This window comes from Numida meleagris, chromosome 1 (genome assembly GCF_002078875.1).
Source record: "Numida meleagris isolate 19003 breed g44 Domestic line chromosome 1, NumMel1.0, whole genome shotgun sequence".
In the NCBI taxonomy this organism is placed as follows: Eukaryota; Metazoa; Chordata; class Aves; order Galliformes; family Numididae; genus Numida; species Numida meleagris.
The window spans coordinates 121,661,213-121,732,010 of NC_034409.1; the positions used below are offsets into that span (position 1 = coordinate 121,661,213).

Consider the following 70,798-nt stretch of genomic DNA (forward strand, 5'->3'; position numbering starts at 1 on the left):
CATTCTTGCCTGGAGAAGCCAGCCAGTGTAACCTGCCTGTCCTCCAGAAACAAATTTCTATTCACTGATATTTTTTACTTTCCCAAAGGTGCTTAAAAGATTCACTACTCTCTCTCAGTTCTGCTGTATTTTGGTAGCATAAGATTGAGTTTCTTCACTTCTTCTCAAGATCTAAAAGCAAAACCTAAGCTTCTGCAACTGCCACTATTGAGCGCAGGCTGGAAAATTTTCCACTTTTACATTATCACCTTCACAAGCTCTGCTGACAGCAGAAGCTTCTGGAGAGTTCACATTGCCAGAGGTTGGATTTTCACCCCATTACTGAGTTGCAAACTCTCCTAGCTCATGCTGTGACCAAGCTGTAAGAAGGCATGTGACCAGGGTGCATTAGATCTCTGGATCTGCATTGCTGTAATGCAAAATGGGGAAGATGTCAAAGCACGCATGTCAACTGGCTTGGGTGAAATTATTTTTGTTTTCTCTTTGGTAAGCTTTGGGAACATGATCAAGAGTCAAGCAGAGACTACAAAGCAAAACCAAAAAAGCCGTCCTCTTCATCTGAAAATCAGAGGTAGTAGCTTAACGTAACAGTGAAAATCTTTCTAGTTTTTGTTTTCCAGTCATGCATTCTCAGGTACAGAAAAGTTATAAATAAGAAAGAATGACAACAAGATGCAAAAGGCAGAGGAGGTTATGTAAATATGTCTAAAACAAAGAGCTTCTCTTGCCTTGAGACATGTCAGAGTGCATACATTTGCTTAATTTAACTTACAAATATAACTGTCTTTCTAGCAGCTGTGTTAAACTTGAGCCAATGCTTCATTTCATTTTACATAAACTCATGCATGCCACGCATGCAGATGCAAAAGTCCAGAGACTGCAGGGCAGGAGCTTTGCTTGGAAGTCTCTCTGCAGCACCTTAGGAGAAAACAAAACAACAAACGAAAATAAAACAAAAAAAAATCACATTAACGTAACATGTGGCAATTTTGGAGTGGAAGGAAGGTCACTTCCAAACCCACTGCCCACAGTACTCAAAGAAAGGGCAAGATGGGCACTGAGTAGCTGCTCCCTTCTTCCCTTCCAGTTGGGGTTTTGATTCATTCTGACTTTTCACTGAGAAGACCAATCTATCTCCATTTTTCAAATTATTTTTTTCTTTCCTTGAATATCTTGTGCTCTTAAAGCACTGTCTACTACTACTCTTTGAGTTTATCTTTTTCCTTTGCATTTGCTGTTACTGGAAAGTAGAACTCCATAACTGCAATTGGGGCAAAATTTTTCCCACAGCATTGTGTGAAACAAAAATATATTGGAAAGTTGTTACTTCAGTAGAATCATAGAATCACCAAGGTTGGAAAAGTCCTCCAAGATCACCCAGTCCAACCGTCCACCTATATTTCCCAACTAAACGATGTCCCTTAGTGCAACATCTAAATGCTTCTTGAACACCTCCAGGGACTGTGACTCCACCACCTCCCTGGGCAGCCCATTCCAACGCCTTACCACTCTTTTGGAAAACAAATTTTTGCTAATGTCTAACCTAAACCTCCCCTGGTGCAACTCGAGGCCATTCCCTCTCATCCTATTGCTCATTACATGAGTGAAAAGGCCAACACCCACCTCACCACAACCTCCTTTCAGGCAGATGTAGAGAGCGATAAGGTCTCCCCTGAGCCTGCTCTTCTCCGGACTGAACAATCCCAGTTGCCTCAGCTGTTCCTCATAAGACTTTGTCATGGTTTTATGATTTTCGGTTATTGGTACTCCACATCATAACATCATGTAGTGAATGTACCTGGTTCTCAGAAGAGAAGGACTACTACATTCCCCACGGCACTTTGCTCCTCTGTTACCATTTTCCAGCCGGAGGGAAAAGATAAAAGCTCACAGTATAAAAACTTGCAGATCACGAGACCTCATCCCTTTTTCCGCTGTCTCTCGACTTGGCAGCACCTCGCTCTCCAGCCGTCTTATCGTCGGTAGTAGAGTAAGGCCTACCTTGATTTTGGGACATTCTCTCTCTCTGTATTGGATTTATCAGCTTAAATTGTAATTATATTGTATTATACTGTGTTGTTTTGCTTTCCGATATCTTATTTAGTAAATTAGTTTGTTTCTCCTCAGATTGTTGCCGCTGTTCTTTGCTCTCAGGGCCATCTCCCTACGCTTTTCCCCTTTCCCCTTTTCCCGGGACGTGGGCCCGTGGGTCCCCCGTCCCTTCGTCACGGAATCAGGCCTAACGCCCGTAAACCATTGACAGACTTAAAAAACAATGATCCTTTCTGATACTGCTCTACTTTCAGCAATATTTCCAAAAGCAAATCAAGCTTTTGAAAGGATCGAGGATCCTTCCATCCTTCTGAAAGATGAAGCCCACTGGTGTTAGGGTGCTCATTCTTCTGGCCAGTCTTTGGCCACTAACTACAGCAAGTCACTGTTTATAATGCTTGCTTTTGCAGGGCCCAAGCTGGAGTGTCATTGAAGGAAGAACAGATAACGAATCCTGTCCCATTTAAATTCCTTACAAATATGGACCACTTACCTTCTGCAATCTTCAGATTTGTCTCAAATCAAGCCACTCAGCAAATTAAAAAATCCAGCACACAACAGTGTATTCATATTATTGTTCTAGGAACATTCCTGAGGTAGCATTCCTGTGTGGCATTCCTGTGTAGCTCTAGCTTACTCAGCTGACTCACTCCATGTATTCGTAATACCAAGCAAGCATTATAAGCCCCAAATGTAGCACTTGAAACCAAAAATGAAGCTTGAAAATATTTCAGCTTAGAAAGAAATACTATTTCAAAGATAAAATTACTTCTCTTTCACTTATCTGATGCTTCTTAGAGACCTCGTCCTTGGAGCTCAGAACCAGAAATAATAAAATACTCCATGATTTGAATGCTTTAGCAGGGCTGGAAATCACCTAGGAAATAAAACAAAGATACTCACTGAAATTTCTAGACTAAAGAGAAATACTTCAGTGAACTTGAGCTTTCAAATGCTGCCACAGTCTGAAACATTTGAAAATTTTCCCTCCCTCCCAGATTTCCCCTGCAGAAAGGACAAAGCCATCTTAGATGGAGCTCTGTGATGGATGAGTAACCATTCTTCAGCTGAGCTGACTCCACGTTTGCTCTCAGCACTCTGCAGGCGTGAGGTAAGAAATGTTAGGCTGCGCTTCAGTGAATGACGCTTAACAAGAGAAAGTGGAAGACCAATAATTTATGGAGCAGTAAATGGTGGTAATTAAGAAGCATGATAATTATCACCAACTCGCTATTTTGACAGGACATCTGGGGCTGAGCTTAATCCAAAAGAGAGATGCTAGAAGTGTGCTGGAAAGTTTTTTTGCTGCTAGAAGAGAACAATGAAGTTGAAGGAGGAGAGACTGCATTCTCAGCTCACATTTTCTTCTGCAAACTTTTCATGTTTCCATTCTGATAACTTGAAACATTTGCAAGAAGTTCTGGCAAGAAAGAGAGATAATTCTTCTGAAACAAGAGGAACATATGTCTCTAAATCAGAGTGCTTGCCTTTGTAACTCTAAAAATACAGTAAGCTTTTAGACCAAGATCAATTAAAACAGCTATGCACTTAGACTGAAAGACAGGCAATGACTTCATTAAAAAAAAATAGAAAGCCCTCCAACAACACAATGCAGTTGTTATGGCAAGATGATCATGTTGGCATTAATGCAGCATTGCAGTACATCTCTGAAGAATATAGATTAACTGAGATTTATTATGAGTTCACTGCTCACTACCCCCAACTGCTATTTTAGAAGAAAAAGCCAATATGTTGAGAAAACATTTCAGAAAGCTCGAAGCACATTTGAAAGTTTCAGTAAAATAATTGGAACCTTCTAGAGTTTGCTTAATTATGCATTTCAGTTAGCCCCTAAGTCAGTGATTTAAAACTTGAATTAAGTATAGGAGAAAAGCCTGTTATTTCACTTGAAATAAGATTTTTTTTTCCCCAGACTAAAAATTTGAATTAAGTATTTTCGTTATAAGGGAAAGTTCCTATAAGTTATGAAATTATGTTGTCCTGCCAAGTTAAGGTGCTTTCATTAAATCATAGCAGACAGACTTGCTACGATCAGCAAAGAAAAACAAAATATAAAAAATGAAGCTGCAATAGAGAAATTGCAGTTGTTTTCTCAAAACAGCAATTTTGAAGTCTATTAACAACTGTAGGATCAAAAGGGATACGAAATTGTTCAGACCAACAAATCCAGAAGTTCTATCGCTAGAGGAGAAATGAAAATTTTAACAGTATATTGGATCGGTCATTACATTGAAGAATCATACTGCCTACAGCTAGACAGTGGACAAATTTTTTCTACAATCTGTTTTGGAAAGGAGTAAATTCCAAAATGTAGTGTATTCCAAAATGTTTATGAGTGGTTTGCAGGAACGAGGCTTCCCATGCGGCAGCTCAGGCTATGCAGAAATAAGTCACAATAAGCAAGGACACAAGGCCTACCTCTACGGCCTGCTAAAAGACTGATTAACAGCAACTCTTACTGCAGCCATTTTCAGAACACACAAAAAGAGAGCACTTGTAGCCTCTGCCCCAAATGCTGCATGCTGGCTGATGAAAAGCTTTGCCAGGCCACATCCATCAGCAGGGCGCTTGGTGAGAAGCGCAGAGGCCTGGTTGTAGCCACCGTGCCTACAGCTTCTCTGAAGGTGCACAGAAACAAGGCACTAAGCATTTGATGAATTCTGGTTATCAAATCCTTGCACCTGAAGAACTAGCAAGGGAGTGAGGAGTAAGGGTCAAAACGTTAGGTTTAAGATCCTGAACTACTCACACTGGGCTGCGTTTGCAGCCCAGAAGACCATCAATATCCTGGGCTGTGTCAGAAGAGGGGTGGCAGCAGAGAGAGGAAAGTATTGTCCCCCTCTGCTCTGCCCTCGTGAGGTCCCACCTGGAGTACTGTGTCCAGGCCTGGGGTACCCAGCACCAGAAGGACGTGGAGCTGTTAGAGCAGGTCCAGAAGAGGGCCACAAAGATGATCAGAGGGCTGGAGCACCTCACCTATGGAGAGGGTCTGAAGGAGAAGGGCTTTAGTTTGGAGAAGTGAAGACTCCAGTGAGACCACGCTGCCAACTTCCAGTACTTGAAGGGAGACTGTACACCGGGAGAGGAGCGACTTTTTACACTGTCTGATAGCGATAGGACAAGGAGGAATGGCTTTAAACTAAAAGAGGGGAGACTGTGACCTAATCCAGGTGTTCCTGCTCCAGCAGGGGGACTGGACTAGATACTCTTTTGAGGTCCCTTCCAATCCCTGACATTCTGTGAGTTAGATTCACTCAGAGGACAGTGAGGCCCTGGCACAGCTGCCCAGAGAAGCTGTGGTGGCCCATCCCCGGAGGCGCTCAAGGCCAGGTTGGATGGGGCCCTGGGCAGCCTGAGCTGGTGGGATGGCAGCCCTGCCCATGGCAGGGGATGGGACTGGGTGGGCTTTGAGGTCCCTTCAAACCCAAGCCATTCTGTGATTCTATGATTCCCATTTAGGAAACATCAATCCTTTATTAATTTAGACCAGTAACAAACATGGAAGGAATGGCAAACCCAAAACTCTGGCTCTCCAGCCCAAACCACTTGGCTTCCCTTCCCCTCCATGAGCTGCCTTCCCTGCCCTGTAGGTGACCAGTGATTTATTTACAGAGACATAATCATTCTTGCAACAACATTGCATCAACCATTTGTCAGTTAAAACAAAAAAATAAGCGCTTCCTAATTAGCTGTCCAACTTCACACGGCAGCTACAGCTTTGGCCCACAGTGAGACATCATCCTGCAGTGACAAGTGTGCCCTTACCAAGTAAAGTCCTGATAAGATGACCATAATCTCAGAGTATCAGCAGCTCCTCATTGCAGCCTTTCTTCTGTGTTCCCACCAAAATATTTTCCAAGTTTCTGATACATGCCTTTGCAGATACATCATTTATTGTTTAATGTTAATGTTGTTTAATGCTCGAAGGATGTGTGAACATGGGAGCACATAAAACTTTATGAAGATTTCTCTAAAAATATCATATTATTCATTCAGTGCAGAAAACTAAGATTTATGGAAAAGCAAATAAAAAAATAACGTCTGAATCACTGCCTCAATTTTTCCACTACTCTTTTTGGACATGCCCAGTGTCTGCAGAGACCCCAAGGTTTTGCTGAAGCCTCACCTCCTCCTGTCCCTGCAGCCCACCTGCATCTTTCTTCTGATTAGCAAAGAAGGGCTGCATGTGAGAAAAATCCCTTATATAACTGCTAGTTTCCTTCTTCAAGTAGAACACGTTGATAGACAAAGCTCTGTTTGGTGCCTCCTTCTAGGCCATCAGCTCATCTGGCAGAGTATAATTTGTTTGTCCTTTATCCACAAATAACAGACCTATACAGCTAAACACAAGTTTTCCCAACCTGCACTGGGTGCACCAAATCAAAACAAGGATTCTGTCTTGTATACATGAAAACATGTGTCACATGCGGGTGGATGGAGATGAATTCAGTCACGTACCAACCCATCACATTGCTGGTGGAGGGAAAGTCAACAAGTTTCACAGGCATGCTGATTTTGTTAGAGCTTTTAATAACGGAAGAGTCATCGGCAAAACACAACAGCAGCCAAACCTGATTCCTTTAAGCACAAGCTCTGACAAAACTGGGAACAACTGATGCAAAGCTTTGCTTTATTTCCTAGAGAGAATGAAAACAAAACGCTGAAGCCTCTATACAGAGGGGAGCAAAATAGTTACTGGGTGCCTCTCCCTCAGGCACAAAGCGTGTGAGACCAAAGACTGGGACTTGAACTATTTGCCCCCTGCTTACACGATACAAGGCACTGCTATGTAAGATGGTAATCACCTCCCAGTGAAATCGCTGTCTATGGCCTTCTGTGAATGTATTTACATTATTAGCGTTCCTTTTCTCCAGAAAAGAACCTGAGAGTTATTAAAGCTACACCTTGTCCTTGAATGTTTCTTTCTTCTGTAAACTGTAGGGTTTATTTTGTGGTTTATCTATCATCCCTGCTTTCTTAGTAATACCAATATTACTCAATACCAATCTCAATACCATCTGTGAATTCAATCTCTGTGTAAGTTTTCTTCTGGTATGATTTTAGGTCACTTACAGAGAAACGAGTACCAGGATCAGCGCTAATCCCCAGTGAACTCTACCTTATTATTCTGCCACTCAGATGTTTTGGCTTCTGATTGTTCAGCCAGTTTTGCATTAAAAACATGTATTTTTTTTTATGTTTTGTTGGTTGGGTTTTTTTCTTTTGTTTTCTTTAAAGACATGGTTTAACTTCAATTCCCTTGGCAAGACCCCTCCAGATTTTGCAGAAACCTAGCTATGTTTAGTCTTTTTTCTACTGAAATTACAAATGTATCAAATAAAGCAATGAAATCTGTCTGGCTTCCCTTACAACTATGTGGCCTGTAGCATGTCTAGTTATATTCATATATGACTGCTTACACAACAATTATTTTAGTACTTACTGTATAGGAAGTAAATATATTGTATAATTCTATATATACTATACTTCTACACATACTGCATGGACAGTGGGATATACAATATGTCCACAGCACAATGTTTTACTTCTGATGCACTATAATGACACCCCTGCACATCTCAAGATACATATTTGAGGGTTTATATTATTAGAGCAGGACCTTTAATTCCTATTTCTCATCTCTTTCCATGCAAGATGAAAAGAGAGTTATCTCAATATTTATGTTTGTTTCCTTAATATGAAAGTTCAAAAATGAGGGATAACATCAAAAATATCAATAATTTCCAGACAGCATCAAGCATTAATTTAAGAAGCATCCCAGTACTTCTAAATAGCACATAATGAGGTGCAATACTGCACGTAGTGAGGTCCGCATACATCCTTCCCCTCTGGAGCACTCGTTACTCAGGTGTATTTTCCACCATGAAGCAGGGAGAACAGAAAACACTTAAATGTCCACATCAACTTATCTCTTTCTTGCTGCTCATACAGCCCTTGCGCCTTGTCCAATGTTATCAAGACACAGTGGTACAGAAACGGCTCCACTCTAACCATCTGATGACCCCCATTAACCCCAGTATTCAAGGCCTTATAGCGTGCACATCTTTCTGCTCCTATATGGCCAGAGCACTCAGGCAGCTGTACTTATGTTTTTCAAGCTATTTATCAGAGATAAAGGTGCTGACTTTACTTTGTTCTTGCACATTACAGCTAAAGCGCAATAAATGTTACAAAATGACTGGAAAAATACCTAATGTAACCCTGTTTTCAAGGAAATGATGTTGTCAAAAGGCACGAGAGAAAAGTTTTCGGAAATATTTTGACTGATTCGCTCTTCTACTTTCATGTCTGCCACTCATACCTCCACGAGACTTGTCAGACTCATTTTTCCAAGTGGAAGATGTGAGTTTTCTTCCAGTTTTGCTCTAAGGCAAAAAAAAAAAAAAAAAAAAAAAAAAAAAAAAAAAAAAAGGAAGAAGGCGGCATCCAAAGGAGTGTTTTGTGATCTCTCCATACTCTAAACATTTTTCCCCTCTGCACTTGGATAGCGTGATTAAGAATACTTCATTTAGAGTTTGAGTCTTTAATCACGGTTATCCTAATAAAATCCCCTCTGGTTTGATGGATTTCATGTTAGTTCTCTTGGAGTGAACCCCAAACTGATTACTTAACAGAGAGCATTATCTAATTAATTATTTAGAAAAACAACTACCAAATTACACACAGAGATTGAGTAGCATATGGTGACTCAGTTGTATCATCCTAAATCCCAGGTGGGAAACTACACTCTTCTTCTGAATATTAATCAAATTCTATCTGTATAATTGCAGAAAGTGAACTTTTTTCCTTCTGAATAATTCATAATTTCTTCAACAGTAACAGAAGCATACACCCATCCCAGTTTTGACAGCACGTGTTACATGACCACAAAAATCTTCGTTTACCGTGTTTCTGAGCAGTTGCTCAGCATTTCTATACATTCTCCTTTTCACGCCACTCACTCCCATCATCACCCATACAACTCAACTCCCATCACTTCTCTCCTGTGAGACTTCACTGAGTGCACTACTGATGCGTAAGTCTTCCTGATACCTTCCCAATGAGGGAAGCCCAGTTCCTTATTTCATCCACTCCGAGTTCACATGTGCTGTGACCTTAAGGAGACAGACTGAGATTCTGATATTCTTTAGCTCTTATGACTGATCCCAAGTCTATTTAGAAGAAGTCTTTTAAATCCACATGGTGCCCACAGCTCAGCTGTTCTCAAACCCTTCAACACCACTGTATAGACCACACTGCCACCTCGTACAACTATTCTCATCTATCAGGATGGCCTCCAGACATCCATTCCAACCTCTATTGACTACTGAACTCTGATAATTATATCGGGTATATATAAAACATATATATATAAATTTCTATTTTTATTATATTTTTATATGTATGTAAATAAGATGCCTCCACAAGCCAACACCCCATAGGCACTTCCCCCTGAGCCAGGCAGGGATATGCATCTGCAACCTCATGGCCGGCCAGTCTGTGTGCTGCTGTCCAGCGCCAAGGTGTCACTGACTATGGAAGTCCTCATATGTGGCAGCCTCTGGTGGCCCCTATTGAGCAGGGGGTTGGGCCAGGTGGACCCAGAGGTCTCTTCCTACCTCAGTCATACTGAGATTTGGTGATTATATGATATAGTTGGCTTCAATCTCCATAGTACTAGTAGAAGTATGGCTGATTTATGGCTGATTTCTCACCAGTGCAGCAGGGCAAGATGAGAAGAGCAGCAAAACTGAATCCGGGTTGTATCCTCTACTGTTTTTGAGTTACATGCTCCTGAATAGAACAACGATTTATGCAAGCATTTAAGAATCATGATTGGTTTGGAACTGGAGACAAACAGTCCTACAACGAGAAGGGTGCTTAAACAAATGGTGCTTCTCCCTGAAGATCATCAGCTTTCTCAGTGCCCTAGCAACAACTGATAGTGTACAGTATGGGATCTTCACTCCAGGATCTCAAAGTACAGGTTTCACTGACTGGCTACGCCTACCAGGACACCAGCCATCACAGACTAAATGCTGCAGGAGAAGCAAGCAAATCTGCAGGGCGAATTTCACCTATTCCTTGCTTTAAACCATATATTGTGTGCACATGAGCCTGTTATTTGCCAGTTCTCTCCTTCCACAGTTAATCATTACTCTTCACATGCTCTGTGCACTTTTTTCACCTCGTCTTTCTCTTTCCTTACTTCAGAGGTTTCTGAATGCTCTTGTAATAAGTAGGTACAGTAGTAGTGTAGTATCCTATATCAAGCTCAGAGCAAGAGTGATACATTTACAAAAATACCCTAAACATTGTAGAACAAAAGCATTAAGTGAAAGTTCTAGAATGCCGCAAGTTAGTTTGAATTTGTAGTACAGAGAAGGATCATCTCAATCTAAGTGTACACACACGTATATGTGTTGAGCCCTTCACCCTAAAAATCTCTCCAAGCAGCAATGACAAAGTTGAGGCTCAGTACCCGATTTTGCACTCCCAATCTGCCACTTCTCCCAGCTTTCATTGCAGCAGTTACTCTTCCTGCAGGGTGGCTGGCACTTCTGTAGGCAGGATACAGACATCCTCCAGCAGAGGCAGCTGCAAAGGTTGGGGCTCAAACTCTACCACCCAAATGGCCTTATAAACTTGACACAGGCACTAAGAGCTCAGTTCAGCTTTCTAATATTTGAATAACTTCCCTGGAGAAACTTAGGTATCTACAAGCATGCAGGCTGCCACATGCTATGGAAAGAGACTTCCTTCTGCTTGCACAGACCTGACCCAGCCTGGGTTCTTCAGACACCCACCACCTTTGACAGATCTAGGCCTAAGGCAAGAGTGACAAATTGTTGTCTCTTGTGTTGCAACTAGAAAGAGACAAATAAGTCAATAAGTGGGTTTAACAACATAAACACCATGTTACTCTTGCACATGCAGTGGAATTCACATCTTGCTTCTTGTTTTCTTCCGATGCACAATTCCATCAGCTTCATCATCATGCACAGAGCAATTCTGTAACTATGGTAAGCAATTTATCTCTCGTTTTATTAATAGTCATTCCAAACAAGTAAAAAAATTGAATCCACAAATTTAGACTTATGCCTTTGGCAAAGACAGACTGTTTGGTAGATTAGCAGATATAACTGCCCTACCCGGAAAACCTTACTATCTGAGGCTTGTGTTATGTCCTCACAGATGTTCGCAAATAAATTTAGTCTCTGATTATTTTCAGATTAATAGCATCCTGTTCTACTAGAGCATTGCCAGATCATCATTTTATTGCCAGTCTTACAAGGTTTTGTGTTGTGGGTTGTTTTTTTCTCCACTAAAGCCCCAGCTCTAAAACACACGTGATTAGCAGAAAAACTCAACTTTCTTTCCTAAAGTCTTGAGCAATTCTTGTTGTAAGCCTGACTCACGTTACTCTAGGGGCTCAAAGAACAGGAGTTAATCTTCACATTTTCTTAATCACTCTCAAGACTTTTAAGGGTCTGACTCATGATTTTAATGCCTATAGTTGGCACTACTGCATATACATTACATGTGTCATATCATCCATCTGCCAGTAAGCAAAATCCTTACGAAATGTCCAATTAGATACTACTCAAGTGTTTCTATTAGACAACTTTATATTTTTTAGAAAAATGCACAAACGCAATGCCAAAGAAGTTACATCATTGCACTAGTCACAGCAACAGAAAATCAATTCCTCCTTATTCTGACTAAAAACAATTAGTAAGATCTACTTCCTACACAGCCATGCAAGTGAAACCTAAAGTCAACCAAACTACTTTAGACTTCTCAAGTCAGCAGCCTACAAGACAGAAGGCTGTGAGCAGTGAAAACTCAATAGATATCAGCTATGCTTCCATTCTCTGTACCCCCATCATTAAAAGACAGGAATAAGGTGCAATTTGTGAAGGTTCCATTTGAGGAGTCTCCCACACCACATGTACAGATCTGTAAACCAAGCCCTACCCACCAGCAGAACACCACAAGCACCTTCTCTCTGGATGAAGATGTTGGCAAGTGCTATTTGTTACCTTGGCTATTCCCTTGAGACTGACACCCTTAAGAGGTCAGCCACATGACAGCAAATTTGTCATACACTGTATTTCTAAGAAACTCTTGTAAAAAGAAGGGCAGAACGTCTTTGCTCCTGACATGGGATGGTAACATTTCATATGTTTAAAACTAATGACAAAAATTTGATGTTTTGATTACTCATGCTGACATTTAATCGATTTTACACTCTAGAGAAAGGCCCTAATTTACAGTACTTGTCATCAAGTGACCAAGACAAATTGGAGAACCATATTTAAAGTAGAAAACAGAAATGCATACAGAAATAAGTCTGAAAGTAGTTCTATTTATCTTAAAACTTGACTTTATTTTCGAACCATACAATTTAACTCTTCAGTTTTGGCTTTACTTTTGAACCTACTAAAAAAGTCCTATTATATTTAAGACAGATTTGATGATCACCATTACCTCAAAACAAATCGGAAACACTTAGTCTGTCAGAACCATTCTCCTCCTCTCCATGAATCTCATAGGCACGTTTTTGTTATTTTCTAGACTACTAGGAAAACCTAAGAAAGGAAAGAAAAAAGGGAGTAAAGACAAAAAGCACTTGGGAGATATCTTTATTTCAAGGAGTTTAGAGATTAATAAGTTAAAATACTAGATCTGTAAATTAATAGATTACAATTAAAGACTGGAAAAACATTCACAGAGATTAGAGGCATGAGAAATACACTACTGCTTTGACTGAAGCGTCTGCTGCTCATTTTGCTAGAAACTGAACACATTTATCTCTACACTTTTTGCTATACAGATGTTAAATACACTCTGGCATCACACCGAAATATCCACAGGAACATACTGTATGATTCAACACTTTAATACCTGGATTATTTTCCCCTGAAGTAGGTCCAGTATCCTGGATCAGTGAGAGAAAGGTATTCTCAATCAAAACCTTCAGTCATTTCTATCAGAAAAAAAGTGGCAGAGAACTCACCCCACTCCTTGGACGATACTGTTAAAGGTCTCTATTAGTGCCAGGATTTATCAATTTGCATCTGAAAAATTTCTTTTAACATTGTTAGCCACTTTGTGTGATGTGATCAACCAACTGACATATCAAGGAACAAGATGCACTTCTTTTCAAAAAAAAAGAACAAAACACAGATTTCTTCTGATTTTTTCCTTTCATCTTAGGATACATGTTTATATTTCACTGATTTTACTCAGTTTGCAATAATCTTGAGCCTCAATGCAAAAAAAGTCAGCTGTTATATGAAATAGAAAGGCAAAATACATAATGCATGCAATAGAGAGGACGCATTGAGTTAGATCTTAGTAAGCATCCACATCTGCCACTTAAGTCATTGCTAATAACATTTTCCCAAGGCAAAATATTCTCCGAACTTTTTAAAGCAAAAATCACCAAAACTGAGGTAGGAACTGCATTCTAGTGTTTCTATACCATATTTCTCCGGGTGTATATGTATAGTATCTGTATTCATTAATTTCTTACCGAAAAATGATGCAGCGACAGAACAAGTTGACAATCCCTCCTAATACACTGTCTCATAAACAAGTGGGAAAAAAATGACAATGGAAACGCATCCAGATTATACTGATTATGGTCATAAACATCAAGAAAGCAACATACTATCAAGAACCATTGTTCCAAAGAAACTCATTACACTGCGATGTATTAGCACAGAAGTAACTTGGCTTGACAATGCTATTAAATGCTATCAACTCATATCACAAAGGAGATGCTACAGTACACAGGAACAAAGCACAAAAATACACTTCTTGATGCTTTTGGGCTAAGTATGCTCACAATGTGATTATCTGGCACTTTCTTCTTGAAATTAATAAGTAGAATTTATGCATCAAGGGCAAGCCTGCTTTTCTGCTCAGCTAATGGGCCAAGGAGTAGGAAGTGATCAAACACAGCTGGCCAGAGGTTAAGACTTGGGGCTGCCCAAGCTTTGTGCAGCTAACTACCACAATAAAGGTTTGATTTGAGGCTAAGGTAATGATACATACACATTGCTGCTTTTCTCCTTGGAAAGCTTGCATTTCCACTCCTTTACAAATGCTTTCGGGAGACACTCTTACGACTCCAGAGGAGCAATGAACAGTTTTCAGGAAATCAAGGATTTTTCATATTTGTATGTACTTTAACTCCAATAACCAACTCCTCAGTGTATTTACCAAACACCTTGATAACAGTTACGATGCAAACACAAAAAGCAGTAACAGCTTTTTATTTCCTATCGGCCTTTTATTTCCTCTCGTGACTGCAGACACTTCTCAACGTAACACAGAGCAACATGATCCCACGCTGGTGCCTGACAAATTCACACTGAACATTGCAGACACAGCAGCTGACTCCACACATGCTGCTAGCTCACACCAAATGCTAACTGAAACCCCAACATCTGCATGAGCTTTCTTTCAGAGTGGGGCATAAAGCATACTTTAAAACCAAAACACTTGTGACCAAGCGCTATTATCTCAGTAGAAGGTGGCACTATAGAAGCAGGAGCTTTGGAACAGAGCTAGTTGTTCAGTGGAGTTTGAAAAACATAGCAATGCAGTACCAAAAAGAAAGGCAATGCAGCAGCTCTAGTTGGCACACATGAAAGAACAGCACCACCTGGGTTTTTGGAAGTGTAATAGGTGCAAGTAAAATAAAAAACTAGAAATCAAGCTGAAGAACATCAGGGTTACATTTTGTTAAGCTTCTTCGGCCATCTGAAAAAACTTCACTCACAGTGTTTCATACTTTTATAGCCCAGTGTCAAGTCACTCAAGCACTTCAATGCTGATAAAAACCAAAGCAAGCAGGCTGCAGTTTTCCCTTGCCTTCCCACAGAAATGGTCAGATAGCTGTCTTCAAAACCCCACACCATAGTTACTGTTGACACAGCCTACTCTTGAACGTTAAGTGCGAGAACTTGCCTTCAGAGATTTACCAGCTTAAGTATGCTATCACACTAGTATAATTTCCTTAAATGCACACACAAAATGCCCCATTTGGAACCAAGGCACGTGAGTTACAGCCGTGCCAGTTTAAGTTGTTACTGTTCTTCAAGCTGCTTCCTCAGCTCAGCCCCTCCTCTGCAGAAGCCTGCTGGCAAGCATGGTCACGTAACAGTTGCAAGCCTGCTTCAATCAGGTTTTCATATTTCTTCAGCTAACCTAAGCCATGCTGACTGAATCGGGTTAGAAATCATTGATATGAGCAGCTCTACAAGCAGCAACCCATGAGTGACAAAGAGCTAAGTGCAGAAACCTCTCTCATTTGTTCAGATGGCTACGAATCCCATAAAAAAATCTGACCAAGCAAGGGCATTTGAAGAGTTATAGAAAAAAACAGAAGTATGGTTACACTATTAAGCTTCCCTTAGCCACCTAATACTCTGGATACTTCAGTGTGAATTTTAGGGCTAACCTGCTAAGTTTCTATATAATTTATGACTACCAAGAACTACGCTCATCCCCAATGTGGTTCACATTTTCGCAAATCTCTTGCCTTGTCTCCAGTTAAAAATATAACTGAAAAACAAAAAACAAAAATCAAGCAAAAAAAACAGAAACACCACACCCACAGGTATGAAAACAAATCAGTTAAAGAAAAAAGTAACAGTAGGGAAGAGGGATGTCAAAGATGCACACTGATGTAACCGAATATAAACCAGCTTTTATAAATTCAGAGAGACCATCCTGGGAGGTCATGTCAACTGGAAGTGTCAAGAAGTACAAAAAGGTGATACTTTTGAGAAAAGCTTTTTGGTTGTCATAAGCAAGACAGTCTGTAATATATCCAGGAACAGTTTCAAGTGAATTTCACCATCGAGTTTGTTCACATCAAGACTATGCTAACTGGGCCTTCAGAATTTTCCACCTGTCTTTTGAGAATCATCATGACCCATCAGTGAGTCAATAGTGACACTTAATAACTACTGCGAACAGAAGCTCTCCTTGAAACAGTTATACAGGCAGACAATTACATTTCAGTTCTTCGTAACTTGTCTGGTACTCAGATAAAAACAGTAGAACAAGAATAAATTTCTCATATTATACACAATAACATTCCTACAGCATAACTGATTAAGGATGGAGTTGCGGGCTGCATTCCAAGACAAATGTCTCATTAGACTGTCACTGGTATTTTGCTGGATCATCTTTATAAAAGACTACGGTCTCAGCCTAGAATGAAACACATTTGCAGAGTGGATTTTGAGGTACTCTGAATCTGCTAGATTCAAAACTTCTGTAATTTGAGAAAGACTAAAGCCACAGATTTTTGCTATTACAGAAAGACAACAGAGTACCATTGAACACTAATCTTTAGAAAGAAGGACCAAATTTGCTTGCATCCATGCAAAACACAAACACTTGTTTAGCAACCATTACATTCAACAGAATCTTTACATAAGCTTTTCTAAAGAGCAGAGCCTAAATTGCTAAAACTGAAGTAATCCCTAACTTCTCAGCTCAAAAGCTTAACAAACCAGCTCAGTACTGAAAAGAAAGAGAATTTGAGTGTCAAAAGTAGATTTCAGGTTTGCTTTGCCCTCTTAGACTAAGTTTTCCATTTACATTTGAAAAATAATTCCTCCTAAGTACAAGCTTCTCCTGATCTATGACAAATATTTTCTCTTTTACACTTACAAGTATTCTAATGGAAGTTTTGTAAACTAGGAAGGATTACAAAGTGAAGAGGGCACTAGTCTATGAGTTTGGAGTCCAATTTTCTGCCCATTGTTTGTCTTGACAAAGAAGAGAACTCTGAAGCACAGAGTTCTATGCTGTGGACAAGGTTTTAATGATATTCAAGACAAGAATATTTCAGTTACATTCTACTGAATATACTGTCAATGCTACAAAATCAGTTCTGATTGAATGTCTATTTCCAGAGGGAATGTGTAAAAGAATGTTTCCTTACCCAGTTTTAAAGACTGTATAAGAAAACAATGTTACAGAAAGAGGTTTCTTCCCTATGTTGTCAATATTCCCATGTAATGCTATGCATACTTAAACTCAAAAATATTAATCAAGCACAAGACATTTTAAGACAGTCAAAACCACACATTTAAGAAGCGGCCATTGTGTTCTTTATTAAGAAAAGTAGTATTTGCCAGTTAAACTGCCATCACTTTATTGACTTTTCCACTTACTAGTAGAAAATCTGTTCTTTTCTAATGGCTCTGGAAATCATTTATTGCCAGGTAAAAGTTGCATCACTGGCAAGGCATGCTCTCCTTGGAACTCTGATAGCCTTACCACAGAAAGAGCTAGCGACATCTTTGCAAAATGCAAAGTAAGCAACACATCTTTCATTTAAGCAAAGTCATTCTTGAGGCAGATGTCATACTAGCCAAACAGCAAGAAAATCCTTTAACTTAAGCAATCTTTTTTTAAGTTTCACAAAACGAAGTGCAATTTGCAAGGAAAAATTCATAAGATACCAGTTACGAATTCTCTTCATGTAACTGTGCAGTCAAGTCCTATTACTCAGGCTGGAAAGGGTCAAGCTAAAACAAAATAGCAATGTCCTGTTGCTAATGCATCTGCTTTCGCCTCCCTTTTTAATAGTTCTATGCAGTTCTATGCATTAGCAGACAGAGTGAGGCATCTTCGTTCATCTGAAGTAGAGTTCGATTCAATTCCCTAAGCAATTCACAATGCAGTCTATGCACATTCTCTGAGAAGTTCCTCATTCCTGCTAAGTAGTCCAGCCATCACAGAAGATATTCCCCTATTTCAGCTCCTGCAGTTGTTTCAATTCTTTCATCTTCATCTTGTAGCCATGTGGCAGAACAGCATTGTCACTGGCTACATGTAGTAGGATTCAATCTTTATTAATAGCTTCAGTAGATTGCCCGGGGATTTTTAGTACTGTAGTATGCTTCACATGCAGCTACGTAAGCAGATTCTGGGAAGAAATCATCATGGTATTCGGCTAAAAACCTAAGTGAAAGAGCATACACACACAAAAAGAACAATGAAAAACAGAACACGAAACATTTAAAAGAAGTAGTTTTCAATTCAGTTTTTAAGCTCAGCAAAATTACAGCCTGTGACTAACAAATTATTACATTTTGAAGTCTCTCATGCAAAAAGTTTACCGTTTTTGTAAGTTCTGCACAGCAATAAACTTTTGAGAAAATCATTCTCAAATTCAAGTGCATGAAAAACTTTACTAAAGCTCCACAATAGAAATCCACAAGTTGCACTCTTCTCTAAGCATAGCTTCAAAGAACTATGAGGGAAAACAAGTGAAAAGATGCTTTTCCAACTGTCAGTCACATGCTCAGCTTAGAATTTTCACTTATGCAAAAACTCAGGCCTTTCAGTATCACCATGTCATTATCTTATGCAACCAGCCAGGAACCATTACATCAAACCCTCCCCTTTAAGGCAAGCAGAACTGTGATTTGTTCTTTCACGTGCCTGTGCATTTAGGATCTCCACTCTTCTAGTGCATTTGATTTACATATGTCTTTCAACAACAAATACCTATCTCTTGCAAATCTGGTTCCCTAATTCCAAATTTCTCCAATCTGCTCTTCAAATATTATTCCCACAGGCAAGTACTCAATACTTTAACAGGTCTGCAAAGATACAACTCTTTCCTGACACAATACAGAAGATGAACACTATTGTCACTAACACTAGTAGGAAACAGATAAAACAGCACCCTGGTCTTCTCTTTGCATACAGAAAGGTCTGTTATGCAAATGGAGGTGCAAGGGCAAAACAGTTCTTAAACCCTGACGCACATGAACAAACTTTACTTTGAGAAAAACAGAAACATTCAAGAATATCTGGATATTAAACATCAACATCAACAGAAATGGCAAAAGTGTTACCTACATGATCTTCAAGTTAGTGTAGGAAGCAATGGAATCAACAGGGAACAACGTCACCTGCACAATCTGGTTTCTCTCGAGAACCACCAGCATTGGAAGCTGGAACTAAGAGCTTTGCATGACCAACTCTGAACATTAACACTCAAAAAAAGAACTGTAAGGTGAGTGCAATTAAAACCATAGTGTTTCTCCAACATAATTTGCTACTCTGCCTAAACTAGGCCTGTCCTTTGATCTTAAGAAAGCCGAAATATCAAAGAATACTAACACGATTGTCTTAAGAGTCTTATACAAGGCAAGGAAAATTTAAAATAATAAAATTAATTGCTGAGAGCTCACATGGAAAAGTTACAGCACAAAAACGGAGATAAATGATAGAGATCGATTCTACTCCCTCCCCAGTCCTTGTACCAAAACATGGTCATCAAACAATCACAAAACTAGAGGAATACCTGCTTATATCCTACTAGTTCTAGGAAAAGTAACGAGAGATACAAGTTTGTTAGGACAAGCCAATTATTTTATGTGTCACCACTTAAGGCAGCACTTCATCAGTATCTGTTTTTTCTTATTTCTTAAGAGTTTGGTACTTAACACTATAGAGGGACCTAGGCTGGTTTCTGGTATGAAACATTTCAAGGTTCAGACATGAAAGCGTATTGATTGTCCGGCAGTTCACTTTCAGAAGATGAAATGGGGGTTTACTTTTATTTTTAGACATTACCCAAGGACTTAATCAGCAAAGTCTTCATTACATGGCTAATAACAGCACCCGAAGAACCATCTAGTTTCTGGCAACATTCAGCTGGTGAAGTTATTGCCAAGAAGGGAGAAAGATGTCTCTTGTATTTAAAGCAAGGACCCAGCCGGCTCTGCCACAAACTGACACCACATAAGCTATCATAACAAACAAGTAAGAGCTATGGTGAAGATCCACACAGTCCTCATTCACAAAATCCTACGTTTGTCCAATACTTCAGCATCTTTTTGTTTATTAGTATTCATGCTATACTAAGTTTCTCACTGGTTCCAACAGCAGCTCTGAACTTTACTAAATACCACAAAGCAAAACAATTACGCTATCTAGTTTTGAGAGTTCATTTTAAAAAAAATATATGGAAGCCAAACCAAAAAAGCTGCATTTAATATTACAGCATTGTTACAGCTGCATTATATTGAATTATCCTTCACAGAAATAAAGACATTTAAATAGATGAAATAAAAACAGCAGTGAAATATTTTTCCCCTGAACGAACAAGATGCAGTCAATTAATGCAGCAAAGTGAGTGTTGAATCCAAAACAGTTAAATGCCGGAAAGAGAGAAGGTCAGAAAGATGTATTTATTCTCCCCTCAAACTGAATGAAAGCAAAAGACGACCAGAACAAGCCTAGATTAGAACCACTAATACTTGTTTAACACACTGAACCATATTACTCAGTGATTTATTAGCCCAAGTCATTGGAAGAAGTCACCACCTACTTTACTAGGCATACGAGGCCATAAATTGCTGTAATACCTTATAAAAAGATTCTTTCATAAGATGCAAAGACATTCCTTAGAAAAAGATCCATAGAAAACAAGAACAATTCACACAGTCAGATCCTCCTGATCTTCACAGAAGCATGCTGTTTATTTGCATGACATACACGCTTACTCCAGGAAATCCACTACCAAAGGGTACTGAAATTAGAGCAATTTCAAGTTCATAAAAGACTTGAATAATCATTGTTATGATCTGATTGTAGTTAGCTACAAACCACTTCCCAGGTGATGGGTGGTTGGAATGGAAGTGAGTGTGATAAGGTGTAAAACAAAGCCTTGCATCTCACTTTTAACATAACTCAGATTGCAGAAGATGAAGATGATCCACAATAGAACTCAATTATCAATTTGTCATTAATACACGTTAAACAGTGACTGAAAACCACGAGAGGCAATTGAATGTTTAGAGTCACTGCGTAACATTCTCTAAAACACAATCTCAAAGCATTGGAAGTGTAGGAGTTAGTATGTTCTAAAAGAGCAACAATAAAAGAAAGGAACCTGTAGAAGAGATTGGTGTGTTACCAAGAATTTTGAGTGTGGGTAATGGGAAACAAGTTGACTTTCTCTTAAAAGCTTCCTGACTTTTCCTTAAGTTTACTGGTCGTAAGTGGCACTTTGGTGCAAGTCAAAATGACAGCTGGTAATGGCAAGAAATTTTAGCTGAGATGTTTGTAGCATACCTGCAACTCCAAAAAGGGAAAAGAAAAATAAAGAGCAGATACAAGTTACTTTCTGTAGTGATGTGGTAGGAAACAGATGAAAGGACACAAGGTCAGCTTTTGTCCCTTCACTACCTGTATAAAAATAGCAGCAGCCCTTCTACACCTGCTTTCTATCCACACTACACCACAGTGCCAGAAAAAGGCACAGAAATATTGGGAGTCTCAAAACTCTTAGCTATTAGGTATTTTACTAATGCTTTGCTCATGGAAAAGCTGAAATAGCACAAAGATCAATTACATTGAACCTGCACGTTGCGAGCCAAGATTCAGACACAGAGGGCACAGTACTAACTTAACACAGTCAAAATGTTCTGCTACAGATCAGAAAACACAGCTCTTTAGCTTTTCAGACAATGTTTCAATACTTTTCCCTTACAAATCTGGGGGAAAAAATAATCACCTGCCGCTTTTCTGCTTTTACATTTTCATACTTTTTACAGAGCTTAAATCTGAACAGTGAAATTGCTTTCTAGTGGAAGTTTTGAGACACATCATGTACGCATGCTTCCTGATATAACACTGCACACTATTTTGCTGAGCATCCACAAAAACACCACTTACAGTTTACCCTCATGTTCACAACAAGGATGTGATGACATAACACTGCTATTTCCCTCTCTACCACAGACTCCTAGAAAAGCAACACTTTGGAAAGGACTAGAAGAAGATGGAAATCAGAAAATAGATGCAAGAGCAACCTAGCTTGAAGAATTCTTATGTTCTGCACTTCAAATGAGGCAGTCCATTAGCAAGTTTACCTCAGGTGACTCCAAAGCAATAGCCTCACAAACATACTACCATCTGGCTGTGAGTTATGCAGGCAGATCTACCAAGAAGAGGATAGAAGAACTATCATCACCCACATTAAAAGGCCACTTGGCATATACGTCAGGAACATTTATCAGCAAGGTCACTGAATTAGTATGAGCTCTAAGAGCATCATCTGGTACCAAAAATATTCCCGTCCTGGCAGCCTCAACACAACTTACTACTTTAACAATTTCTGCATGAAGAAAACAAGTCTTCTGGATGTCAGCTATCATCACATGAACAAGCTAAGGGACTGCCTGAGAAGTGTGAACATTCCACGTAAAGGAAATCCTTAATTTTACTTTACATTAAATATAAATAATATAGACTTAATATAAATTTAATTTAATTTTCAGCAATAGCGGTACGATATACAGATATGTAACATACAAAACAGAGAAGAAAGGAAATATTTCCAGGAAGGTAACATCTTGCACTCTTTAGCTACAGCTCTGAGTTCTAGAAGGTAAGCAGAAGCCCCAGAAAGATCAGTAGCCTCTGCTAAACACTGTTTGAAGACATCTGTAATGATCTATCTGAAAAAATTTCCTGAAAGAAGATGATGATTCATGGGGCTAGGACCCATCTCTTCAAAATAAATGTCTTCTCCAGATTAAAAAGCTGTCTCCTCTCCGTGACCACTACTGAAAGGCAGCATTTTAAGCCTAAAAGGCTTAGTTTCATATAAGTATTTATGTCAACACCTGCCTCCCTACCCCCAGCAGCTGGGGATCTAGCAGCTGGGTCTCCATCTAGAAGGGTGCTCAGGCAAGCTTTGGATGCTTGTTCTGATATCCAGTGTCCCAAGAAACCAGCAGGTTTGTTCTGTTGAGTAGACCATCATCATTCACCCATATACAGAAACCAAGACCATCCTCCTTGAGTTTCAAAAGGGAAGCACAAAACTCTGAATATGCCGAGCTGCCAACACAATACAATCCAGGAAATCAGAGTAAAAATTAGAAGTAGTAACTCCTGGTATATCTCCTGGGAAAACAGTTCTACAAGACTCAATACACTTGTCCTTGGTTGGTCTTGAGGATGAAGACTCACTTTTAGCAAGTCCATTACAGATCCCTGAATCAATTCCTAGAGCTGCCTTCTGAGAAAGCTACCATAAGACAAAATATTTTGGACACACTCTACTGTAGATGCATGATCTAAACTTAAGCTATTCTGATTAGAGATATGCTCTTCAATGAAATACGTAAGCACCTGATGACCTGGTAAGCTCAAGGAAGAGCAGCAATCCACAAGACACAGTTTCAAGAAATATTTCCGACAAAGCAATCAAACCTTACTTGAGAACAGCAAGTATACTCAAGGAGATTCTTCAGACCAACCAGATGGAGCAGAACAAGAGACACCAGAAAATAACACTCTATAGTACAAGGCACTTATTGACTAAAAAGCCTTTAACGAAAAGGTGCTGAAAGTCCGAGAGGAACCACAATGGCAGTTAGCTTTCTAGCCACCCAATGAATATACCAAAACTGCAATGCAAAGGTGAGTACTGGACTGAAATGATATGGCACATACATTCACTGTGCAGAGTTCCTTCACTGCAGTGTTTCAAAACTTAAGAGCTACAAACAAATAAAGGAACATTTTTTTAAATGACTGTTGTCTTTGAAACCCCTACCTGGCCACTGACACGCCGAACTTTGATTCTATCATATTTAAGATGCAATTCATTTAAGCTTTCTAATATGTCATAATTGCTATAATCCATGAGTAGTTTTTAATCAAGTTACCGATTAATCCAAGAATTGACAAGCAAACAGAAAAGTGCTAATTAACAGGAGAAAAAATAGCAGATTCATGTACTTGGACCTCTCAAAAAGGATCATTTTCAATCTGTTGTCACCTTGCAACATCAAGTCATAACGAGATGAAACTCAGTCACAAGCAGCTTTACATAAAGATGTTTTCTGTTTCGCTCACCATGCGCAGTACTCCATTTTTTCTTTCTCAGCCACAAATAACCTTTCATTAATTGCACATTAGCACAGACTAGTGGCCATAACTTACCACTGCAATGAAGTATACTATGCTCAAGAAACACTGAGATACCAAGAACAGAGGTCTATTTTTTAAGGTTACTTCAAACAGCTCATATTCTTTCTAATAACTATTTTTGGCAATGCAGACCTCTGTAAGTTGGTCACTTTCTGATGTGGCTCCCTCCTCATAACATACTCAACAACACTGAAGGTACTTCTCCATCCATGGAGCGGATTCACACAGTAAGTAAAAGCAGGTTATAAAATATCAGAAATAAAAATGAAGAATCGACTTACAGGACATACTGAGTTTGAGATATCAGTGGGTTTCAACAAAACCAAAACATTTAACTATTAAGAATGTATTTTCCTGCAAACTGAAAAACTATGTGTTAACCTCAGCCTGACAAGTACATCAGAACTTTTAAAAGCATTTTGGGAATAGTTGTTCATTTATTCATTCTTTGTTTCAGGAAACTAGAAATACCTATAACCTGAACCACAAACTACACTGACAGAAATTACCTCAAAGAAGATAGGTCTTGCTATTCTAAAAATAATAAACAGGTTATAGTCTCCTAACTCCTAAGCACCTACCGCTGGTCAATAGTCCTGGGACAACAGTTTTCCAAGTCAAGGCTGTATTCAAATAAATGCAAACAGGGAAACAAACCGGCACATTCTCGCCTACTGTTTAAGCAGCATCTGGAGGCACGCTAGGCAACTCACAATAAAGAGAAGTCACATACAACACATCTTATTCACAAGCATTTAATTAAAAATATGACTGAAGTTATGGAATTAGTTAAAAGGCAACACTTGATCTCTAAAATTACTAACAGGTAGGGAGATTTGATCAGGTGCTCTTTGCTACTAACATTACTAGTCAGCAGGCAACAGTTATTGTGCTAGCTTCCACTGTTTGCTCCTGAAGACTAAATTCCAACTAAGAAATTTCTGAAACCAACTAGTAAGGAGGTTACTTTTTCAGACTCCTGCTCTTCTATGGGTATTATGAATTATTTCAGGACCATAAAGTTTGAAGTGAAGACTAAGGCTGTCATTTAATTTGAGAAACTAGTTTTCTTTACTTCTGCAAATTCTGCAATTGAGAAATCAATTTTTATGTTCTCCTTGAAGAGGTGTTCATTATGTACACTTACAGAATGCTGCACTACACACAAAGAGTACAGCCTCTATTTACTATGAAACTCAAAGATGAATTTCACATACTCCTTTAAAAAAATGCTGTCTGGAAAACTGAGATCAATCTCGACTAGCAGCAATTTGAGAAATGACTGAAAAATATTACTGATGTAGCATCTCAAAGTGAATTTAATGCATCTATCAAGTACTGAGTAAACTCAATAAAGCAAGCTTCCAGACAAAGTGGTATATTAAACAAGCCTCAGTTTCTAAGCCCGCATGAGATTAATAGTATAAATGTTAAATGAAACTGTAAATTTTAGCAATATAATCATAATTCAAAATGAAACCAGTAGCTATGCCAAAACTGAATCAGCTGTGTATCACATTAAAGTTTTAACAAAGTGAATAAACTGCTTCGCTTAGAGTACTCTGCCTAGAATTCAAAGAAGCTTCAGGAACAGTTGTATTAATGCTAACAGACAGCTTCAATCCCTTTTCTGCTATTAGAAAAATAAAGAAAGAGCACTTCAAGCTTGTCACTGCAGAGTAATTTTCTGTAAGAAATCAGGCAGTCTGAAGTAAAGTGGCTATCTAATGCACAGACTGTGTAAGACAGTTCTTATTTAAAAAAAATAAGTCAGAGCAGAACTGATGAAAATATTCTTTAATAAGCATCCATTCAGCCCTTCGTTCCCAGAAAGGAAAAAATGAAATTTGAGGAAAAAATTAGTACAAGGCACCATCTCAGCCTCAATTTTCTCCTCTTGTGATGAGAAGCAGATAACACAGAAGTATTTCTGATATAAAAATCAAGTCTGAGTTTCTAGAAAAGATACTAAACCACTTTCAAGAACGTATCAGAGAGAATGAGAAAAAAACATCCAAAAGATGTCCTAAAGCACCATAAAAACATGTTTAAAAAAAAATCAGTTGATTTCCACTGTATTCTATGTAGCATATGCGAATTTACAGTATCTTATCTATTAAGAAATTGAGTTTAAGAACAGTAGGTGTGATAGAACTATGTAAAATTAAACACTTCCTACAGCGGTAACTGTAATTTTGAGTCTCTCTCAGAAATGTTTTCAATTTGACAATTTCTGACAGAGTTACAGAAATCTTTCCAGTACAGAAGAACAGCATCAGCAAAACGCCCACAACAGCTTAGAAAGCGCTGTGAAATTATGCCCAGTCCTCAGATACTTTCATGGATCAGATCAGATAAGTAATATCCACACTATGTTCATTCAAGGGTGGGGGGATGGTGGTGTCATTTTGCTTTAACTGTAATCTGGTCTTAAGCACTGAATGCCCCAGAGCACTGGAGCATGGTTCTGTTTTCCACAAGGAATCCAGTTTGTGCATTCTGAAACCACTCTGCAATGCAACACAAAGCATGCTAAGCAGGAACTAATGGGAGATTTGCTTCAAAAGCACAGCTTTATCTACCTAAAAATGCTTATGTGGCAACATCCACTTTTTCTTTTCCCTATTTACAGATAGCTAGACATTTGCACAAGCGGATCAGATGGAAGAATACAATATATATGGACACTGCTACTAGGTATGTGGGAGCATGTTTCCTCCTTTATCCTACCCCATTCCACTTCAGCTTATCCATATAACAGGATAAGGACATTGAAGAAATTACTGTTAAGACCTGCTCTGACACAAAAGAATCAGAACGAGGAGAGGTCTGAAAAACTGATCTGATCAACAGCAAAGTGAGCATCCAAAGTAACATTAACTACAAGCAAACATACCTAGTACCTGGCTTCCAAAAATAAGCATTAATGCTGTCCTGTTTAACACAACAACATTGAGTACTAAAAAGAATTTGAAAAAATAGAAATGTAAAAAGGAATCAGTAAAACTTAAGAATGAAATTATTCAAGAGATAACTTCTGTATTGTAGAAACTTTGACATTTGAGATATCTGTTTTCGATAAGCACCTTCAATAAAAGCAATCTGAAGTTTTCCTAAGGACCATCAACTCTCCTTGATCAAATAGGAGGTCTGATATCCTAGAGCCGTATTACATTATTTTTCAGTAAAGTATTTGACCAGTGCTAAGTCAGAAGTCCTACATTTATTCCAAATGTTTACCATCTACAGCACTTCCTCACAAGTTTTCTCTGGATAATTTATTTTTGTGTGTGTGTTGATGCTGCACAATACGGTACCATCTCAGATATCTGGGCTACGCTACAGCGCGGAGATACTCATTAGAGTAATGACAAGTACACCACGGTGCAGACACAACCATGCTGTCTCTAGCTGCAGCGTTACTATGACTTTGGGTACCTCTACAAGCCACTGCACTGTGTAACAGAGAAACCTTTTTGCTCAAAAGCAGAGCTAGAACAGCCTTTTCTTAAAACAAATACCTACCATCGTTAATAAGTTCCTTCTCTCACACTAACTCATATACTGAAGCTCTCTATCACTGTTTCTTAAAACATTGTGTATGAAGTTTCCTTTAATAGAATATTTTTTACTTCTGTAATTCACTGTATCATGTTCTTGCAGCTACAGAAATAAACATCTCAAAAACCTCTTGACATTCTTGGAACACTTAAATCTATGCAACAATGCAGTCACTACTACTGTGGTAGACTATGTCACATTACCTTAGGAACATTTCGAAGTGTTTTACTAAAGCCTTGAGGTTTTTGTCAGGAAAGCACATCTTCCCCAGTATTTCTGGTAGCTTTACTGTAAATAAGAAAAATGATGTTTACACATTTCTAGTTACATTTATCCACAGTGTAGAAAAGAATCTAAGAATCTATTTTCACAGCAGCCTCCATTTCTCTTTGAAAGATGCTCAATTATCTTCCGAAACTTCTTTATAACAAACATGCTCAGAAAGCAGATGCTGCTTGGTTTAATGATGTTTGATAATATACTGGAAGCAACTCTTCTTTACCTTTTTTGTTTGTTAAACGAATGCTTTCAGAGGCAGCAAAAGAAAACTGAAGTAACAAACAACATTCTAAGAGTTTTAAACAGACTAAAATTTACATTTCCCCAAAAATAAAACTAGGATAAAGCAAACAAACAAACAAAAAAAATGACACGGACTGTCAACAAAAACAAAAGAAAAAGCAATGCTGATTCCACAGAAGTTTACCAAACATGCGTAGCAGATGTTGAGATCCATAAATGTATGACGGAGGTGGTGGTTGATCACTTGGTGGATAATTCTCTGGCATCAGTTTCCAGGACAAAACCTGAACAAAGAACATGAAAATGTTGGTTACGAGTTCATTATAGCATCATAATGAATTTAGTCCGTACAGAACTCCAAAACCTGAGACAAAATAAGTAATCTAATCGGAACAACATCTTTTCTCTGAGGTCCACTACACCTTTAAACATTGAATCTAGGACAATAAGAAAGATCTGTTACCTCATTCAATTCATTGTTTCTTCTGCCTTCAAAGCCGGTAAAAACTGCGCTCCCCTCCTTGCTAGGAGTCAGAGTTATAGGTGAAGATGATCCACTATGAACAGGGGTTTCTTCAAAAGAGAAACAAATTAATATATAAAACAACCTGTTTTATGAAACAGTACTGATAAAATATTTAAAGTGTTAAAACATCAGAATTCAGTAAACGCTGTCTCATTCAGTTCAGAGCCCACAAGACGTTAAAAAGGAACGGGACTTATTCTTGTTTAGAATAAGCATGACAACAGCAAAACCTACTTTTCTCCAGGTGCAAGAAGAGCTTTGGCATCGAAGTTGGGGTCTCAAGATGCCGCCGCTTAGGTTGTGGGGAAGCACTACTTTCTGACAGCCTGTCACAGTTAGAGGTATGCCGTGTAGAACGTCTCAGCGACTGCAGAATTTCAGGTTCAGCCTTCCGCCTTTTTGGTGTGGCTGGCTCCGCTGTCGCAGGCTGGCTGTCCGTTGACTGAGGCGTCGGTGGATTCAGTAGAGGAGGGCTTGGAGAAAGCTCCTCCTGATTTCTAGGAAACAAACGCAACTTGACAGAATTGAAGAGATCAGGTGGGCCTTCCTCGAAACAGCAAGTCCCACAAATCTTGTTAAATACTTATTTGAATTAGGCAGTCTGCTCTCAAGAATCAGCAAAGTAATGAGAACTCATTCTAAATAATAGTTTCCTGAAGCCTATTTATTTTAAAGGTTAACAAAGAAATTAAAATCACATCAAAATGTAATTTCATGAAGTCGCAGCATAAATCCAGTCAGTACAAGCCCTTTTTTTTGGAGTTAATCAGATAGAAATTCACAACTAGTATTCTGAATTCAGGCAAGTAATTCAGACAGCAGCTAAACAATTCGTCAAGAATACTATTTTTAAGCCAAAGCATATGAGAAGTCATGGCATTCTAAATGTGCAACCACTTTCTATTGCATTTTCCTCATGAAATAAGCAGTATTAGACTCTTCATAACCTATGTACCTGTTAGTATTTGTTGAGTTCTCTTTGATAGGAAGAAAGAATTTTGATGAAGTCACCTTCTTAAATTGAGCTTGCTCATAAGGATAGAGCAAAATCAGTGGAAGTGTAAAGTCAAAGGTTATTCTCAGCCCATCCACCATCTCCTTACACAGCTCAACACTACAGAGAAAAGAAGAAAGAGGAATTTCAAAGATACACATCAAAATTTTCTGTTGTTCACGATCCGTATCTAAGGGGAAATTCCTACATCTTAACTATGACATGCTGTTCCCATCCCTTCGTAATAAGCAATTAAAAGCATAACAAGTTTATTGTACTCAAATAAGAGTCATCTGTCAGAAGTAAGTATTTAATGGACTGAATCTCTGCCTAGAAGCCATATGCACAATTTGAACTAGAGCAGCTAAGACACAGTTAAGGCTGTGCTTAAGAGATGCCCAGTAAATCAAGAAAAACTGCTATATTTGGGTAGGAGCAGATCCGTTTCCAATGGCCTGCTCCTAGTAACCGAAGTACTACATTTGGAGGCTACAAGGAATTTTTGATTTAGACTTGTGTAAAATAGTCATGCTGTCAGGTGATGGACAGATACAGTGTTACGAGAAACATAAACTCCAGGGTCCAGGCTACTTCCAGCACCAATCATATCCGTGAAGGATGAAGGTAATCACTTCTCAGTTCTGAAGTGCACATATATGCATATGGCACAATCAAATAACGTTATCAGAGAATTTCTAATGTGGATCTCTTTACCTCCCATTACACCTGCTTAAACGACAAAGAAGAAACAATACACTGCTATCTGTAAGTTGGGTCAGGGCAGCACCATGTGCAGAAATTCCATCACATTTAAAGAGGTCAGTCATCTTCTGTGCAGTAAGGACTGTACAATAGCATTATCAGATCAAGTTCATCCTCTAAATGGCTCACTGAAATTCTGAAATCACGATTATTTCCCCCATTAAAACACCATCTTTACTGATTAAGATAAGACACACAAACATAAACCTTTAAAAATCATAGCGTAAACACAACCTTTCATTCATATTCCTCGTGTCTCATCCAACTTCTTGTTTGGGAGATTATTTTTATAAAGACTATAAGCATTCAGCTTTCCTGCACTTTGACTCTACAATTTAAGATTATGTCATTAAAACAAATAATCTGCACTTGGAGTGTTATTAGAAATGCTTGCACACAGTGTTTAACCTTAACAATATTTGGAATGTTCAGTTTCATTTCAACGGGAAAGTCTCACATAACAGATTCTCCCAGGGCTCAAAAAATTCTTAATGCAGACAACTGCAACACGTTATACCAAAACAGGCCATGGCATTTACCAAAAATTACATGACAAAAGCGGATATTGGTGCATTTGAATAACAACTTCTTAAGATCATATGCACTCCCTCACAGCTATCTAAAAAAATTGACAGTTTGACTATTGAATATTTTAAGTCCCATAAACAGACCACAATATCACCCCCATATAAACCTTAAGAGAGATTGTTCAGCCTTCAGACAGAGCATGAAATGCGAGTTAATTCTTCTTGTGACCGTCTACTAAAAGATTACTTACTTCTTCTCTGGTGGCACATAATGAAGATTCATATTAGCATGTGGAGTCATCTGATGGTGCCGAGACCTCTCATTGGCTGAAAATGCAGCATTAATAGCAAAATGTTTCACATATGACTCCAGGATGGTTATAATGTTTGTCTGGCAAGGAAGCTTCACTAGCTGAAAAAGAAACAAACTGATGTCTTACAAAAATAATTAGTAAATATAATCATCTAAAACAGGAGCTAAAGAATTTGAGGGTTTTTTTTTGTTTGTTTGTTGTTTTTTTTTTTTTTTAAGTCTCTATTGCATAAAGATATTTCAGGAGTGATTAATTTCAACCTCTAAACTACATTTTCAATCATTTATCAATATTTGGAAAAAAAAATAGTCAGGTGAACAAGAGTACTACATTTTCAGCTTTAAAGAACTTGCACTCTGAAACAAGCCAGGTACATAAACGTTACACCCTCAAGTAGAGTGACAACTCACTGTTTCAGCTATATAGAAGTCTGCTCCCTACACTCTTATTGTTCTTCCGTAAGCTAAGCTTACTTTTGCAACAATGCTCAAAAAAAGGGGGTTGCCATATATAAGCATTTTTTACCCCCACCCTATGCATATTAACTTCATTGCTTATATTTCATACCCGTTTTCTTCTATTAATATAGTAACAGTCTTCTTCAAGCTTCTTTTTCAAGACTTCAGGAATTTCTATGTTTATTGCTCTTTCTTCCATCTCCCTTTTTGAATGAGTGTCTTGATCTTCTTTCTACAAGAGATCAGTGCAAGAAACAATACATTGTCTGTGCTTATTAATATTAGTGAAAAAGAAGTTCAACACATTCTTTGACATTCAATGAAGTTTTGACACACAAAACTAAAACTGCATTACTTTTATAATTATAGTAAGTTTATAGTAGCTGTACTGTAAGCAATTTAATCGTACTGCCTCCGTATCATCTGTAAATTCAGTTTTTAAAACTGTCTTTAATTCAGCACTGTTAAGTATCTAACATAAAAGAACAAACAAATTTGCTAGGTGATTTTGAAGCAGCAAAACCTATGTTGTACTAGTTTGGTACCACAGACCTTCAGAGCAACAACTTATGCTGAACTTTGGCTTTGCTAAAGCAGAGAAGAAAGGTGTTTTTTCTTGAAGTAAGCCCTCTATATTTTAAAGGCCAGCACTGATAGGCTAATTTCACAGTAAAATACAAACGTCACAAACATGCTACTGCTATGTCCAACCTGAGTAGACCAGCAAGATTTTACAGCACCCTACAAAAGCAGATAATCGAGTTTGTTTTCTCCACATAAGCCTTATGTGTGCAGGGGAGAAAAAAGAAGCAAATGTGTACTTTTAGATTACTATCAAAATTATACAATATGACATCATCTGTAACTTTCAAAAACTCAACCACAGTAGACAAATTTTCTTTCCAAAAATTATAATTTAAATTCCAGTTAAATCACAGAACCACAAGAACGGTTTGGTTGGAAGGGACCTTTAAGATCATCTAGTTCCAACCCCTCTGCTATAGGCAGGGACACCTCCCTCTAGACCAGGTTGCTCTAAGTCCCATCCAGCCTGGCCTTGAATGCTTCCAGGGAGAGGGCATTCACACCCTCACTGGGCAACCTGTTCCTGTGTCTCACCACCCTCACAGTAAAGAATTTCTTCCTAGTATCTAGACTAAATCTACCCTCTTCCAGTTTAAAACCATTTCCCCTCATCCTGTTGCTACATGCTCTTATAAAAAGCCCCTCCCAGCTTTCCTGTAGGCCCCCTTCAGGTACTGGAAGGCCACTATAAGGTCCCCCTGGAGCCTTCTCCATGCTTGAGAGCCCCAGCTCTCTCAGCCTGTCCTCATAGGGGAGGTGCTCCAGCCCTCTGATCATTTTCGTGGCCCTCCTCCTTGGACCTGCTCCAGCAGCTCTGCATGCTTTTTGTGTTGGGGATCCCTGAACTGGATGCAGTACTCCAGGTGGGGACTCATGAGAGCAGAGTAGAGGGGCAGAATCAACTCCTTCGACCTGCAAGTCACGCTTCTCTTGATGCAACCCAAGATACGGTTGGCCTTCTGGGCTGCAAGAGCATGTTGCCGGCTCATGTTCAGTCCTTCATCAACTGACACCTCCAAATCCTTCTCCTCAGGGCTGCTCTCAAGCCATTCTCTGCCCAACCTGTGTCTGTGCTTGGGACTGCCCTGACCCAGATGCAGAACCCTGCACTTGGCCTTGTTGAACTTCCTGAGGTTGGCATGGGCCCACCTCTCAAGCCTGTCCAGGTCCCTCTGGAATGTATCAACTGCACCACTCAGCTTGGTGTCATCCGCAAACTTGCTGAGGTATGCACTCGATCCCACTGTCCATGTCGCCTGCAAAGATGTTAAGTAACACTGGTCCCAGCACTGATCCCTGAAGAATGCTGCTCATGACTGGTCTCTACTTGGACACTGAGCCATTGACTGCAGCTCTGTGAGTGTGACCATCTGTCATGGTTTTATGATTTTCGGTTATTGGTACTCCACATCATAACATCATGTAATGAATGTACCTGGTTCTCAGAAGAGAAGGACTACTACATTCCCCACAGTACTTTGCTCCTCTGTTACCATTTTCCAGCCGGAGGGAAAAGAAAAGCTCGCAGTATAAAAACTTGCAGATCACGAGACCTCGTCCCTTTTTCCGCCGTCTCTCGTCTTGGCAGCACCTCGCTCTCCAGCCGTCTTATCGTCGGTAGTAGAGTAAGGCCTACCTTGATTTTGGGACATTCTCTCTCTCTGTATTGGATTTATCAGCTTAAATTGTAATTATATTGTATTATAGTGTGTTGTTTTGCATTCCGGTATTTTATTTAGTAAATTAGTTTGTTTCTCCTCAGATTGTTGCCGCTGTTCTTTGCTCTCAGGGCCATCTCCTTACCCTTTTCCCCTTTTCCCTTTTCCCGGGGCGTGGGCCCATGGGTCCCCTGTCCCCTTTGTCACGGAACCGGGCCGAACGTCCGTAAACCGTTGACACCATCCAGCCAATTTCTTATCCAGTGAGTGGTTGATCCATCAAATCCATTTTTCTCCAATTTGGTGACCAGGATGTCATGGAGGACCCTGTCAAATGCTTTGCAAAAGTCCAGGTAGATGATGTCAGTTGCTCTTCCTTTATCCACTGACAATGTAACTCCATCTGAAAACACCACCAAGTTTGTCAGGCATGACTTGCCTTTGGCGAAGCCATGCTGGTTACCACCAATCATCTCATCTTTCTTTTCCACATGCTTAGTAAGGCCTTCAGGAGGATCTGCTCCGTGATCTTGCCAAGCACAGAGGTGAAACAGACTGGCCTGTAGTTCCCTGGATCTTTTTTTCCCTCCTTGAAAATGGGGGTTATGTTTCCCCTTTTCCAATCAGCGGGAACTTCACCAGACTGCCATCACCTTTCAAATATGATGGACAGTGGCTTGGAAACTTCAGCCACCAGTTCCCCAAAAACCGATGGATGGATCTCATTGAGTCCCATGGACTTGTGCACCTTCAGGTTCTTCAGATGGTCTCAAACCTGATCTTCAATTACAGCAGGCAGACCTTCCTTCTCCAAGTTCTTACCTTTGCCTTCTGCAGCTTAGGCAGTACGGCTCTTCACCTTACCAGTGAAGACCAACGCAAAGAAGTCACTGAGCACCTCAGCTTTCTCCATATCCCTCATGACCAGTTCTCCAGTTTCCTTCCTGAGAGGGCCCACATCTTCCCTGGCTTTCCTTTCATAACTGATATACCTGTATAATTTCTTCTTGTTCCCCTTTATGTCCCAGCTAAATTTAACTCTACCTGGGTTTTAGCTTTCCTAACCTACGTAAGCTACCAACTGTCGCGTATGTATCCCTCATTTCAATTTATCCAGCATTTTAAATACTGATTTTTCAAATTAAAATCAAGGAGACAATAAATATACCATTTCTGTCCTCTCTTCTATGTCACTTTCTTCACTTTTTATTTCTTCATCTGTTCCTTCATCACTGTCATCAGAAGAACTACTTACAGCTGTGTAAAAGAGATTTCAAATATTTTTTTACATTATTGCACTGCACAGGTTTCAGGCTTAAATTAAAAAAATAACTTGTTCTATTTAATGTTACCAGAATTGTTCATTCTTATTAAGCACACAAGAGGTATTTACAGCACACAATAAGCTTCATGAAAATGGAAGACAAGAAGTTTACAGAAGTACTTTTGCATCCCTTCAAAATGAAGCACACTCAATTCAAAGAGTCCCCTTATATCGCTGTATATACACAGATATTTTCAATTTTTAATGGAACTTCAGTTCTGAATATGGGATTAATGTATTAATTAGTCAGTCAACTATTCAATCAGAAGATTAAGTGCCAATGCTCTTGATGGTTTCCAGGTTACAAAGAAAAGTGAATTGGAAGAGGCGGTTAAGAGTGAAATCAAGACAGTCTGAATTGAAAAAAATATCTTATAACCACTCTCCCCCCAAATACACAGGAACATTAGCAGGAAAAGCGTCTGATTTCTTTACACCATAGAGAGAAAACTGGGGACTTCTTGCACCTAGTAAACAAAACAGTAAATACTAAACAAAACTGCATTAAATTCTGATATCACTGATTGGAAGTGTTGAGTTGACATGAGGAAAAGTCTTTGGAACACAAGAGGAATCACAGTACCTTAGCCTAAGAGATGCTTAGCATGAAACATGGTGCTCATGTCATTCCAAAAGCAAGTGACAGTGCTCTCTGTACCCCTAGTTCAAAGTTAAAGGCATTTTGCTAGTTACTAAAGAATAAAAACAAACTCACTTTTTTCACTATTATGGTCATTTTCCTCAGCAGGAAGGCTTTTTAAAACAGAGTCAACGCCAGGCAACCTGCAACGTCTCTTCTTTCTTCCTTTTCTTCTCCTATAGAGCATAAAATAGTTCACTTAAACTTGGCCGATCTCATTTAATTTGTTTATCTTAGCTAACATCATTACATGAAAATACACAGGATGTACATGTTTGGGTTATTTTCATGAATTAACATTGAAATAATATGGACAATGCTCATTTTAGAGTAGATACCTTCATTACCTTATATTTGTGTTCTCAAACAGATCCTCAAGCCACGGTTAATCGATATTAAATTATTGCCTCTGGCTCAAAAATACCTCAGAACTTCCTAAGTTATTTTTCAAGTACATTTCTTAGAGAAGATGTAGATCCAAAACAAAGGCATTTCACAGCAACAGTTAAGAATAACATATAGTTATTGAATCTAGACAACGCTTAAACATCATTAAAACACTGAACAACATTTAAACCTACATGTTTAGTAAACACATGTAGGCATGTACCTCAGTATGAAAGTGTAGCTCCCTAGAACACACTGACTGAACAGGCACGTACCATCTACAGCATGAGCTTAGAGATCAAACTCACTTGCAGACACCTAAAAGTAGCTGTTTGAATCTGAAAATCAATCTCTTATTCATCTTGAGACCTAAAGTATTACTTACATGCGAGCCACAGCCTTCCGCGCCAATTTACGCTGTAATCTGCGATTTTCGTCAGTATCACGAAGGACATGATCTTCAGCTGCCCATCTATCCCAGCTAAGGAGCAGTCAAAAGAAAATTATTAACAGCTTAAATATATTAATTTACCAGCAATCATGAATAGAATATATGTTAAGTGTAAGAAGTACTATTTTAACATCATTAAGAAGCAACACTGAGTTGCATTCATCAGTATCTGCATGGCTTCCACACTAACTGCCATTTAAAAGCTCTCAAGTCTTGACATATCATGTGGCAGTCTTTGTAGCACCAATATATGCCACAGATCACGGTCAGAGACTGCACCCATTTACTAACCAAAATAAGCAAACTACCTAGGCCTAGGTCTAACAAAGGACAAAAATCTTTTTATTAATGGAAACCTAGGAGCCACGGTATACACCAAACACAGATATCCCATAAAGTTTGAACTGATGGTTATCAAACGGATCCACTAATACTTAAATATACAAACCAATCAGTCAACACATGCAAATATATTAAAAGCATTCATGGACTAAACATACTCATACAAACATTAGTTTTTTAATATTCTATGTAACATTTTCATCTGCAAAAAAAAAAAAAAAAAGGAAAAAATGAAAGAACTAAAGTTAAGTATACATGTTCCTACCTTCTGTTCCAACCGTTAAAATGGATTAGATATTCTGGAATCTTTCTGCCTTTCTCATCTTTACCAACAATAATATCAACAATCTGAAACAAACAGAGCACAGCACATATTATAAAGGCTCGAGAGAAAGCGAGCTTTTGAATATTTAAAGAATTTATACACACAGAAAAAAATGTTAAATTAAAAACACCTAGAATTTTGTCACTGACTGTTTATATGAGGAAAATATATAGATATACTAGTGGTGAGCAAAAGCTGGTTTTTCATTGGGCACTTCTGAAGTGCTGCTAGCCCTCTTTATCCTGCCCTCAGGACAGGATGCTTTCAAGACAACGCTGGAGAACAACACTATATCACAATTTGGATGTGCAGATACACAACATCTGGGCAAGTAACATTTTCTCCCACGTGTACCCTTTTCAGAAGGCAACAGCACTATATGTAAACCTCAGAAACACTGCTCTCTTGAGCACATAATCTAGCTATGAAACACTAAAATGTCTTTTGTTTCTTCCTCTTTCACTTAAGAAAATGACAGAATCATAGAATGGCTTGGGTTGTTGAAGGGGCCTCAAAGATCATCTAGTTTTGACTCAAAAAATCATCCTCTCAGGCACCCATAGATCTATTTTGACCAAGTCGGGTCAAAGTGGAACCACAAATCATTATTTACACCAGCGGCATTTTCTGAACAACTGTTTGGAGAGGAGCTCTTTCTTCATCTTTCTCGCAATAGAAAGACACACAGACGCATTACTCTCGCTTTTTGTCTGTTTCTTCTCAGGAAACAGAGATTCAGTATTTAAAAACAAAAAAGTACAAACAGCCAGTCAAAAGAGAAAGACATTTCAGAATGGATCATTAAGAAGATCAACAGGACTACTAAAAACAAAGCAATCGTTCCATGCTCACGTGCACTGGGCGCACCACGTACTTCAACGTGCAGCCAGCAGTGAGGCCACAGGAATGCTTAATTTGGGCGCCCAGAATTTAAGAATTGTTGAGCCAAGGAAAGCTTTGCTGGAGCTCAGGGTATTCAAAAGTAAAGATGAGGTACTATTATATTCCTGCTCTGAGGTTGCCTCTAGGGCCTGCAGTGATGGCTGTTGGGACGGTCAGAATGTAACAGTAAGTGGAGACAAGGAGAGCTCATATTGTCACAGGAGGCTGGAGTTCCTGAGGAAATAAGTTTGGAAAACACTGACCTACACCACCTGTGAATTCCCAGCACAGAAGAACGATCTGGTCAAGAATCCAGCTGTAACACTCCTTTTTGCCCCTCAGTGGACAAGAAAAAACAGCAAACAACACCCCCCCACCACGTATACTGGAACGATTTACAGGTTCAGTACAGATCACTTGGGATTGAAAAATCAGCTCGTGTCACACCGGCACCCCGAGAAGCACTGGATTTACACAAAGCCCCCCAGTGACCGCAGTTATGCAGCAGGCCAGGCCCGCCAGGCAGTCACCTGACTGCCACTGCAGATCGCCGCCTACTGCTTACTACAGTATTTCTGCGCGTTCTCCCGTCCCACTCGCACCCTTCTGAGGGGGGAGGCAGGGCGGCAAGGGTAGGGAGGTAGACGAGCCACGCTACGCTAGAGGCAGAAGGAATAAAAACGGGGCTGCTCAGCAGCGCCGAGCCGAGGCCGGTAAGTGGGTCGGCAGAGCCAGGGCCGACCGGAGCGGCAGCGCCGTTCTCCGCTCGAACAGAGCGCAAGGCCCCGGCTCCGCCCGCCTTTGTCAGCGGGGCCGGGCGGCACTCGAGCGGCCAGGCCAAGGGAGCGGCTCTGGGGGGTCGGCCGCGGACACGGTACCGCTCGGGCACCGCGGGGACCCGCTCCCTCCCCGCTCCCGGCGTCCGATCCCCGCACCCCGTGCCAGCGGCGGGGCCGCCCCGCCCGCCCGCGGCCGCCTCCGAGGCCGCGTCCCCCTCCCGCCCCTCCTCCGCCTCCCGCCGCGCGCGCACCCGGAAGCGGAGCGGCGGGAGCGCGCAGCGCACCGACGAAGGAGCGTTAAGGGCGGCCCCGCCTCCCCGCGGGTCGGGGCTGAGGGGCAGGGTGTGAGCGCGGCGGGTCACCTTGGCATCATAGAGCACTTTGGCCTTGGTGGGGTCGGGCTCGAAGCAGAGAACTCTCTCCCCCGGTGGAACTTAAATTTCATTCCCCGCGAGGTCATTTGTTCATCATGGCGCAAAGGAGAGCGCCCCGCCCCGCCCGCCGGGGAGGTGCTGCCGCCGGCTCCGCCCTACTCGGCTCCTCGGGCGGAGGTGGTGGGGTGACGGGCTGAGCTCGCTGAGCGGGGTTGGGAGGAGGATTGTGGTGCGAGATCTGCCGCTGTTGGTCAAGCATGGAGTCGTCCTCCGCTCTCAAGATGGCCATTTCGACGCCTCCAGGGACAGTGGCTCCCTGGGTGGCCTGTTCCAGCGCCTCACCGCTCTTTCTGAGAAAAAATTCTACCTAATACCCAACCTGAACCTCCTCTGATGCAACTTGGGGCTATTCCCTCTCATCTGGCCACTTCATTCTGACCACTCACTGCTTGGTGCTAGTGGGAAAAGAGGTTTAAGTTAAACTTCTTTAGCTGTAGACTGGCAGGAGTGCCACATGAGAGGATAGGGATCTGCCAGCGTGCTACCGGGTTTCTAACAGAAAGAGGTGAGAGAAAATATCCAGAGAACGATGTTCTGAAAAGATGACTGCTCCCTTCCGGAAGGATGTGTGAGGTGATAAATTTCTTAGCATTCTAAAGTTACATATTTTCTGTGGTGGGGAAAAAACAAATCAACAACAACGAAAAGTGAGAACTTGCTGGTAAGATAGAGTGAAGAGAGAGAAGTGCCATAAGAAAAAGAATATCCTTGGAACTGTACAGGAGCTCACTGCTGCTCAGGTTAAAAAGCAGGCTCCAAAAATCGTAGAATCATGAAATGGTTTGGGTTGGAAAGGACCTTTAAGATCATTTAGTTCCAGTCTCCTGCTATAGGCAGGGACACCTCCCTCTAGACCAGCTTGCTCAAAGCCCCATCCAGCCTGGCCTAGAATGCTTGCACGGAGAGGGCATTCACACCCTCACTGGGCAACCTGTTCCAGTATCTAATGTAGCTGTGATGTTGACTGCAGAAAGTACTACTGAAGTTCCTTAATTTTTTTTTTTTTTTTTTAAAGGGGAAATGGTGTTGTGCAGCTATGGAACAACAGCTGCTGTCCAGGAGTTGTCATGCTTAAAGAAGAAACAACAGCAGAGGAAACTGAACAACAATCTTCTGTTTGTATCCTAGCCTCCAACCTACTATGCTATTGACAGTAGTCACACCAGGTGATCCTTCAACCTTTTCTGACCAAAACAACCCTATGTTTTGTCCTGTTGTTTCCTTCCTCCCCACTGTTCTTTATTTCCAGACTCTGCTTCTTGCTGATCTCACCTCAGCCTCTCTTTATTCACTATAGCCCCACCCAGGCTGCTTTTCTTTTTAACTCACATTTCTTCATGTTCAGGTTTCCTCTTGAGATAAAGGGCATCTGCTTTTATCTCCATTAGCCACCTGGCTGTGCATCACCCTTGCCAGCACATCCCCCACTTTGCCAGATCTCTCTCCAGTGCTACTGGAAGATTTTAAAAAACTTGGACATGGGATGCACTTAACAAAAATCCATCCAGAGGGAGCTCTGAGAGCACAAAGGTGGGCACATTGAAGAAACACTGGCTCTGTGATAGCGTTACACAAAAAAATGCCTAGATTTACCGGAATATTAAATACAAGATTTCAGTTTTCAAAAGTACCAAGTTCTCCAAAGGGAGGATGGCTGAATGGCTGTGCAAAACCAACAGAAAAAAAGCACTTGGAAAATAGGTGTTGTGCATATACATATTGCATGTGCAACGTCTGTGAAGAGATTTAGTTGTCATATAAACAAAAGGCCCAGTGCAAGATATATCAGGTTTAGCAAAGCTTGAAACAGAGCTCCTCTCGTGCATCCAGGAAGACCCTTAAAAGTATATATATATATATATATACTCATATATATATATACTTTATATATAAATATAAAGATAAAAGTAAATGGTTGTGGGGCTTCATAGGTTCAGCTTCGTTGGGGTCAAGGTCCCAAATGCCAAGAAAGGGGACACAGGGTCATTGCTGAGAACTGCCAGTAGAGCAGTACTTGTTTAATGTCTCTGAGCCATGAGATGAGCTGACCCGATGCATATTTTGATGAGATTCCCAGGACACTATATAGCTTGCAGGGAAGAAATACGATTTTACAGCTCCTCTGGGAGATAAAGCAGCCTGAGAGAGGAAACCCACGCCTGCTGTCGAGACACCCTGCCAAAGGGCACCCCAACAGATCATGAGGGCTAAGGGTTTTGTGAGGAAGCATTTCAGCTGCCTCGCGTACTGCCGCTCAGAAGGCGTGTTGCAGGCAGCCCCGTGATCACAGTTTTTATTTTAACAACACAACCAGTGCTGTTTGTTCCGTGGCACTGGAGAGGGCTCCCAGCCTTGCTGCTGCCATACAACATGGCAGTGGGCACAGGGCGTTCTGGGAGCTGTAGTCCAGCCGTGGAGACCAGGTCGCTCCCACACCCCAGAGGGATAAAATATTGAAGCACGTTTGCTCAGGTATCAATTAAAGAATTTACAGAGATGCTCCTGTTCAAGCTGACTATTAATGATGTAACGAAGATCTTGTTTGTGTAGAACACAAATTGCAAAAGTGAATTTCCAGAAGCAATGCTAGAGACAGACACACCTTGCTTACAGTTAGTAGTAAATTTTGCAGTGATAGGTTGGTCTAAATCACTTTAAACTGTACAATATAGCTGTTTCTAATAGTAACAGTAAAGGACTGACTCTCAAACACTGGCAGGTCACCAAGCAAAATACACAAATTTGCAAGACACACATTGACTGAAGGATTCGCTACTTATTTCATGAATGTTTTCTTCTTCGATGAAAGAATACTCCATAAGACGTGAGTGAGACCTCTGAATACAATTGCATCTTGAAAGAAGTCTAGGGGAAGCCTTTCCAGCAAAATCCTGGCAGAAAGTGCGCCTAAAGCAGTGATCAAGGACACAAGTTTTCTGCTGTGTTTGAGATTTTATGTGTAATTAATAAACAGTTTTGCCTTCAAGGAGAATCAGTTCCATTAACAGCTTCTCCTTCAGTGAGCAACCTGTGTTTTCCTAGATATCAAGTGACTGCTTGGATCACGCTTAGCAGAAGTCTGTTACGTATGGATATTTTTTTCATTTTTTTAATTGTGTAATATCATGAAGACACGTGCAATTAGTTTAACAAGATACACACTGTTGTAACAGTTGTTTCAATCCTCCCTGAACTTCATTATTTTGCATGGGATTATGTTAGGTTGGCAGATGTGTAGTTACTTGGGTCATCCAGTTGCTCCAGTGCTTAGCCTGCACACACCGAATGGAGAGGCACAGCAGTCAAGGTAGCGAAGGTCAGTGGTGTACCCAGCAGTGTTTGCATGAATTCCAGCATACACAGTGTTAGTATGCTTCTTATAAATGCTGGTGGAATATCAACTCCATTATACTTAACCGATCAATATTTTGAAGCCCTCAGTGAATTTTTCTTTAAGATTTCTCCTCTATTCCTTCAGGTGAGGAAACGCCAAGGAGAAATTTTTAGGCATTCTGAGGGTATTTTGGCTTCATGAGCCTCTCTCATCGTGTTGCTTAGACTGAGATCCCTTAAGGTTATGTAGTTTTTTCCTGTACCTTCATTTAGCAGTGGTCATCTGCACAAGCCATGTTGTGTGCTTTGTTTTTTAGAAAGCAAACATATTTGTTTTGGAGTTGATCAAGAGAAGAGAATAATTATCTTTGGCAGAGTGACATTCCTTCTTTTTGCCCACCCAGTCTGTTACATGTAATTATAACCAGTGGTTTTAGCATTAGCGTCACAGTTTTCCCATTAATGTTACAGGCCACTCAAAGGAAGCAAATGGCATCTGCAGTAAGCAAAAGAGGCAGTTAGAATTAAAGCACTGCTCATGAAAAATGGACAATAACACTTTGAAAATATTTTATTGCATAGAAATCTTGCTGAATTGTGATGCACGGAAAACATGATATCTGCACTTCGATGAAGTAATAGGCCAGTCATCTTCTCCTTGAATTTAGTAAAAATTAACTTAAACACCAGCATAGTACTGTCCTACATTTTTTTGAGGTAATCCTCAGAAAGCTCAAGTGGTAAATGTTTAAGGAAAGACACAGATTTATCCAGTTTCTCTACAAACTAATTGTTTCATTTTATTAAGGCAAGCCCTGTTCTTTTCAAACCTCCTAAGTTAAGCTCTGGCACTTAGGCTCATTTTGGCTGTTTACATTGGCTTCATAAACCTTAAGCCTAAACAGAGAAAAAGAAGGAAGGTTTCTTCCCATGAAACAGCTCCAGAGTGAGAGCACTTAAATGAAGTGTACTTCCTGCTTCGACATAATGAAATGGAGAGATCTTAAAAAAACACCATACACAAAACACCCCACCTAATTTGCTGTAAAGCTACAGGCATCTCTAGCAAACATAGGGCTTGGCTTTCATAAACTACAAATAGTGAGATGATTGGTTCCTGTGGGGGATATTCCTCATAATGTTCATGTGTGCGTATCTGTTTCAAACTGAGAAGTTTCAGGCAAAGCAGTTGGTTGCTTCTAGGACAGAGCTAACATTTGTTACGTGACATGCCCTGGAGAGTGTGAGGGTGGCAAAAGGAGAGAATGCTGGGCAAGGGAGAGGGAAGAGAGGGAGGCTGATGTGGCCTTTGCCTGATTCGTAATACCTCTGGAATGGGCTCCAGCATATGCCTTCTCCTGATCTGGGTACTGTCTGGGACAGCGCTGGTTGACATGAGCCAAAGCTTTTCCAGGACACATGCTTACAATTAAGCATAATCAGCAATTAGCAGCTCGGTGCTTAGGCTCCTTGCCAGGCCATGTTTTTTCTAGTGCTGTAGACATAGCCCTAGAGACCTTTGGGTGAAAAACATTGCGCTGTCTGTGATCGGTGGAGAGCTGTTTAATTTTAAAGGGTCCCAGACCAGGGTTCCCTATAGCAGCTTAAGAAAGTTCTGCTTCTGGTTCTTTTCTCCTCCACCACAATTAGCTGTCTGAGCACGACTGCGTGTGCAGCAGGGAGGCTGATCTGAAAAATGGGTTGAGATCTTTTAGCTGTACCAAAACTGGGCTTGGGCTGAAATGCAAACAACATGTAGTAAGAAATATTCTTTAAAAAGAAAAAAACTGCAGAAACTCCAGGTGAACATCCCAGTTACGCATTATGTCAATGTTTTTGTCTTGGTTTCTGGCTTGTAAAATCACAGATTCACAGAACCATAGGGGTTGGAAGAGACCTCTGGAGATCATCCAGTCCCCACCCCCTGCTAAAGCAGGTTTCCTACAGCAGGTCACCCAGGTGGGTTTTGAATATCTCTAGACAAGGAGACACCACAGTCTCTCTGGGCTGTCTGTTCCAGGGCTCTGTCACTCTGACAGTGAAGAAGTTGTTCCTTGTATTAGTATGGAACTTCCCGTGTTCCAGTTTCTCCCTGCTGCCCATTGTTCTACTGTTGCTCACCAAAAGTAAAAGGGTGATTATGTTTCAAAGTCAGCCGTTCTTTGTTCAGAACAGGTTTGAAACACATGCAAATAATGGTGCATGTTTGACAATGCGCAGAAAAGCAAATGTAACAAATGCACTGCCTCAAAGCTTTTCAGTCAGCTGAGCACACTTGTTCTGAGAAAACCTTGACCACAGTGGGGTCGATGAAGCTACAGATTTTAGGGGAAAAAAAAGAGTATGAAATATTCATAATCACACATAATTCAATGGCTGTTCATTGAGGCTTTACAAATGTGTAACCCCACCCACAATAAGGAATGTATGCAACATTTAGCTGATTTCTTGCACTACTTTGCATTGCTATGGAGGACAAAGACTGCAGAGGAAGAAGAAGTAAGGTATTTATATATACCAGATACCATAAAGATTAATTGTCTGTAGTATCAAATGCTGTCTTTCTAGGTATTAGTATTGTGCATGTTTTGGTTCGGGAAAAAAAAAATGTTTTCTTGGAATCCAAGCCTCCATTATTACTGGCCTTCGCACTGAGACATCATAAATAATGCAGAAAGCTGCTGCCCCAAAGTCAGGAGCTTGGAACGGAAAAGGAAAATACAGCTCCTATGGCTCCCTTTGTGTCCAGAGAAGTGCTGAGCCAGGCAGAGTACAAGGGCATGTGCAGTTCAAGTGGGGATGGAACAGCTCCAGCAGGAGAGCTAGGTGAGTAAGAGCTTTCTAGCAACAGTGAAGTGAACACTGCTCTCTGGAATCTGGAGCAATGGGTCTCTGGATGAGTGGAACATGGTGGGACCATGGATCAGAACATATTCCCAGCTGTCAGAGCAGAATGTCCAGGGTATGAAGAGCATGGCATGCCTTGGGACTCAGCCTTCTGCATTCTGCAGTGCCCGCAATACTGAAAAATTGTGGGATTTTTGGTTTCTTCTTCATTTTAAAGCCACTCCTTGGTGCTGATGCTTGCAAGGAGGCAGTCCCTTGATGTAGTGTGCAGAAAAGTCCTCGAGTTTAACCAGCTGCAGAGACTAAGGTGAAATCCTTGGCTCTTGGAGGGCACCTCTTTCCTATGAACTCAGCAACCCCAGCAAGCTTTCTTTTCTCTGTTCTTCCACTTCTTGTTTAATATTTTTGATTCTTTGCCCTCTTCCACTGCATCCTTTTTTGTCACCCACTATCACTTGATTTTCCTCGGGTCTTTTCCCCACACACTGCTCATTTTTGTGGGGTGGGAAGAGCTGAAATGACATTTTCTTTTCTTTGTCCATCCCTGTAATGGAAAATCAGTGAGAAAATTTGCATCTGCATTTTCAAAAAACCCTCTTTTTTATTCCTGCTCTGCTTTCCAATTAAGAAACTCGAGAGCTTCTCCCCAAGGCTTTCCAGTGCTTGGGAAAGACTCCCAACAACATTAGTTTCATGCAAGCATTTCCCACCCTGCCCATGCCATAGTTTCTAGTCTCCTCTTGTAGCCTACAGCTCCCCACACCTGCTTCCCTTCTTGGAGCACAAGGGTCTTAGTCACGTTCATTTCATATAGGGTTTTTTTGGATGAGTCAGAAAGGGCAGGCAGAGTGGAGCATCAGCACTGGGTCAGTATTTCTTCTCATGTAGCTGTAAGAGTACAAATTGGCAAGTCATTAAAGTAACTGATACTAAAATTTGACCTCATGCACTTATTCTAAGAGTCAATAAGGTTGATGTGAAGTATGGGCAGGCAAACTACACTTTTCCTTATGAACTATGAAATTATATTCTGCAAAGGCTGCCAACATGTTGCATGTCTTCAGTTTATATGCAGATATAGTAAAATCCTTCATTTTATAAATCCATTCTTTTGCTGAGCTGTTCTCCACGGTCATCTTTCTCCAAAGCAGAGACTGGGAGCAGACTTTAAAAAAAATCTTTTTTGATAGGTAGCAATGTTTATGATTGTTTAATTCTGTAAGGGCATGCAGTCACCAGTTTCTGCTTCTCCCTTTACTTTTGTACCTGTACATTGAAGAAGTCAGACACAGCCAAAAAGTGCAAAATGCCAATGTGCAGAATACCACTGAAATATGTTACAGCATTGGTGTCCAACCTTTTGGGTTGCCTGGGCTGCATGGAGTGAAGAGGAATTGTCTATAAGGCCACATCTACGAAGGTTGCTCTGAAAATAATGCCTCCTAATTATTTCCGTGGAACCCACAACAGATTCAAAAAGTACAGTAAGACTGTTCCGTAGAGGAAATTCTCAGCTGCAAAACACTCTTTTTCGACATACTCACCACCATTAGCTATTATTTTCACCAGCAATGAATAAGAGCCTGCATGCTGTGCTCATAATGATCTGCACCAGTAGAGGTGACCCACTGCCACTGTTGCCACTGCTGAAGATCACCACTCACCATCTCACTGTGCTCACATCCACTGTTTGGTCTCCAGAAATGTTCAGCAAGTGTCAGTGAATGTCAATGGGTGCCATTTTTTCTTCATGAAGGAACTCATTTCCACTCCTTTGCTTCATCCACACTGCCATGTCAGATGCCATTGTGTCGTTTTGCCCCTCTGCTGCTGTCTGTCACATGGCAACAAGATGTAACAGGATATTGGTGGGAAGGTTCAACCTCTGCTGCTGTACCACCGACATCCACCTCTGACGTGGGCCAACATCATAAAATAGGAGGCATTACTTTCAGAGCAGCTCTCATAAAATATATAGTATAGTCAATGTATATAAGTAACAAAACATGTTTTAATTTTTAATGTTTTTTTTTTTTATTAAAACATATAAAAAAGAGAGCGACAAAACCATAAAAGTAGTGGGATATGTGGTCTTATTTTTGGCCTATGAAAGTCTGGTAAAGAGACACGGTAAGATTTTTGATTGCAGCTCTACACATTCCATTTGAAAATTTGCAGGTAACATATGCATGTCAAACGAAAATAGAGTTGCAAATAAAAAAATTATGATTTTTTCGGCAGTCTTGAGACCTGTTCTCAAATTCCTGTATCAGAATGGAAAGCACGGTTGCATATTTTTTGCTGTTTGTGGAACTGTGTTTAGCCAATGTATCAAAATGCATAGAGTTAATTGCCATAACTGAGTTAGCACTGCACGGCACCTGCCTCATGCCCCAGTTTCAGCCCAGATGGTGCTGATCACACACCAGTGTGTGGTTGGTGCTGAGCGATGGGTGTGTGCCTGGGGCCATGTTACAACATTTGTTAAAGGTTAAGCTGTCTCTGGTACTGCAGGATCGTGACTGTACAATTTATGGTATATCTGTGCAAAAAGGCTACTGGGGTAACCTTTGGAAAACACAAATTAAAATACCTCGAGTAATACAGAATACATTCCTTGGAGCATTCTTAAAAGTTTTTCCTCTTACATGAGAAGAGTTCTTTTGAATTATTTCTAAACAAACTGATACGGAAAAAAATCCATACTGAAGAAGTTATTTCTTAACTTAATCCACATTTATTCTTTTCATTAAATAAATGATGGCATAAGTAACTCTGGTTTTGCAGTTTTAAAGTCACACTTCCCCACATATAGAATTTTTCTTGTAGTTTGATGTTTTTCATATTTTATTTGGCCTATATGCTTTTAAGTGATTTTTTTTCATGATTCACAAAAATTTTTTTAGGCATCTCCTGAGATATTTAGACCCTGAACATAAATTTCTGTAGTCAAAGCATCTGGGGGATGTGTGTTTTCTTTTCTTGCTTGCTTGGATAACCCCAGAATAACTTCAGTTTGAAACTTGGCATGTAGCTACTTTGGAACAGAATGCACTTTTTCTGAGTGCTCAGAGAAAAAATTCTCTCTGAAACAGTAAGGCTCGCAACACTGTTCCCCACATGATGTGTATTTGCAAAGTGGTTTGGTAGTTTGGAGTGGCAGACTTGGCTTCATGGGAAATAACCAGGAATGGCCTTCGCTGTCCTCAGAGTGAGGATCTGACTAATGGGTTTTGGAAAAATTAGTGTAAGGAGGGGTGGAGTTCTGGGAGCAGTTATACCTCTTCTCATATTTTCTTCTACTTTTCCCAAGTTGATGGAATAAGCTGAGACAAATTGCTGCGGGCAGACAATCTGTAGTATTGTAGCCCTGGTTACAGTTATAAAATGCGGGACATTTGGCATGAGGTGGAGGTCAGAGGTGGGCTTATGAGTCAAGGACCATGAGCGGTGAGCAGCAGATGTTGTGGGAAAGAACTCAGGGATCCCAGTAGATCTCTGTGAATGAAGCCAGTGCAGTGTGAAACCCCACCCTGCAGCCTTTCTTTTGCTTCCAAGCTGTGAGTGACTTGGAAACCAGCTCAGAAACACAGTGCAAACGTTCCTCATTCCTTGTGCTCTCTCAGTCCATCCTGATTAAGTTATAAGGAAGGCTAGGAAAACCAGTCTGCAAGTGGGAGTGAAAAAACGAAGGTGTCTAGTTCTGTTTTGTTTTTTTTTCCACTCCCTCATTGTCAGCAACTTTTTCCCATTGCTGAGAATACCACCCCACATCCAGTGCTGCAGTGAGCTTCCTCAGACTTCTGTGAAGGTTGTTTGACTGAGTATAAATGCTACTGTGAAAAAAATGATCAGGAATGATTTTGCAGGTTGGGGCATTCTCCCAGGAGGTAGGTCCTGCATCTGTGCCTGCCATGGTCAGTGCTTAATTGCACATGGGAAATGAGAAGCGCCAAGAGGAAAACTCACGTTAGCCTGGTGCAGTAGCTGCTGGCTGCAGCACTTCCTCCATTTTGGAGAGAGGTAGATTTGGAGTTCTAAGGTAGAGAAAATGCCATAGCCACAGTCTGTCCCATTTTACATCAGTGCTGTTCAAGGAACTAGGAATAAGACCTCTGATAGGTCTGTAATTTTTTTTTCAATCAAACCTATCTAATAACTTAATATTTAAATTAATTTCAGTAATTTACCAATTAATTTGATTTTTTTCATTTTTTTTGTTCAATTTTAGATATAAGCTTTGTTATTTAAATAATATAAATATTCCCACCATGCTTTGTACATAAATATCAGGACATTTTATATGCTAAATTAAAAAAAAAAACCAACAACTTAATCTTGTCTATTACTGACACTGTTATCACTGGCACATGGAGAATTAAAAATGTCTTGTCATATGCTGTCAAGCCTTGAGTTATTCATTTTTCAGCATATTTATTTTGTTCTAAATGAGTACATCTTTGTTCCTTCTTGTCTCTTTTGCCTTCTGTTATTAGTGTGCCCTTGACTAAGCAGCTTTTCCCAGGGACAAATGGTTCATTTAAAGAATGTACAGTGATATTTGTTTATTTTGCCATTTGCAAATACAGCTATCGGAGGTAATACACCTCAAAAAGAGAGAGCAAGAAAGCTTCTCTGCTGGTAGGCTCATTATGTTTTTTGGTTCTTATGCTGGAGGCCCCCTTTTAGAAAGAGAAAACTTCTTAGCTGTTCTTCTAGCCATTACATTTGTGTGTGTAATTTAGAGAAATTCAGAAGCAAGCTGGAAAATGGGAAATGCACATGTCATGGTTAATCTAGATTTACAGGAACACTTTGATACGGCTCCATTTAATAGACTAGTTAAACTGATGGCAGTGGGGGATCCTGCTTGAACCATGGGAAAGAATAAAAAACTTGGCTACAGGACAAAGGAAAATACAGAGGGGAAAAATTGATCTTGTGTAATAAGGAAAAAGAGGAAGCACTGAATTATTTTCTTAAAAGGCCTATTGTTATTACCCGTCTTTCTAATAGTGAGTAGATATTGAGAGAGAAAAGTAAGTTACACTCTTTAGCCTCATATTGATCTGGAGTCCCTTCTCAATCCAGGGAATTGAATGAGACGATATAAACTGACATTGTCAGACCCATGAAGTTTTGAGGCAACAGCTCTTCAAATTGTATTTTTATCTGTAGGCATGACTTTTTCACTTGACTTTAAAATGGTGCAAATATTTAAATTCCCAAGTTGGCAAAATAGTTCGCGGTCATTTATGTTTTGGTAACTAAATTTGATGCACTCCTAGAAAAAGAAGGACTAGATAAGCGACATCAAATATCAATTGTATGAGATGTGTTATCCTTATTTTCCTTGCATGCAGTAGTAAAGAATGACTACAGGTGTCTGGCACTTTCTAATGCCCAGAGGAGTGCAGGTCCTAACTCCTGGTCCAGGTCTGTTCTTGTAGAGCCCGACATTTGAGTGCCTAGGGGTCAAGAGGTCCTGCAGGACTCTTGTTCATCGAGGATCAAATAAGAGCTACCCTGGCAGGTGGTGATGAAACCTGCCAATTCAGGAGAGTCAGTGTTGGCTGGAATCTCTGTGGTAGGTGATGTGGACTGAGGTGGATCTTGGGATCTTCTCAGGTTGTGAGGAACATACAAGGAGAGCTGAAAAAGGCTAAATAATTTATGAAGTGGATCATTTTCAATTGCCTATACTGCTCTTTCTGATACTGATGTTGGAAAGACAGGATTTTGGGGCTATAGAGATGCTAGCTAGAGTAAGTGGCTTGTTCTCATCCCATATTAATACAATATTTGGCATCCAAAGGATGACATTTTGCGCTTAGATTCCTGTGTAGACTAAATCACTTTACATGACACTGTTGTTTTCATATTTCTACTTAATTTATTTATTGGAGTCAGTTGTTTATATCAGACTACTTGTGTAATGTCCAAACTTCTTCTGATTGTGTATACTAAGCTGTTAAGCAGAATAGCCTTGGCTATTGAAAGTAGCATAGATTTATATCTTCTACATATCTGAGAATACCAAGGACTAGAAAAAGGTCCTGAGAAATGTTTAAAATACCTTTGAAAAGGAGATTCAAGGAAACTGACTTAGACCTATAGAGCATAATAGAGAGAGGACATGATTTATAAGAAGAATACGGTCTATATAGAACAAATAAACTTAAAAATTAAGACTGAAGGACATTTTACTGCTCAAATTCCAGAAAACTAACAGATAGGAAAAGACATTCTTATTTAAACACTGATAAATGAACACAGAAATACTATTAGACTCTGATAATATTTCAGTGTATAAACAAACCCAGTCCTTCCTTCACAGTAACATAACATCATTCTAAGGCTAAACATAGTTGAAGGTAAGGAAAATGCTTCATCTGATTATATTACAGTAATCTCCCACATTTTAGTGATACATTTAAGGGAAAGAAGCTAAGTGTGAGCAAGAAAAAAATGGAAATCATCCTATTCACAATGTAAAAGAGACTCTGATTTGTTATGGCAAAGTTCATCAACCATTTCCTGGAAAGCAAACTTCCTGGGGAGTTCTGAAGCTCACTCACCTGCTCAGGCACAAGCTGGGGGGAGGGTCTGGCTTTGGCACGTTCTTTCTTCCTCAGGATAGCTTTTCTGTTTAAGAAAACTTAAATATTTGAGTACAGCACACAATATAGTTTCCAAAATATCAGCCTTGGCCCAACACAGTTCTGTGTAGCTTCAGGTGTCATTTAAGTATGCAGAAACTCCCAGGAGCCCTGTCTGTTTCTTTACATGTGACGTAATTATGAAGAGGACAACATTTTTCACCTAGATGATTTCTCGTGCAAATGATTTGCAAAGTCATCCTTGATTTTTGTGGAGGCATTTGCAAACATTCTTCCTGGTACTTGGCTTCTATTAAAGAGCCAAGTAAGGGAATGAATAGCACTTCATATCCTAACAACAGAAGGAAACCCTTTTAGGATGTGCCCTTTCCATATTTTCAGGTTTGAAGTGCACCTCTGGTACTGCTGAGAACCTCCGGACCTCTTGGCATGTGAACCTCTTCAGAAACTGTGCTACCCAGATTGTGCAATCGAGATAGCACCAGCGTTTGGATCCCAACATGAAGAAAACTTCACCTTGCCTCGTATTTCCAGCTGAAGGTGGAAAGTTTTCCTTCTGGCCCAGGCTGATTTCTGGGGTGTTAGCTAAACATTGCCAAGTTTATGGACAAACGGAGGTGTTCACATCTGACAGCATCAGGTCTGTGCTTCCAGGTGATCCAGTAGAACAGATGCTATATTCATTACCACGACTAACATTGCTTTTACAGGTGATTAATCTTAATCTAATAATTAGCAAAACTCTTCTTGCAGTCAGTGGGTTTGGATCAAGTAAATGTCTCATCTGTTTTGCTCCCACCAAGTTAAAATAGACTGAGTAGCTTAACTGTTTTTGAAAGAATGCTTCGTTTCTTAAGAGAACTGCTTTATCTCATTCTGTAAAATGTTGTTAAAATGACTTTCCCACAAATAAAGTGCAACTTTTAAGAAAAAGCATTTCATATTTATCAGTGACACGTCTTAACTAAGTTTTGAACTGATGTATCTATGATGTTTTTAGAAAGAAATCTTCAGAGTGATCATTCTTCTGCTCATGCATTACACTTTGAAGATGAGGGACAGAATCCGTGGAGTGGTGAGGTGCCTGTCAGATCAGCCCCTGGCTTGAAGGCAACCCCAGGCTAAAGCAGACAGCTGATGTGCTGATCAGTATTACCTGCTTTGGCTACAAATGTACATAAAGCTTGGGATTCAAAGGCTTCAAAATAAAGGAGTGTTTTGATCAGGTTTTAGTTTTCACTTGGCTCAGTTACAGTGATGTGTCAGCTCAGCCGGCTGCTGGTTTTACTTCCTGTTAGCAGACCTGAGTGCACACATAATTGTCTTGACAATGATCCTGTTCTTGAACTCATCTCTACGATAAAGTGTGCAACTGAAGGGAAGACAACAGCTTCTCACCAAGCTGTCTCAGCCCTCGTAAGGTGCACATTTTGGTTCGTGAGGTACATTTCCCTATGGTGCCTGTTGGAAGGTGGGCACAGGCCTGGCCAGGCAGGGCTGCTGTCTCAAGATGGCGATGGAGGCCGGGAGGTTTCATGTCACAGGGGCAGAGAGGCTCTTGCCTGCCTTCACCTGTGCTGCTGGCAGCAGACCCACACCATGAGACACACCAGTCACACAAAAGAGCAGAGTTGCTGTGTGAACGGTTTATGTTGGGAAAGCAGCAAGCAGGCACCTGCAGCACTGAGTTCCTGGCGATGCTCCTTGCCTGTGATTCAGTGCAGAACCAGAGCTCTGCATCATCTGATGGTAATGAGAGTGGGGTGGAAGGAGACATTTTGATTTTTCTGTCCTATAACAGCTCCTGTAATGAGGCCACAGCATACACCAAGAATCCTACGTGCTAGAGCATAAAGCAATAACTAAGCAGGAACCACTGCACTGTGGTGACAGCAGGACTAGCTGGATCTGACAGGTTAATGCCAGCATTTATTTTTCCTCTACACAGGCCGTGCCACAGGAGCACAGAGCTACTTGTATGTCAACGCTTGTTCAAGTCAGACTTGGGCAGTGGTTTTATAACACTGTGCCTGCTGAACATGCACCTGGGGGGACCAGTAGTGGCTTGAAGCAGACTTGAGTGCAGCAGCAAAGTAACATGTCTCCTGGGTGCAGCTGATTGACTTCCAGTCTCCTTAAACAAAAAGGGGAATTACAGCTTGCCCAAGAGGTTACAACTGTGCAAAAGCAGCAGGGTCAAGGAGAGCTCTGCTTAGGTGTCTTGAGCCCTTGGGCCATGAAGCCATAGAAGGCTAGGAAGTGGAAGGATACAATTAAGCCAGATTAGGTAGTGTTACTGCCATATGGGCCACTCTGTGAAAGATTATTGAATGATGGTAGTAGTGATTAACAGGGAAAAAAACCCACAAAAACACAAAAACAACCTAGCTGTAAAACTGAGTATCGTTCACTTCATCTGTCCTCCTTACTCCCACAGAGCATGATATTACCTTTGTGGTTTCTGTTAGGCCAAGATTTTTTCCACCTTTGCTTTACTAATTAGAGCCACAGAGTTTAGGAAAGATCTATTTACTTATTTATTGCTAAAGAAAGCCCAAATCAATTAACACACTTTTTAACCAGCTCCCAAGCTGCTTAGTTAGGCATGCCAGTATGTAAGAAGGAAAATAAAGCAGCAGCAGAAGCAGGAAGGAGTCCTTCAGTTTGAGGGTGAGCTGGGAGAGAGGCTGAGGAGCTGGGTGCATGGCAGGAACATGGGGCCAGGTCCAGGATGGGACCTGGGATGCAGGCCCCAGCCACAAGGCAGGGGAAAAACAATCACAGGAGTGTACTGTTTAGATTGAGCTGATCTGACTCACAGCGAAAGGGTTTTTTGAAAGCTAAAACAGCAGTAAACAACAAAGGAGGAAAGAAACAAAGAGCGTAGGGACTACATGTAAAGAATAGAAAGCTCACAAGAAACTTCAGAATTTTTCAGATTTAACAACCAGCTGTGGCCAGTATTGATGGAGAGCACATAGTGTTCTGGAAAGATGCCTTCTCTAATGTCTGTCTCTTATCAATAAGAACTAGTGTTAGGCCTATTAACCCCCTCTAACTACGTCTAAAAACGCTGTTTACTCTGGGAGAAAAAAAAAAAAAAAAAAAAAAAAGTAGAGAAATTCAGCTCAAAAAGGCTGGAGGATTTATAACTTTTAACATTTTTGTGTGCTTTAAGGGCTGAAAAACTAGTATGAGGCTCAGCCCTAGCAGTTACAGGTACCCTGCTAGCTGCAAACATCTGCCCTTCCCCAGGGCATTACCAAAGTACCTCACAGCATGGGGCAGAGCAGGAGCTCATGCAGCTACTGACTGTTGCCCTGCTCCCAGTCAGGCACTGTATCTCATTGATGCAGCCTGGAAATGTGCCCGAGGCCTACTTGCATGGCTCAGCCAGGGATTTGTTGGGCGCATCCCAAAGAGGATGACTGAGCGGCTTCATACCAACGTGCTGCTGTGAGGCTGGTCCCGAGGACTGCTCTGCGTCACACTGGTTTGCTGTAGGGACCTTGATGCCAATGTGTGTCAGCAGTCTCTCACTTTCAGCAGGTACATCCCTGGTGATGGCAGGAGGCCAGGTGCAGGAGCCACACATCCTCTCACAGTGGTGAAACCCTTGTCTGATCTGTGAGCATTGCAAAAGGGGATGGATCCTTTCCTAACACTTTAGCTCAGAGCATCGCAACCTTGTTTTTATGATATTGATATCTTGGTAGTTATTGATGGGTGTATATGGATGAAACCAAACAGCAGAGCCCACAAGTTCATAAGGCTTCAGCTTAAAAGCAAATTGAGTATCTACTTGTAACAGGAATGAAAAGGATTAGATTTAACAATATATTGAACTAACCATTTCAATATATTGTCCATTGGTTGGCTGGGAGTTGTTAACATTATTTAATGGAGTTGGGCGCACAGGCAGTTCGTGGAAAGAATGGGCAGATTCCATGTGTTCCTTCTCTCGACTTAAGATGTCAAACTACAGCACACGCATGCAAAGAAATACCCTGGATTCTGCTTTCCGCTTCAGGCAGCTACTAACTCACTATTTCCATTCCAAATGTTTATTTATTTTGTTTATATCTTCTCATCTTTTCCCAGGACAAATGGCAGTTCTCAGATGAATTCATCCCCTTAAAACCGCAGTATGAAAGAGCTCATTTCTCCAGCCAGGAGGACAAGATGTGTAATATTTTCTGTGTTATGAAAACATAGCATCTACTAAAAGTTTGTAAAAATTGAAGCACTCATTTTTTATCTGCTCTGTAGTCTGCTGGGAGATCTAAAAGCAATAAATGAAAAGACTGTTAGTACCTCAAGAGGATAATGAGAAGTTTTATCAACCAGGAAAGAAAAGTTTATATTGAAGCCCAGTGGATACCAATTCCGTGCACGTGAAGATAGAGCCTGTTTTAAAAAATGACCAATATTTTCCTGATGGTGGGAAATATTCCTTGGATACTACAACAATAGGCACAAAGAGAGCAATTGGAAAACACTTGCCAACTGCTTGTGGTCTATTTTTCTGTCCTCACTCCACTTGCCTGGGTTGGTTCAATAAAAGATGCCTTGAGTCCGTGAGGCCAAAGCTCTGTGTTATGCTGCTGAAGTAGCAGCTGCCCCCCTGAAGTTCAGACGGCAGCTACTGCTGCAGTTGGTGCACACAGCACCCCTGCTGCAGCATCAGGCAGCCAGCTTCCAGATAGAAGATTCCCTCTCTGCTGGAGTAACAGGAAAAGCCTGAGGATTCCGTTTCTGAGCCACATAGATGCAAATGTGGTATTGGATAAAGCAAACACAAATGAGCATTTATTCATTTATTTATGCTTAGACTGCTAGCATTCAGTTAAGGCTTGAAAATGAAATTAGCTTTATATTTACATGTGGTGTTCAAATGTATTTATTTAAACTTAGATTCATGTACTGGGGAAAAGAGGAATAAAGATAGCCAAGCACAATACTTTGGCCTCGTGTACAGCAGCTGACAGCACTGAACTTGGTCACACATACGCCTGGCCCCTGCTGCCATCAAGACTGCTGTGACTTGGATCCAATGCTCCTGTATGCCCAGTCTGCTTCGTGAGCCTCCTGGCTCTGTAGCTCACACTACAGAGGTGACATCTGCCTTGTCCAGAAGGGATAGATGAGCAGCAGCTCACTTGCTATGTTCTCCTGGGGGCACTGGTTGTGGTGAGTGGATTAATACTGCCTAGGACTTAGACTCCCTAGACCAGAAGGACATGGATGCTGCTGGGGCTCTGTTATCTAAACCCAGGATCAGCTTAGCTGTCTCGGCATCACGCATCTCCCTTCTCCACAGTGAGAGTGAAGCTGCAGCAGTCCTCCATCCCATGCCATGGTCTGGTACGCGCCACGGACTCTGATTTCTTTCCGTGGCTTCTTGGCTGCACTTCCTGGTGGTTTTGATTCATTTTGGTGTTGGGAAGGCTTAGTATTATCTGCCTTCCACATGTGGATCAGATAAATTCAGTGCAGCATTACTGCAGGCACAATACAGCCCAGCTACACCAAACGCCTCCTGAGAGGCAGCATCTTACAATCGTGAAATGTTTGGTACAATTTATGTCTTGGGAAGGGTCAGGATACTGTCTGACAAAAGAATCCAACCATCTGGAATCACTTGCATGAAAGCTCTTCATTTCTAAATCCCTAAGCATTACATCCTAAAGTCTGTGCACACCCAAGAATCCCATTAACGTTGACCAGAGAAATGGCTGCAAACAATCTTGAAATGAGAATTTCTTCATGCTAAAGGCAGATTAAATTCCAAGTTTAAAGTAGCAATTGAGCTTTTTAATTGCTTCTTTCAGCTGTGGCTTTGTAAGAAGTAGAAAATAATTGCACAAGCATTGGTTGACTTAGAAAAGTCTATTCTGAGGGGAGATTTTGTGAAACATTGGAGATAGCAGATCATCAACTTTTACACTGCACCAGAAAAACTCCAAGTTAACAAAAAAGGTCTGGCTCCAGGCTGAACCACCAAAATAGAAACTGAAGACAGTGCTACAAATTGGTTTATATCAGTTTGGCTATCCTGTAAGTAGAGCAGGGAATAACTTAAAATTCCTGAGTTGGTCATGTTTTGGAAAATCCCCCTCATTTTTTATTAGCGCACACACCTTTATGCATTAAAAGGCTGCCTGTAATTAATTATGGCAGGGCTTTGCAGTAAAGTGAAAGACATTTCTGTGCTAACTCCAGAATTTCCAGATTAATCTGTCTTCCTTTCACATATTAAAAAGGAGCAAAAGTACTTTCAAATAATTTAGATGGGTTTTCAGTACATTTTCTGTTTTACAGAAATCACTATTTTCCTGAGGGAAAAAAAAAAAACAACTTTTCTCACACTGAATTTGTTAAAATAAACCTTCAGTGATGAAAACACTCAACTGGAAATACTCTCTAAAGTAAAAAAATGTATGCAGGTGTGATGCAGAACATATGAGTCCCAGCTGCTGGGAAAGCTTGGAATAATTATTATCTATTTGCCGTAGGAACAGTGTTACTTTAAACAACAGGGTTGGGTTTCTTTTTTTTTTTTTTTTTTTTGCATAATGGTGAGCTAAAGGTCATGTGTACAAGCTTTGTTTCAGAAACATGAGAAGCAGAAGCTCGTGCTGTAAAGAACAGCACACTGACTCGGAGGACAACAGAACTAACAAGAACAAAACATGCTGGAGGATACAGAGCTTGAGCTTCTCTTATCCACTGGCTGGCAAAGTGATGCTGAAGAACCTGCACTGAGAAAAAATCAGAAGGAATATTGGAATATTTGAAAATTATACAGATTAGTCCACCCATAAAGAAAATTCAGAGGGCCCTGGCCAAACATCCTGACTACACGGAACAACAGTAGACAGAACCCAGCATAAATAAAAGCAGAGTAGTACATGGAAGGTAGACCAGAAGCATTTCCCTACTACGGGCACCACCACTGCCTGGCTTCTGGGAACTTCTGCTCAAAAAACCCCAACCCATCAACAGATGAGGTTCTGGGACAAAGACTGGATTAGAAGCCACAACAGGAAATATAGTGAAGAACTAGTTACGTGGCACACTTCACCATTTGACCTGCATCTTTATAATTCCAAGCTGCATCTCAGTATTGACTGTCTTCAGCACAATATGGAGCAATGTCTGACGGACTTTGCTATTTCCTTACCGTTTGAAAAAAGCTTCCAAGTAAAGAGTAGGCATTTTTCCTGTCATTTACTATTAACTATAATGCCTCCAGCCTCCTGATGTTCTGCAGCCCCAATTTCTGATGCTCACACACAAATATGCAAAACTGAACTTTTCTAGACATCAGTGAAATTCCTGCTTCTGTCACTGGCTCCCAAAGCAAGACAGGCTCAGCCAGTTGCCCTCCAGCTGTGACACGGCACCAGCTAGCATGCCGTATTGTCCACACCAACCCTCCAGCCACAGCTCTCCATCCCTGTTCCCCATAGCACTAGCAACTGTTCCAGCACAACTCTGAGCTCAGGTACATTGAAGTCTATGAAGTTTCCTAAATAGCTCTAAGCCTTCATGCCAAAACCTGAAATCACTCACCTGCTTTTAACAATGGCATTTCTCACACGGACAAAGAAGAAAAAGAAAAAAACACATCAGCTTCTTGTTCATTAAGTAATTAATAAGATCACTGGAAACTCATTGTGGAATTCCACAGGGATTAAAATAGCAACGGAGAAGTTCACTGTATTGGTGGTAGTTTTGAGTAGAGCAAACTAACAGGTGAAGCTGTCGAGAGCTAACATCTCTTTGCGTCTAAGTTCTTGCTTGACCAGGCTCAGCATTTATAATACCACTTAAAAAAAGCTCACTATGTTAAACAGGCTCATGTGCTCAAGGCAACACCCGGATCTCAAGAAAGTAAATTCTGCATTCCAAAGAGGCAAAATACGTATTACTTTCCTGAGTTTGCTATGTTAAGCTTCTGAGCCAACCACCTCACCCAGACGTGTTTTGCCAGATAGCTTTCTCCTCCTACCTCAGCCAAATCATCCCACATTCATTGCCACTCTGTGCCGGTGGACAGGGTGTGTTGCCATAAACTGCAAGGCAACACAAGCCATAGCACTAAGCACATTTATCTTGTCTGGGCCTCTACCACTGTGAGATACAAATCAAACTATCGGCAACATTTCCTGGAGTAAGCTCAGTAGCATTCACTGCTCTTTTCCTTACACTGGTGACGAGATGTCTCTTCCAGCCCTCCTCACCTTACTGTTGGTTGGATCCAACGAGTCTCTCTCCCAGCAGCTTCACAGAACAAGGTCTCAAGGCCGAAGCTGCAGAACTATCAGGGAGCATTAAAAAAAAAAAAAAAAAAAAAAAAAAAGCCCTCCCATGAAGAAGATGTTTTTGTTGGTTTCCACACTCTCTGGAAATTCATTACTCCCATGGAACTACGGGCTGAAGAGACAAAGAGAATCAAAGGCACACGCATCGCTGAGCCCAGCAGCTCAGTTGTGAATCACAGGGAATCAAGTGGCCCAAGGTCTTGTTCACAGCTTCTTAACTTTGGGAATAACTCTGTATTAACAACTTCCTCATGCAAGAGGTGCATGAAGGCTGCGCTTATCCACTCCTCTCCATTATGAAGAACAACTGAGACTATAGGTATCCCTCCACAACACAGGGCCTCAAGTAACTTGCCTTGCCCCCAGTGTTGTAACGTGCTAGAACTGTATGTTTCCCATGGTTTCAGTGCTGAGAAAAGGAGTAGTCTTTAAATACTTGCTAACAAAGCCACAAAGCATTCAGAAATCTAAACATAGGTAAAGGTATCATTCTGTACCTTGTTTGCATTGGAAGAATCAGTTTTATTCCTTCCCACTTGCATGCAATCAATATGTTTAATACACAATACATGTTTTCAGAAATGTTGCATACCAGTTACCACCCACTCTCCTAGCAAAAAAGGATTTGCAACTGTAGGTTATACATTGTTATTTGTTGCACATTCCAGTTATACAAGCTAAGCACTTTGTGTCCTTTAAAAAGAAAAAAAAAAAAAAAAAAAGAATGCTAAGAAGCAACAACAGGAGGGAGTAAACTTTCTATAGCCAGCTCCATAAAGTGCCCTCCTGCTTGGTGGGGTGGCATCACCAGCAGCCTGCAACAGTGTTTGCAGGCCTGGCATTGCAGCATATGGCACCATTGACTTTAAACCTTTAAAAAAAAAAAAAAAAAAAAAAAAAGAATGCTAAGAAGCAACAACAGGAGGGAGTAAACTTTCTATAGCCAGCTCCATAAAGTGCCCTCCTGCTTGGTGGGGTGGCATCACCAGCAGCCTGCCCACCAGGGTTCCTTCTGCTCACATATTGGCCTGCAAGGCACTGCACAGCAGTAAGGATGTATGCATTTATTTACCTTTCATTACTGAACCTCCTCAAGACACTCTACATGTAGTTTTTTCACTGACCTGGACCACATCAAGTTGTGTAGATGAATCTTCTTTTTCTTGGGGGGGAAAGAAGAGGATAGACTGGGCCCCCCTAAGCCACCTTTTTTTGCCCTTCAATACCACCAAATCTGTTGTGCTTCTTCTGGAAAATCTCTGCTCTTGAAGATGTAAAAAGTCACACATTTCCTTTAATGATCAAATGTAATGAAGATTTCTCCTGTTATCCACCAGTAACTCATAACAGAATCACTCATCTGACTCGGGAGATTGCTGATGAGGGAACAAGGATGTGAAAAATGACATGGAAAGGAGAAACGTGAAATACTTCTCCTCTCAATCCAGAGCACTTTGAGAAATCCATTGCTTCAAATCTCTCTCCCTCATTACCTGCAGTCACACCAAGTGCAGCAAGATACACACCTCGCTGAGCAGAAGCACCCCAGACATTTGCTAACCTTGAACCAAACTGTATTTAATTGCCAGGAACTCAGGGCTGCAAACATTTCCAACTCCAGAATCCCTGTTAAATAGTTGTATAAACTTCATTCCTCAGCTTTAAGAAGGAAAAAAAAGCCTGTTTGGCACACTGTATGAAGCCCAGGAGACACATATATGGTAGGGAACAATATCTGCATACACACTAGTGCTACTCCTTCCTTCCTTCCAAGCATCAGCATGATTGACATTTGACTGTTACAGAATGGGGAAAAAAAAAAACACAAAACAGAGGAGCAGAGGGAGCTATGGTGAAAGATAAAGGCCAGAGCAACGAAAGGGAGGGTGGAAGGCCTGGGCAGGGAGGTAAGAGCTCTTGATCTGTTAGACACTTTGAGGAAGTTGTCTTGTCCTGCCTACAACAGGAAGAGCTATCTATAGGGGAAGACACAGCCCAGGGCCCCTGCCACCGTGCTGCCTTGCAGCTTAGAGATGACAGTGCCATCAGCTACAATTGGCACAACCAGCCCTTCAGCTGCCTGTGTCTCCCTTTGAAGAAAAAGCCACATGTGTGAGGACACTGAAGCTTCCTATGCAAACAAACTTACCCGTGTATCCTAAACTGTGTATTTATGGACACTATGGACAACATGTTAACCAATGCAGAAGGTGCTTGAAATATCTAAAGCAAATGTAGCCCACGTTTCAGTTTTATAAACAGTCATTCCTGACCTTAGATCATTAGGAGTGTCATTGAAAGTGGACAGCGACATTTTTGATATCCACCGAAGTAGGTGCAGATCCAATAGTAGCGTTACAAGATTCAGAAAACAAAAAACTGGCAGTGAATGCTATCTGAGTTTTTGACTCTGCACAGAATGTAAAGAATTAAGCTAAACAGTGATTAAGTAAAAACAATTTATGGCCTCAAATGTTCACAATTAAAAAATTCAAAGAAAACAGACTTTGTTTGGATGCAACCATTCCTCGTGCTACCCTGGAAATATTCACACAGCAACACTGCACTGAGACACCAGGAAGAAGAAGTGTTCTCTAAGAAAATCAAGAACCACCAAAAAAGGTACAAGTACTTCTTGAAATATTTCAGATTTATGAATATCATAAAGACATTGTACATGTTTCTGCTTTTTAAACCTCAGATGCCATTTAGCTGGTTGCCCAGTAGACTGCCACATTACAAAGATGCCAACCAGTTTTAACGAGAATTCCCAGGAATAAAAACCTGAGCAAACAGAAAAGAGCGCTGGACCCAGAGATTATACACATAAGAATATATATGCTCAACTACCACACACCGAACTTTGGGACAGCGTGACAGTCAAACCTGAGGGCCAAAACAAGAGGGGAAAAGTAAGATCTTGCTTTGTAATTTCTCTAGCCAAGTTTTCAGGGACATAATCGCTCTGGTAAAAGAACTGCCAAAAGCACTCCCATAGACACTGTCAATTGTCGCAGTCCCTACTAAACAGATGGCCCCCAAAATATTTGATCACTTTACTAGGCAACATTTCCGCAAACACTTCAGTTGTTAGCACTGATTCACGTCCCACCTCTCACTGCTTACAACAGTCTCTGGGGTTTCGGTTTTGATTTTACCGTGGGAGTGCACAGATAGATCTGTGACCAGCTGCACCGCCTCCTGAAAAACACACGAGCCTTGCAGGAAGCATCAAGTCTCCCATGCGCACTCCATTCACACAGTTAGATGCAAGCTAACTTAGTTGTTTACGAAATTTCTTCATGATGGACCACATTAACTCCATATAACTACGTACATCAGTGTGAAAGGCTCTGTGCACACAGATAGCCCAGCAGACACCGCCTGATCCTAAGGCTGGCCCTCAGAACACATTTGGTGCATTCACCAGTTTCTTATAAAGGAGAAAACCACAGCCAATGAGGTAACAGGAGAAAGAGAAGGATGGGAAAGCAACAATTTAGGCTTAAATTGGAAGTCGCACCGAAAAACCAATGGGATCTCAACAGAGTTCAAAAGTAATAATTTTCCTAAACTGCAGATGTGAAGGGCTACCTCATGTAAGTTGACAGAACATTTTGCACATTTAAGACCCAACAATACAGTAGATAAGGGAAGGAAAGTAGTAACAGTCTCATTTTTCAGATGCTCCCAGCTCACTGCTGCATACAGTTGGAGTCTGAACTACCACTGATTTGACTCTGCCTTTGCTGTACACACTTTGAACTGTCTGGCTCTGCCAGTTTGCCTAGGTTTACACAGTTTTGTCTTATCCCTTTCCAAGCTGCAGCATACTTAGCACTGCCAGTCTTGCTGCACTGGTTTTAATTAGCCCTTTGTAATAAGAATGCTTATCAATCCAGTCCATATAAAGCACATCTGTGAAAAAAGTACCTGCCAGAAATCCCTAAAAATAAACTTCTCTGAAATTACCCCCAGAAGTATGTGACACAATTCCAGTCATGCAACAGAAAACCTTTTCTGTACCATACTGGTCCTCCCAAACAAATCCATTCCCACACATTTTAGAAGTACTCCCAACTGGAAATTACGTCAGTCTTCCATCTTTGCTGCAGCTTCATACAAATATTCAAGATTTCAAGCAAAGCCTCAGAAACTGCAATAACACTGAAGAATGAGCATCTCCCCCTCCTACCTAAGTAACAGAAGTTACCAAAACAGTATTTAAAAAACTGAGTATTCCCAATTTCTACTGCAACCGTAGTTAGTGTGTGGATAATAAAGTCACAACTCACTTCCAGTCTAATCCTCTCACCTACTATGTGCTGTATCTTCACACATCACTCAGTTAGACGGTTGCCCTCAATGTCTGCTTTCAGTCAGCACACATCTCCATGGTGCCCACCATATTATGCAAATAACAGCAAGTTTGGCTTGTAATCACCAGAAGAAATCTACTCATCAATCAGCGGTGAACAGAAGATAGGAGGTTCTGCACCCCCCCTTTCAACACAGCCAGCATGCTGACCCAACAGGGATACGGCAACCCGAGGAGCAGTAAGGGCAGGATTCACCCAGAGCCACTGACAAAAGCACATCCAGCAGTAACCAACTGCTCCAAACTGAAGAAACTCACTGAAGTTGAACTGAGAAACTAGAAAGGGAATTTTCAGGCAGGAGCTTACAACACAAGCCAAAAGCAGGGAAGCACTTGTCCAGCAGTCAACACCAAAGCAAGGGCACACAGTGAAATTACTGAGTGGCTCAAAGACTATGATGAAAGCCAAGTTCATGAAGAACTAGAATAAAAAAAAAGGGGGACGGGGGGAGGGGAGGTTGAGAAGACATCCCACATGCCTTAAAGACACCACTAACAATTTGAAAGGCAAATTTCCTTATGAAAGCAGGAAGCAATTTTAAAGCACTTAAAATTGGGCCCTGGCAATGGCCTCCTGCAGACACAGACGACAGGGTGGTCCAACCCAGCCTCAGCAGCAGCCAGGAAACTGGGAGGTGACAGGGTGCCAGGAAGGGCACCAGCCTGCATGGGGACTGGAGAGAGCAACAAACAAAACCAAGATTCTTGGCAGGAGGATTCAGCAAAGAGCATAGGAAGTGCAACAGACTCCAGCTGGGTATGCTGCTCCCAAGTAGGACAGGAAAAGCACAGACGCTGCTTTGCTGCTCTGAGTCAGTAGGTTAAAACTCACACTTGTGCAATTTGTCACTGGGACAAAGGTGACCAATGTCTGCTCATCCTTCCTTGCTTCTCCTGCCACCCGATGCCCTCCTATCCCCCCAGATTCTGCTGCTATTACAGAACTTCCTAAGGAGAAGATGCCTGCAATTATTAACACATAACAATGCTGGGAAGAGATACAGCACAGACCAATCAGTAACACAACTCCAATTTCTTAACAAAACAGGACAGGGAAAAAATGCTACAAGTAGAGCTTAAGCACATTCTCAAGCATGAAAGAGTTTTACGGCTTGTAACTACATTTGTAAAATTATTCTACATTCTGCTATATCAGAGTGCTAATATCAGCCTGCACAGGATCACAGTCCCATTTCAGAGGCCGCTTAAAATAGTGGTGTTTCAATACTGCATGTACTACATTGTCAGACAGATCCAGGCCTGATACCTGCTGTTGCCTCAGCAAATCGCAAATATAAATAAGCTATGACAGCTACAGTTACAACATTACCAAGCCTTCAAAAATCAAAACATAGAAAGTCAATTTCAAAGGCTGATTTTTGTTTCTAGACAATAGTTACAGTTCTGTTGTGCTTTCCTAATTGAAAAACAAAAATTTTGTAAAAGCCCAGGTCACGGGAAAAGGTGACGACAGAATGGGAAGTGACAATATAAGAGCAAGGGAGAGGAAAAAAAAAAGACTAAGATCGAGAACAGTATTTATATATATAAAAATTTATTTAAGTGAAGTCACAAACATTTTTTTTTTAAATCAATTTACAAACACTTCATGTTAAGCATGTTATTGAAACTATCAAGAAAGTTAAAGGAGAGCAGATAACGGCAGTTTTTTTTCCTGAAACAACTAAAGGCATACCCTTACCATCAAGCGCGTTACTGGATCATAGTATTACCTTGATCATACTCCCTAGTATGCAAGGGGAAAGGAAAAGAAAACAAAATACGGAGATGTAAAACAATTATACCATGAACCAATGAATGATTTTCATGAACACCAGACCACAAAAGTCTGGTCTGATGCTCAAGATGCTAACTATTCTATGAGGATAAAACAAGAACAATAATTTAGGTCAAGTATTAAATCTGTTCAAGATTTTTGCAATGCACAATTGGGCTATAAATTACTTTCAGGAATGACAGCAATGGTTAAAGAATTTTTCAGACAAGAATGAAGAGGTGGTACTGAGCCTCACAGAATAATTTTGTCAGCAACCTGAGTTATACCAAATGTAGGATATTGTGTCAAGTCAAATATACATTGATGTTGCAGATATTCTCAATGAAATGGTAAAATTAACAGGTGTAACAAGACAAGTTAGGATTTATTTTTTAAGCAAATATAGTACACAGATTTTTATTTTTTTTTTTTGAAGTGTCCAGTCGTGATCTGCAAAGATCCAGGATTGCACACGAGTTTGCTCAAATGAGAAGGGTTAATCTGCACATTAAATTGGCTTATACTTTCAAAGTAGTATTTTAGGGCAGGGCTCTCCTCCGGGAGACTGTTTCTGACCTCATTCAATCAATGTTCAATTTATTCACCTTCCTGAATCTTTGCCCTCTTTGGATAGTCTGTGACAAGTGCTGCGCTGCAGGAATTCCTGTTTTCCAGCAAACTGGCTTGCTCTGCAGGTTTGTAGTCCATTGTTACAATTGCTGATTGGGTAAAATGAATTTCCTACGTCTTCTCTAGCACAGCTTGCAACGCAACAGAAGCAGAGGTAAAAGAATGCACTAGAATACCAGAGCTCCACTTAAACACCAACGGAGTCAGGCTGTTGGCACCAATAAGAAATTCTGTATTTAACAAAACTGTAAATATTTTAAATCCAAAATTAGTCAGTTTTATATATAAACTCACCCACTTATTCTGCCTGCCATTCCAACTGGCCTTCTGCTTTCACGGAGTCTGAAACAGAAAAAAAATAAACTGAGAGTCATCCAAAGATAATCCAGGCATAAATCTGTAGGAATGAATCTCAGCTACCCTACAACACACACGCCAATCATTGCTTTTAAACAAAAACTAAGGTTTCTCACTTTATTGAGTGCAAAGCAAAGTTACAGCTCTCTACTCACTCTTCAGAAATGATAACTGGCCTCAAATACATCCTTTCATTTTTGTTGACTTTATTTTTAATGGTTGACCTTACGTGGAACTGCAAAACTAGAGATACAGATACTGCAAGAAGCTGAAACGTAAGGAGCATCCTGCTGAATGGGGAGATGAAATCCCATCTGTCTGCCTACTGCTGACCTTTGAAGCCACGAAAACAAAATCAATTCAAGCAATCTTGAAGAAAAGGTCTCTGTAAAACATTTTCCCTTCCACTTGACAGTACAAAGGTAGAAAAGCTCAGATTCTGGTCAAAGCCTATTCTCTATAAAAGCTTATTCTCTCCCATTTAAATTAAAAGAACTCTCTTGCCCAAATGTGAAGTCACAGCCTTTTATTCCTTTGAAGCAGTTACACAACATCCTTAGAGCTTGCAAGGAGCCGAGCGTGGGCGAGAGGGAAACCCATAGGTCACCTGGCGTTTCCCCACTGCTGCTGTGCCAATGACAGCTTCAAGCTTTATCCCAGGCCTAGTCTACGTTTAACAGCTGCTCAGTCAATTGTTTCAGTTAAGGACTTTTTTTTTAAAAAAAAAGTTATAAAATACCCTGTGCTACCAATTAAAAACTGCTCTAATAATTAAGAGTAGTTGAACCCACAACAGCAGTTACATAGCCTTTACTTTTCATTATGTTACTATAGCACTGTAGTTTTTACATTCAAGCCAATCATCAAGCTAAATATTGGTATCTTATAAACTAGCTAGCTAAAATAAATAAGCTTGATTCTAATTCACACAGCTTCCAGTATCTTCTTTAGATGCAAGTCATTGCCAACACTAAAATAAAGTGGAAAATTTCCACAAAATCGAAGAAGGAGATGTCTGGTACCCAGCAGCAGCAGCCGCCTTGAGCTCTGCACTGACAGAACAGCTATTGTGAGTTACGGTCTAGTTAACGTTACGAACTGAAGATCCCGAACAGGACAACACGAAATATAAGAGATATTTTCCCGTCTGGTGCTCACATAACATCAGTAATAAAACAAAAACCGAGCTGCTGTTCTCAAGAATGGAGAAATCTAAACAAAGATATCAGAACAAGTTACGTAATCTGGAATACCAAACACAGACAGCACCAAGGCCATACAGCTGGCGTTGGGTTCTATTACAGCATTCATTAAATGGTGTTTGTTTCCATTCTTTTCCATGCAGGTTGGCCCAGAGATGTTGCTAGGTAGAGAAGTCAGGAGTTGGTGTGATGCACTGAACACTTGCAGATATCCTGAAAAACATCGTCCCTTTCCAGATCAGACTAATTTAGCCACTGCTGATTATCCTACGATATCTGTTGAGCAAAACCCTTTGGGAATGCAAAGATTCTTCCTATGGGCCTAAAAAAAACAGTTGAGAAATAAATATGAATAATCTAACAGAATCCTTCAACCATCATTCAGCTGGCACGAAACTCAACATTTGGTGTCCAGTGTACGTCATACCATGGATTTGACAGAATCCAGCCACCGGTATTTAAAGAAAAATCAAAAGCTGCAGTACAACCCCAAATTTAGACAGGCAACACTCTTGTACCATTGGTGCTTGCTGTCACTGCTCAAGCAGTGGAAGCAGCATATTTGCATGTGTGTGTTTGGGGTTATGCCAATTCAGTGACACTTGATGCTTGTAATAAAAGCAAATCCTTGAAAAAAACAAAATCCCCCCCTGCTTCCCCTAATCACACGCATTCCACAAAATAGGCCAGAGCTTGTGGACTAAACCTACAGAGGCTGAAACTAAATTACATCTCCAAATCATGGTAAATTTGCAAGCTGTGGCCATTCAAATCAAAGTTCCTCTTCACTGATACACGTTTCTGGCCTCCCACGCAGCTTGCAGCTACCACATACTCCCACAGCAACAGGCCTCTACTCTTTGTCTTAGGTACAATTTTATTGCTGAGAAAGCTTTTTTCTTTTTTTAAAGACAATTAAAAAAAAAAAAGGAACCTTTCTACCGACGTCCCAAGGAAAACGCGATTACATCCTAGGAGAGGGAACAACTGGGATTTCCAATTTCTGAGGGGCAGAGCGATAGACACTGCAGCTATCAGCTGCGAGTCCCTGTCCCCACAGTGCCCACCCCTCCCAGCAGACGCAGTCCAACAACTCTCAGGCCCAGCTCAAAGCCCTCCATGGGCCCAGCGATGGCGAGCAGCCGCCCCAGCTCCCCTCGCCCCTTCTCTGCCCCTCCAAAGGGCATCACCGGGGCCAAGGAACCACCCCGCTGCCGGCTGTCACACCTGGCTCTTCTCCTCCTTCTTGGGGCTCTGGGATGACGATGACGGCGGTGGCTGTGCTGGCGGCGTGGCCTGCGGCTCGTTCTCAATACGATTGTGCCTGCTGAGGAGCGACTTGAGAGGGGCCATCCACTTCATCCACAGGTCCAGGTCGACGTCGCCCCACGGCAGGTTGGGGTCCTTGGCCGCCCGCCGCCGGAAGTCCTCGTCGTAATTCATCCACGAGGTGCCCCCGTAGGTGGCGTGCAGCTTGCGGATGGTGTCCAGGTACTTGAACATGGCCCCGCAGCGCGCCGGGTGCTTCTCGCACACCACGCTGGCGTACACCAGAAAGGCCGATACCCACTGGTCCAGCGTGTCCCCCGGGTGCGGGCCGTGCTCGGGGGTCAGCTCTGTGTGGAGCAAGGAAAAGAGGTCAATGAACTCCCCCCGCCAGATGCGCTCCTTGGTGGCCTTGGCCAGCTGGTAGCCCAGGGGCCGCCGCAGCCCCACGTAGGGGGTGGCCGCCGCTTCCGCCGTGGCAGGAGCGGGCGCGGGCGCGGGAGTGGGAGTGGGAGCGGGCG

General features: G+C 40.9%; 1 protein-coding gene and 2 long non-coding RNA genes across 5 annotated transcripts; 1 reads left to right on the plus strand and 2 right to left on the minus strand.

Moving 5' to 3' along the window:
• Positions 12,706 to 39,581, minus strand: MSL3 (MSL complex subunit 3). Its single transcript, XM_021410591.1, is given in 14 exon segments — positions 12,706 to 18,069; positions 27,834 to 27,918; positions 28,337 to 28,436; positions 28,616 to 28,725; positions 28,913 to 29,175; positions 29,634 to 29,792; positions 31,213 to 31,373; positions 31,843 to 31,965; positions 35,145 to 35,233; positions 36,016 to 36,116; positions 36,713 to 36,808; positions 37,386 to 37,468; positions 39,469 to 39,533; positions 39,536 to 39,581. Coding segments are annotated over 14 exon segments (1,566 nt in total). The 5' UTR covers positions 39,567 to 39,581; the 3' UTR covers positions 12,706 to 17,969.
• LOC110405365 lies at positions 38,591 to 57,300 on the plus strand. 3 transcript variants are annotated; one of them, XR_002442838.1, is made up of 5 exons: positions 38,591 to 39,201; positions 40,556 to 40,706; positions 42,260 to 45,377; positions 52,722 to 53,050; positions 56,442 to 57,300. It is a non-coding gene; the product is annotated as an uncharacterized LOC110405365 (long non-coding RNA). The 3 variants fall into 3 exon arrangements; XR_002442839.1 differs by lacking the exon at positions 56,442 to 57,300 and having other exon boundaries at positions 38,591 to 39,040; positions 52,722 to 53,281; XR_002442840.1 differs by lacking the exons at positions 42,260 to 45,377; positions 56,442 to 57,300 and having other exon boundaries at positions 38,657 to 39,201; positions 52,722 to 53,281.
• On the minus strand, positions 43,652 to 52,714 carry LOC110405374. The gene is made up of 2 exons (XR_002442847.1): positions 52,299 to 52,714; positions 43,652 to 46,264 (listed from the first exon to the last, which is right to left on the minus strand). It is a non-coding gene; the product is annotated as an uncharacterized LOC110405374 (long non-coding RNA).